The 72,089-nt window shown below is 35.6% G+C and overlaps 4 protein-coding genes and 2 long non-coding RNA genes across 8 annotated transcripts; 4 read left to right on the top strand and 2 right to left on the bottom strand.

Annotated features, from left to right (window-relative positions):
• Positions 1–2,001: 2,001 nt before the first annotated feature.
• Positions 2,002–2,468, top strand: LOC123905441. The gene is made up of 3 exons (XR_006808371.1): positions 2,002–2,070; positions 2,153–2,248; positions 2,337–2,468. It is a non-coding gene; the product is annotated as an uncharacterized LOC123905441 (long non-coding RNA).
• Positions 2,469–15,125: 12,657 nt separating this feature from the next.
• On the top strand, positions 15,126–17,336 carry LOC123904877. The gene is made up of 2 exons (XM_045954482.1): positions 15,126–16,329; positions 16,417–17,336. Exons 1-2 carry the CDS (start codon positions 15,126–15,128, stop codon positions 17,334–17,336), a joined length of 2,124 nt encoding a protein of 707 aa, XP_045810438.1.
• A 7,051-nt stretch (positions 17,337–24,387) lies between these two features.
• LOC123908447 (pentatricopeptide repeat-containing protein At2g40240, mitochondrial-like) lies at positions 24,388–26,132 on the bottom strand. Its single transcript, XM_045959088.1, has one exon. It carries the CDS (start codon positions 25,972–25,974, stop codon positions 24,970–24,972), a length of 1,005 nt encoding a protein of 334 aa, XP_045815044.1. The 5' UTR covers positions 25,975–26,132; the 3' UTR covers positions 24,388–24,969.
• A 4,325-nt stretch (positions 26,133–30,457) lies between these two features.
• On the top strand, positions 30,458–33,631 carry LOC123910230. Of its 2 annotated transcripts, none has more exons than XM_045961321.1 (5): positions 30,458–30,584; positions 31,157–31,415; positions 31,839–32,323; positions 32,439–32,670; positions 32,960–33,631. In XM_045961321.1, the coding sequence occupies exons 2-5, from the start codon at positions 31,166–31,168 to the stop codon at positions 33,433–33,435; spliced, it is 1,443 nt and encodes a 480-aa protein (XP_045817277.1). In that variant the 5' UTR covers positions 30,458–30,584; positions 31,157–31,165; the 3' UTR covers positions 33,436–33,631. The 2 variants fall into 2 exon arrangements, with proteins under 2 accessions (XP_045817277.1, XP_045817278.1); XM_045961322.1 differs by having other exon boundaries at positions 30,463–30,574.
• A 2,278-nt stretch (positions 33,632–35,909) lies between these two features.
• LOC123908060 lies at positions 35,910–44,106 on the bottom strand. The gene is made up of 12 exons (XM_045958566.1): positions 43,876–44,106; positions 41,384–42,683; positions 40,577–40,584; positions 40,071–40,252; positions 39,346–39,406; positions 39,140–39,238; positions 38,579–38,673; positions 38,134–38,247; positions 37,659–37,726; positions 37,326–37,436; positions 36,607–36,838; positions 35,910–36,369 (listed from the first exon to the last, which is right to left on the bottom strand). Exons 2-12 carry the CDS (start codon positions 42,538–42,540, stop codon positions 36,259–36,261), a joined length of 2,238 nt encoding a protein of 745 aa, XP_045814522.1. The 5' UTR covers positions 42,541–42,683; positions 43,876–44,106; the 3' UTR covers positions 35,910–36,258.
• A 23,965-nt stretch (positions 44,107–68,071) lies between these two features.
• LOC123911536 lies at positions 68,072–71,315 on the top strand. 2 transcript variants are annotated; one of them, XR_006810559.1, is made up of 4 exons: positions 68,072–68,683; positions 68,862–69,027; positions 69,665–69,730; positions 71,029–71,315. It is a non-coding gene; the product is annotated as an uncharacterized LOC123911536 (long non-coding RNA). The 2 variants fall into 2 exon arrangements; XR_006810558.1 differs by having other exon boundaries at positions 68,072–69,027.
• The last annotated feature ends 774 nt before the right edge of the window (positions 71,316–72,089 follow it).

The raw sequence follows: 72,089 nt of genomic DNA, 5'->3' as shown, positions 1-72,089 counted from the left end.
TGTTCTCTCTCTTTTTTATTGTAGAGAATCACAAAATCCCTCTTCGATGCATTCCTTCTGGTTTTCCCTTGAATCCTCAAATCTCACTATACGTCTATTCCTCATCACGTTGCGCCGTCACGCTCCACCTATTGTGCCGTCGTTGTTCTCGTGAGATCAACTCTTCACGTGTGCGACGCTTCTTCTCTTCTCCAACCGAACAACAATACGTATCTCTCTCTCTCTCTCTCTCTCTATCAGTGTTTTAAAAACCGGACCGGACCGGCCGGTCCGACCGGTTGAACCGGGAACCGGAGGGGTCACCGGTCTGGTCCGGATGTTGGATCGGATACGCTATTGGACCGGCGGGAACCGGTAAAACCGGTGAAAACCGGTGAACCGGCGGTTTTGAAAAACCGGCGGTTCAATTGCGTTTTTTTTTCTGGACCAAAACGTTTGCTTTTTAAAAAAAAAAAATCGAAAAAAAATTAGAAAAAAACAAAGAAACAGAAACTGAGAAAACTCATAAAAGTGAAACGCAGGAGAATGAAAATAGAGAAAAAATTGTACATATACCTTGTATATTTTGTTCTTTTAACCCTCTAAATTTTTACTTTTGAACTCACCCAAGAGAAGAATAGAACACAGAAGAATGAAATAGAGAAATGGAAATAAAGAAGATTCACGATTATGGCAAGAAAAAGAAAGAAAAGAAGGATAAACCAAGTGCAGGAGAAAGAAACAGGAAGTGAGGCAGGCAACAGTTGGCTGCTATTCAATGAATGAGTTAGAGAAGATGATAGGATTTAGGGTTTTTTTAATTCATTTTGGGCTTTCACTTATGGCCCACTTGTTATATGTTTTTTTTTTTTTTGACTTTTTTTGTTACTTCCTTATATATCTATATATATATATATATATATATATATATATATATATATATATATATATATATATATTTTGAAACACTTACTTATATGTTGTTGTTTGGGTGTTTACTTTGCATTTAAAACAAACATACTATATAAAAAGAAAAATTCCAGCTCGTAAAAACTAATATTTTTTTATTTGTTTTTTTTTTTTAAAAAAAAGTTTTATTGTTTCTATCGTTGCCTTTAACGTAATAAATTATTAAAAAACTCATTAAATTTGTACTACCGTAAAAAAAAAAGCTAAATTTGTGTTCTATTTTTGTGTTCAGTTTGCTATTTTTGTGTTTTCTTTTAATTTTTAAATTTTTTATGCTTTTATTCAAAGAACGAGTTATCTCATTCGACCGATTTAATAACTATATAGTTTTATTATAGAGACCGGTTCATTCTATCGGTTTAATCCGATTTAATCCGGTTTATCATGCGGTTCGACCAGTGACCCAGTGGTTCGACCAATGAACCAATGAACCAGTGCCCTCGCCGGTTCGATGTCCGGTCCGGTTTTTAAAACACTGCTCTATATATATATATATATATATATATATATATATATATCCCTTTGTTGTTTATGAAGCACGATAGTTAGGGTTTCTTAATAAATTGGAGTTTTTTCATCTGAATCTAATTATATTTAATTGATTGATTGATAATACAATTGAAACTATAAATAATTGATTTGTGTTATTAAATCAATGTTAGGGTTTTTGATATGTTATAAATTAGGGAATTTGTGATTGTTAGGTGCTGTGATACTTTTCATACCATTATGCATGTAGTTGCTGATTTATACTTAAGAATTGTGATCTGTTATGGTCTTAGGAGCAGTTGTAGATAAGACATTAAACACATCTCTTGGGTCTGGTTTTCATGTAAGGCTGGAATTTCTATTATAGTTAGTGGAACAATCCTCTTTTGCATTCATTGTTGTTGACAAGTAAAGGAGGGATGGGAGATGATGTTTGAAGAAGAGAGGATGAGTTTCCTTTCAGAGATGAGAACTTTTTTAATTTTACCACTGTGCCTCTCAATTGTAACTAGTTGATCTTTACTCTTTGAATTGCCTCATGATTAATTTGAGTAACTGATTGGAAGGCATTCACCCGTCACATTCCAACACCGTTCTGCTGCGGGAACACAAAGTGCACCTAGTTATGCACCGGTGGGTATTATAATTGTTCAACTTATTGTTTGTGTTTAATTTGTTGATTTTTATTCTGATTATTTTCTTCTATTTAAAACAGCACTTTTTTGCACAATTCTCTCCGGGAGGCATTCACCCGTCACATTCTAACACCGTTCTACATGCGGGAACACAAAGTGCACCTAGATATACCTCGGTGGGTATTATAATTGTTACGTTCAACTTATTATTTGTATTTAATTTGTTGATTTTTCATTCTGATTACTTTCCTCTATTTAAAACAGTTTACGTCTGCGTTGGAGGAGGTGGAGCTAGCGTTCGGCAAAACATCGCAAGTTTATAGAAACTGAAATCATATTGTTACATGCATTTCAAGCTGTTTTTTACTATGTCAATGTTATTGTTGCTCCTATTTTGACATTCAAATTTCAAATACCAAATTTATTAAATAATAATTACAATTAATTTGATGATTGAATGCTTGTTAGAATTAATTTGATCATTGAATGCTTGTTTTTAGACGTTATATATTGATTCTAAAATATCAATGTTATTGAATACCAAAACAAAAATATCATTGTTATTGAGTCAAAAAAAATATATCAATGTTTTTTTTTGGTACATAAAAATATCAATGTTAATAGTAAAAAAAAAAGAAATATCAATGTTATAGGCTCGAAAAAATAAATATATATCAATGTTAGTTTATTTTTTTTGAGAAAGTATATCAATGTTAGTTAATAAAAATAATAAGAGAACAAAAACAACAAAGGAAAAACAAAATCTCTAATTTAAATATACAACTTCATTTGTACATCTATTACTAATATTAAAATCGATTACCACTAAATTCACTAATTTATCCTTATTAAAAAACTAGTTTAAAGACGCGTGCTTTCACACGGGTCCATTGACTTTTATTTTTTGTGTATAAAAAAAATTGTTTATGTTTCTTTTCTCTTTTTGATGAAAAATATTGTTTACGTTTTTTTATAGAGTATTTTTTTTATTCTATAATTTTTTTTATAGACTAATCTTTCTATAATTTTTTTCCTATTTTTATGGATAAAATGTTCTATTTTGTTTCTATCTATTTGTTCCTATTTTTAAGCATATCATCTAAAAAAAAGAATATAAGATATAAGATAAATACAAAAAAAAGTATGGATAGATTGTTCCTCTTTTGTTTCTAAGAAAGAATTTATATAGAAAGAATATAAGATAAATACAAAAAAAAAATATAACATAAATACAAAAAAAAAAAATTATCTGCTTAAAAATAGAAACAAAATAGAGCAATCTATACTAACAAAAATAGCAACAAAACAGATTAGTACGATCAACCAAAATTAGGTTAAGTAATTACCTTTCTTTTAGTTCAAATGAACTATTTATATTATTACTTGTGATCAGCTAAAGCCTAAACAAGTTCGAGAGTTAGTTAATCTTCCTAAAATAGTCGAACCTTTTCATTTTTATCGGATAAATTTCAGGTAGACTGCACTTGTGATCAGTCGAGCTTCCTTGTGTTTGTTTTCCGATGATGGTCCGACCTTTCTTTTAGTTCAAATGAACTATTTATATTATTACTTGTGGTCAGCTAAAGCTTAAACAAATTCGAGAGTTAATTATTTTTATCGGATAAATTTCAGGTAGACCGCACTTGTGATCGGTCGAGCTTCCGTGTGTTTGTTTTCCGACGATGGTCCGACCTTTCTTTTAGTTCAAATGAACTATTTATATTATTACTTGTGGTCAGCTAAAGCATAAACAAGTTCGAGAGTTAGTTATTTTTATCGGATAAATTTCAGGTAGACCGCACTTGTGATCGGTCGAGCTTCCGTGTGTTTGTTTTCCGACGATGGTCCGACCTTTCTTTTAGTTCAAATGAACTATTTATATTATTACTTGTGGTTAGCTAAAGCATAAACAAGTTCGAGAGTTAGTTAGTCTTCCTAAAATAGTTGAACCTTTTCATTTTTATCGGATAAATTTCAAGTAGACTGCACTCGTGATCGGTCGAGCTTCCGTGTGTTTGTTTTCCGACGATAGTCCGACCTTTCTTTTAGTTCAAATGAACTATTTATATTATTACTTGTGGTCAGCTAAAGCATAAACAAGTTCGAGAGTTAGTTATTTTTATCGGATAAATTTCAGGTAGACCGCACTTGTGATCGGTCGAGCTTCCGTGTGTTTGTTTTCCGACGATGGTCCGACCTTTCTTTTAGTTCAAATGAACTATTTATATTATTACTTGTGGTCAGCTAAAGCGTAAACAAGTTCGAGAGTTAGTTAGTCTTCCTAAAATAGTCGAACCTTTTCATTTTTATCGGATAAATTTCAGGTAGACCGCACTTGTGATCGGTCGAGTTCCTAAAATGAACTATTTATATCTTTACTTGTGGTCAGCTAAAGCATAAACAAGTTCGAGAGTTAGTTATTTTTATCGGATAAATTTCAGGTAGACCGCACTTATGAACTATTTATACATTTTACTTGTGATCAGCTAAATCCTAAACCCTAAACAAGTTCAAAAGTTAAATAAATATATTTTTATAGATGGTTCAACAAATTTTTAATCTCTAAAATTTTCAACCAATAAATTTAAAACTAAATAAATAAAATTAAAAAATATTTTAAAACATTGTCAATCAACAATATGCTAAAAAAATTATTTTTTTTTTGTCTTCAAAAGTTTCAAACGGTACCTAATCTCTATTTCCTTTTCTGGAAAGGAAAAAAAATCTTTTTTATTTATTAATAATTATTGAATTCATTTGAATCATCAATAATATGGTAATAATTATTGAATTATATTCCTTTTTAGTCAACAATCATCAATCAAATTCTTCTTAAGTCAGTTGCTAAACAAGTGGATCAATTTTCTTGATTACATTCTCTTAATTTCATTTTGTCTTCTCCAAACTATTTTGTTTTCAATTTTTTTTCGATATGGACAACCAAAGAAAACGAAAACAAAATGACCATGATCAGGAATCACATTCTGTGACATCTCCGTTGTCCAAACGAAATTCTATAATTGAGATATCGGATGGGTACACAATTTTTTTTATTTTTCAAGAATTTGTTTGACTTCTTTTTACCAGATTAAACTGTTTGATACTTACACTTTTTTCTTTAATTCAATTCATAGTAATCAAGCAGATGCTGTAAAAACATATAAAGTGGAGAACGACCATTTTGCCAATGGGAATCCAAATTTATTTCATCAATCACGTGATGAACATGTCCATTGGAGGTGCTCGTGTCCTTATGAGGTAGTAATATTTTAGTACTTATTTTTTTTCCTATGGATTAACTTTTTTTTTTGACAAGTTTTTCCTATGGATTAACTGATTAGTATATATTCAATACTATTTTTTAAAAACGAATTTTGTTTTTATTATACGTTTTTTTATATACTTTTTTATTTATCAGGGGTTAACAACAAAAATGACAATGTTGGAAACCGTTGTTCTTAGCATAAAACAATGTGTGGAAGAATTAAAAGAAATTGTAATCAAGAGTGTAACATCGAAACGCTCAAACATTCCTGAAGTAAAAGATATGGATGCTATTTTGAAAAGATTTTCGATAGAAAAAGATTTGGTTGAAAAGGAAATCAGAGGTCGCGAGGAAATCAGAAAATTCGTTTGGGACAAATTTCAGACGGAATGTGGCCCGTCCAAAAAACACTCGTTGCTAATTAAAATTTCCGTCCCAAAATCTGTCCCAACTACTTTTAGACAGATTTCAGCTAGCATTCCTACAAGGAATCAAATACTAACTTTTGTTCACATTGGCTTAATTTGGGACAAATCTTTTTCTCGCGACCTTGTAGGAATGCTGGCTGAAATCTGTCTAAAAGTAGTTGGGACAGATTTTGGGACGGAAATTTTAATTAGCAACGAGTGTTTTTTGGACGGGCCACATTCCGTCTGAAATTTGTCCCAAACGAATTTTCTAATTTCCTCGCGACCTCTGATTTCCTTTTAATTAGCCAGAATTCCTCGCGACCTCTGATTTCCTTTTCAACCAAATCTTTTTCTATCGAAAATCTTTTCAAAATAGCATCCATATCTTTTACTTCAGGAATGTTTGAGTGTTTTCAGTGTTACACTCTTGATTACAATTTCTTTTAATTCTTCCACACATTGTTTTATGCTAAGAACAACGGTTTCCAACATTGTCATTCTTGTTGTTAACCCCTAATAAATAAAAAAGTATATAAAAAAACGTATAATAAAAACAAAATTCGTTTTTAAAAAATAGTATTGAATATATACTAATCAGTTAATCCATAGGAAAAACTTGTCAAAAAAAAAGTTAATCCATAGGAAAAAAAATAAGTACTAAAATATTACTACCTCATAAGGACACGAGCACCTCCAATGGACATGTTCATCGCGAGAAACTCGTACGTAGCGGATAAATAAAAATAGGGCGCGCGAGAAACTCGTACGCAGCGGATGGGTAAAAATAGGGCGCGCGAGAAAGTCGTAAGTAGCGGATGAGTAAAAATATGACGCGCGAGAAACTCGTAAGTAGCGGATGTGTAAAAATAGGGCGCGAGAAAATCGTAGGTAGCGGATGAGTAAAAATATGGCGCGCGAGAAACTCGTAGATAGCGGATGCGTAAAAATACGGCGCGCGAGAATTATTATATATATATAATATAATATAATATAAGTAGCAGATGAGTAAAAATAGGACACGCGAGAATTATTAATCATATTTATAATGTTGAGTTTAAGCACTAGAAGTAAAAAAAAAAGGGCCGGCCCGAAAGCCCAACAACCTGTACCGGATCAGACTCGGCACTAATTTTGGTAGCCCTTTTTTTTATCCGGACTTTTTAGCCCGGCCCGACAAAGTCCAAATCCCGACCGGGCCAGCCCGAAATCATCCGGATTGCCCGTTTTGACAGCTCTAGTCCCACAATTGGGCCATGCTCGACGGTCCATGAAAAGATTTCCCCAGCATTTGGACTTTTAAGCCCACTCCAAAACAATTATACAATAAAGCTAAACAATGAATTTTACTTATATTTTATGACTAAGAGAATATGCCACTTGCTTGAATAAAATTTTCTTTGGCTTTTTTTTTTTTTGAAAAACAATTTTTCTTTGGCTTTAAGAGAGGATTTTGCTAACAAATGTTTCCGGTGAACTCTTTAAGCATTTCATTTAAAAAAAAATTATTCAAAAAATTAAACACTACAAATTTTCAATGTATTGACTCCCATAAAAATTTTATAAAAACTTTCTATTTAAAGTATTAAAAAGTTAACATTATATTTGCCTTAAAAAAATAAAAGATCTCTACCAAAAAAAAAAAATAGAAGATCGGGTGTATGTAATTAATTGTAGTCATTTGTTGGTAGTATTTATTAAAATATCTAGTTGGAGAAGAAAATATCTAGTTGGAGATTGATGGGAGGAATTAATGAAGGACATGTGGTGTCTGCTAGGTGGGGAGTTTATGTAGAAGGCAGTCGCGGCTCTTATGCTTAAAGGAGAAAGGAACCTCTCAATTTTTCAATCGTTAGAGCATCCATAACGGAGCTTCCTAATTGTTGGTACTTAATTGGGTCTCATGTGTACACATCACTCTTTTATAATTTTTTAATATTAGTATCTAAGACCATCTCCAATAGTGGTACTTATATTTTTAAGTACTAGTACCTAATAGGTACTCCCATTGGAGCAAAAACAAAATTGTACCTAATAGGTACTAGTTCTACAATAAGACATAGTACCTAAATAATTTTTGTGGGATCCATTTAAAATGATGTTGAGTTATTAGATAGATGTGCTACTAGTGGGACCAATTTAGAACTTTTGAAGAGGTTTTGGGTTGGAGGGATTAAGTACTTATTATGTACTATTATTAAAAAAATTATAAATGAATGATGTGTACATGTGGGGCCCACTTAAGTACTCAAAAATGAGTAGCTCTATTGTGGATGCTCTAATAAGTACTCAATTCCTCCAACCCAACAATTCTTAAAATGTTTTAAATAAGTCTCACCAATAACACATCTAACCAATAACTCTACATCATTATAAATTGGTCCCACAAAACATGATATAGGTACCAATTCTTATTTTAGAACTAGTACCTATTAGGTACTATTTTGATTTTGCTCCAATGGGAGTACCTATTAGATACTAGTACTTAAAAAAATAAGAACCACCATTGGAGATGGTCTTATATCATAGTCATTGATTTTTTATTTTATTTTTTATAATTAGAATATTATCACATATTTTTATCCAAATATCTAAAGGAGTCAAATGTAAACGGCAATCCCCGGTGTCAAGAAAGTAACCTTTATACTTGTTTACACTGATTTTTGGTAAACAACCGCTAGTTTAAATTAATTACTTGAGAGACCAACTAGTAAATCTCGGGACAATTGTTCGTGCGTTATATTAAAAGAGGTTTGAATGTTCTTCATTAAATACATTATTAGTTTGCAATAACAATGTGTTTAAAGTGAAAGATTTTCAGTTGCGTAATTTATAAAACGAAGTTTTATGAAACACAAGTGTGAAACATAAATTATGTGAAAATGAAGAGAAAGTTCACTCGAATGAGAGAACCATTTAAATGCAGAAACGTAAATACTTTGAAAGTAAAGATTTAAAAGAAATAAAATTGCATTTGAAATGTAAATGTTACAAATACATAAAGATGGTTCACTGATTCATACATCTTTCTCGAGTAACTCTTTTCTCGCTGTAACATGGATACTTTGAGTGTTTGGGAATTTGTGTAAGTAAATTGTGACCCCTATTTCGACTTACAAACTCCTATTTATAGAAAAACTAAGTAACTGCTACTTTAACGTAAAACTACTAGTCTTCTGTCACGCGTCCTTTTGCATTTTGTTGGCGTTGTATGGTTGGCCTCATTTTGCTAAAACATGTGATCTTTTCTGATGTGGAACTACATGTTTCCACCATCCAGTATAAGCAAGATGTTCGGTACAATACTTCAACATTGGATACCACATCCAGTAGGCCGGGCCTGTGTATGGTGAGATCTCGCGCCTAAGTTCTATATATGGAATCCACAATAAATGTTCGTTTGTGATAAGGAGCGTTGTCACGCATAATTATTAATGGATCTCGTGATCAAGTGTTGCTTGCTAATCAGATCTTCAAGTTAAGGAAACAAAACATTTTAATTGAAGATTATTCCCTGAAGGAACCATTAATCATGCTGTGCTATTGAAGCCTAATTGAAGACCTAGCCTGAGCTCGTGAAGGTTATTTAAAGAAGGTTGACTCCATTGTTCAATTCACTGAAACCAGATTTGAGTCTTACAAAGCGTGAGTTTAGGTTTTAGTATTGTGTCAATTGTGTTCTAAGTCTTGTGTTGATTTTCCACTAGACTAGGAACTGTGTGTTTGTGCATTGTAATATCTCTGGAGCTTCTAAGCAAGGAGATAGTGTGTGTATACCATTCCAAAGCTTTTAAGCACGGAAGTGGTGTGAGTGTTTTATGAAGTGTGTCTTCACATATTAAATCTAGTATTGTACGATCACAGTGGGTGTGGTCAAGAGGAGTTGAGCGGAGGTTCTCATACCTAGGTGTGTCTTAGGTAGGATATAGCACAGGTGGTGATTAGGTGAGAAGTCATAAACGGGAGGTTTATTGAGGGCTTCAAACTAATACTATCATAGTGGATTCACTCCTGGATTGGTATCCCCCAGAGTAGGCTTATGCTTAACTGGGTTAACAAATTACTGTGTTAATTTACTTTCAGTTTATTTAGTTTATTATTCCTTGTGTATGCGCGGTTGGATGTTGGATCATTGATTCACGCATTAAAAGTGTATTATAGTGGTGAAGCGTTGAGTACAACATCTTAACACTAGTGTGCCAGAATTTCAATTGGCATCAGAGCAGGCACCCTGCTCGAAACTCAGGGTGAGCTTCAGGGACGGAAATTTCTGGTGAGATGGACAAGGAAGGAGGAACGGTTTCTAAACCACCACTGCTAACTGGGCCTGAGAACTATGACTACTGGAAAGCTAAGATGATGGTGTTTCTTAAATCCATTGATAGCAGAACATGGAAAGCTGTAGAAAATGGATGGGAACCCCCTATGGTCATTGATAAGGATGGAAAGGTAACAGGTGAAATCAAGCCTAATAAAGACTATTCCAAAGACGAGGATGACTTAGCTCTGGGAAATTCAAAAGCCTTGAATGCCATATTCAATGGGGTGGACATCAACATGTTCAGACTTGTTAAACGATGCACTGTAGCCAAACAGGCGTGGGAAATACTCAGGAAAGCACATGAAGGAACCAACAAGGTAAAGCTGTCCAAACTTCAGATGCTTCGCACAAATTTTGAAAATCTGAGTATGAAGGAAGAAGAGACTATTCATGACTTTCACATGAATATTTTACAATTTGCAAACTCATTTGATGCCTTGGGAGAACCCATATCAGATGAAAAGCTGGTGAGCAAAATTCTCAGATCTCTACCTAAGAGGTTTGACATGAAAGTAACAGCAATAGAAGAATCTCAGGATCTGGCCAACATTCAAGTGGATGAACTAATAGGCTCACTTCAAACCTATGAGATGAGCATAAACCAAAGAAAAGAGAAGAAAAACAAAAGTTTGGCTTTTACTACTGCAGAAGATGATGAGATAGATATGGAGAGTGATGAAAGTTTATCTGAAGCCATGGTGTTACTTGGAAGACAGTTCAACCGTATCATGAAGAGGATGGATAAAAGAAATAAATTCAATGGTCCAAGTACCAAATCTGACTTCAACAATAAGTTCAATGGTCCAAGCACCAAATCTGACTTCAACAAACCTGTATCTAGTCAAAGGAGGACCAGAAGTGATGACAAAAGTACTTCATCTAGAGGAGTTCAGTGTCATGAGTGCGAAGGATTTGGTCATATCAAATCTGAATGCCCTACTTTTCTGAAGAAGAAGAAGAGTCTTGCTGTTACTTGGTCAGATGAGGATGATTCAGAAGAAGATGAAGGTGAATCTGCTAAACTTGTCAATGCATTGACAGGTGTCTATGAATCTGATGCTGAATCATGCGATGAAACATCATATGAAAAACTTCTGGCTACCTATAAGGACTTATTCATCAGGAGCAATGAATTCTGCAAAGCCTTGGAAAAACAAAAGAAGACAAATTGTCAACTTCAGGCCGAGAAGAATGAATGTCTGGATATAATTAAGACTCTCAACAAAGAGATTGAAAAGCTGAATGAAGACTTGGAGCATGCTAGAAAACAAGTTAGAGTCTTTGCATCAGGAGAAGAAAAGTTTCAAGCCATGCTGCTAAAACAAAGTGCTGGTAAGAAACCTATTGGTTTTGATTACGAGATAGTGGATCAAGAAATGGGTTACAACAAAGCTACAATCACTACCCCCATTGATAAAACTTTTCCTGTTAGTGGTGGGTTACTACCTCCTCATCCTCCCACACATCAGGGAACTGACACATGGTTAAAACCCAAGCAGCATGTCCAGACTAACTCGATGCCTCAACACCCGCCTCACCATCGATACAACAGGTCAAGATCTAGGACTAAAAGAAGGAATTGGAGGTGTCATTATTGTGGTAGGAAAGGGCACATTAGACCTTATTGCTACAAACTGTACGGCTATCCACAGAATTCACGGCCACTTGAACCCAAATCTGAGAACGTGAATGTCAAGAAAGAGTGGAAGAAGAAGGAAGATGGTGTAAGCTTGATAGCTCATACATCACTGCGGGCATCATCTAGACAAGATTGGTATTTTGACAGTGGATGCTCTAGACACATGACTGGAGTGGAAGGGTATCTAGCCAACCTAAGGTCCTATGCCACAAGCTTTGTAACATTTGGAGATGGAGCTAAGGGAGAAATAAAAGGAATTGGGAACCTAATTGATAATGGGTTACCAAACTTAGACAATGTTCTGTTAGTAAAAGGACTTACAGCAAATTTGATTAGCATCAGTCAACTATGTGACCAAGGCATGAAGGTGAACTTCACACAATCAGAATGCCTTGTTACAGATGAAGAAGGAAGACTGATAATGAAGGGAGTAAGGTCCAAAGACAATTGTTACTTGTGGGTGTCTGAAGAAGGAAATTATATGTCTACCTGCCTCATAAGCAAAAATGAGGAAGTCAAACTCTGGCATCAAAAGTTGGGTCATCTACACCTGAGAGGAATGAAAAAGGCCATAGCTGAAGAAGCAATCAGAGGATTACCCAAGCTAAAGATAGACGAAGGAACAATATGTGGAGAATGTCAGATAGGCAAACAAACCAAGGTGGCGCACCCAAGGCTTCAACATCAATCTACTACCAGAACACTTGAATTGTTACACATGGATTTGATGGGACCTATGCAGACTGAAAGTCTTGGAGGAAAAAGGTATGCTTTTGTTATGGTGGATGATTTCTCTAGATTTACATGGATAGACTTCCTTAGAGAAAAATCAGATAGTTTTGAAACATTTAGAAACTTATGTGTACAACTTCAAAGAGAAAAGGGGTCTGTCATCATAAGGGTCAGAAGTGATCATGGAAAGGAATTTGAGAATAGCAAATTCTATGATTTCTGTGCAGCAGAAGGTATCCAACATGAATTCTCTGCTCCCATAACACCACAACAAAATGGTGTAGTAGAGAGAAAGAATAGAACCATTCAAGAGTCTGCTAGGGTAATGCTTCATGTCAAGGGTCTTCCATATCAGTTCTGGGCAGAGGCTATGAGTACAGCCTGCTACATACACAACCGTGTAACACTCAAAAAGGGAACATCTGCAACCTTGTATGAATTATGGAAGGGAAGAAAACCAACTGTGAAACATTTTCACATTTTTGGGAGTAAATGCTACATTCTTGCTGACAGAGAACCAAGACGAAAACTTGATCCTAAAAGTGAAGAAGGTATATTTCTGGGATATTCCTTGAATAGCAGAGCCTACAGGGTCTATAACACAAAAACCAAAGTCATTATGGAAACGATCAATGTTGTGATTGATGATGCACCATCCACTCAACCATCGGATGTGGAAACAGATGTTGAACCATCTCCTGACAACTCTGATGAGATGACACAAAGTGAAAAGTCTGAATTAAAAGGTGATGAATCTGATCAAGACTCTGTACCTGCCCCAGCAAAAGCACCATCTATTAGGACACAGAAGAATCACCCTAAAGATCTAATCATAGGTGATCCAGACCAGGGCATTGCTACCAGAAGAAAGATTGATGCTATCTCAAACACTTGTTTTGTATCAAAATTTGAGCCTAAAAACATAAAAGAGGCTCTTACTGATGAGTTCTGGATTGAAGCAATGCAAGAGGAATTGAATCAATTCAAGAGAAATGAAGTCTGGGACCTTGTTCCAAGACCACATGGAGTAAATGTCATAGGAACTAAATGGATATACAAGAATAAGTCTGATGAGAAGGGTACAGTAACAAGGAATAAGGCAAGACTGGTAGCTCAAGGCTACACTCAGGTGGAGGGAATTGACTTTGATGAGACCTTTGCTCCCGTGGCAAGACTAGAATCCATAAGGCTACTTCTTGGTGTAGCTTGCATCCTCAAACTCAAACTCTACCAAATGGATGTCAAGAGCGCCTTTCTAAATGGGTATCTTCATGAAGAAGTGTTTGTTGAACAGCCCAAGGGTTTCATAGATCCAAATCATCCGGATCATGTCTACAAACTGAAAAAGGCTTTGTATGGCTTGAAACAAGCACCAAGGGCTTGGTATGAAAGGTTAACTGAATTCCTGATCAACCAGGGATACAAGAAAGGTGGAAATGACAAGACCTTATTTGTCAAAGAAATGAATGGAAACTTGTTGATAGCACAGATATATGTTGATGACATAGTCTTTGGAGGGATGGCGGAACCGATGGTCCAACACTTTGTGAGACAGATGCAGTCTGAATTTGAGATGAGCTTGGTAGGAGAATTAACCTATTTTCTTGGATTACAGGTGAAACAGATGGAAGACACAATATTTGTGTCTCAAAGCAAGTATGCTAAAAATATCATAAAGAAATTTGGCATGGAAAATGCTGCACACAAAAGAACACCTGCTGCCACACATCTAAAATTAACCAAGGATGAGAAAGGTGTAGATGTAGACCAAAGCCTATATAGAAGCATGATAGGGAGCCTACTATACCTCACAACAAGCAGACCTGACATCACCTTTGCAGTTGGTGTATGTGCAAGGTACCAAGCTGAGCCAAAGATGAGCCATCTTACACAAGTAAAAAGAATCTTGAAGTATGTCAATGCAACTTCTGATTATGGAATAATGTATTCCCACACCAACAATGCTAGGTTGATGGGATATTGTGATGCAGATTGGGCTGGATGTGCTGATGACAGAAAAAGCACCTCTGGTGGATGTTTTTACCTAGGAGAAAATCTTATCTCATGGTTTAGCAAGAAACAAAACTGTGTTTCTCTATCCACTGCAGAGGCTGAGTACATTGCAGCTGGGAGTAGTTGCTCTCAATTATTGTGGATGAAGCAGATGCTTAAGGAATATAATGTTGAACAGGATGCTCTAACATTGTACTGTGACAATTTAAGCGCCATAAATATTTCAAAAAATCCTATACAGCACAGTAGAACAAAGCATATTGACATTCGTCATCACTTCATCAGGGATTTAGTAGAGGAAAATATTGTGAAATTGGAGCATGTTGCAACTGAAGAACAGGTAGCTGATATCTTTACTAAAGCATTAGATGCTCATCAATTTGAAAGGCTTAGGAACAAATTAGGAATTTGCCTATATGAGGAATTATAGCAGTTAAGGCATTATGTGCGCGCAACCGTTTTGTTCTCCAAATTTCAACTATTGGCGCACGTAAATCAAGGAAAGACAAAAAATACTTTCCATAACTGCTCAATTACACGCTATCAACTCTCATATCATCATTATTTCTTTCCAAAACTTCCAACTTCCTCTGAACTCCTTGCTGCGATCTGCAAACACAAATCATCATCTCAAATCATCAAAAACCTCAAAAACTTCAACAATTTCTTTGTGAAAATGTCTCAAGCTTCCGGTTCCGCTCAGATCAAAAACAAACTTGCTGATACTGTGAAAACAAGATCAAAATCTAAGAAGGAAGGATCAACTGTTGTGGTCAATGCGACGCCCATATCAAGTATCCCTGCCACTAGTTCGAAAAAGAAGAAATCTGCAAAATCCACTAAGAAAGTAAGTGAATCGTCTCCCTCAATTTCTATTCAGTCTGATACTGTTAAGTCTAAGAAGAAGAAGCCCCAATCTCCCGTAAAAAGGGGTTTGAGCATGTCTGATCTATACTTGAATAAGGATCCTTCTGAAACTGCGAATGTGGAATCGCATGATGTTGCCTCCGGCAAAAATGCGAATGTTGAATCGTCTAATAAAATCAATGAAGAAAGTGCTAAGTCTGTGTCTGAAAAGGGGAATCAAGAAACCCCTTCTGCAAAGGAAAACCCTAGTTCTGTTGAAACCCTAGGAAAAACCCAAAATATTGCTGATAATGTTGTTGTGAGCAATAATCCTAGTATTCCTGAGAATATGGCAGTTCCCACGAATGTCATAACTGATGTTACTGAAAAATCCCATGAAAAGGCTGTTGTAACCGATGCTCCAACCGGTGTTGAGCCATCCTCTATACCAACTGATGCTGAGAAGGATGTTGAAGCATCCAAAGGAGGATCTAGCCCACATGCTAACACTGCCACTGGGTCGTTTGGCAGTGGATCTAATACTGAAGCTTCCACTGAAGAGGAAGTAAACAAAGAAAGTACCCCTGAAGATGTGGCTGATTCTGAGCCAGAGAATGAAGCTCGTGAGGACTCTGAGAAAACCACCAATGAAGAACAAGACATAGTGGATGTTGATGAAGTCCCCTCTGAAGAAGATCTGCAACCTCCACCTACTCAAAAAGGTATTGGGAGAAGACTGAGAAGCAGGACCACTACACCTGCACCTGCTGTTACCACTACCCCTGTTGTTACCAAGAAAACAAAGGACACTACTTTGCAGCCTGTCAAGTATGGTCCTAAGAAAGGATGGAGCAAGCCTATACCTCCTCCTGAAAAGAAAAAGGGTGTGCTGAAGAGGAAGAGTGCACCATCAAGTGACTCTGATTTTGAAGCTAAAAAGGATGACTCAAGCATCAAGCCTCCTGCTAAGAAGGCTATGTCTGCTAAGAAGGCCATACCTCAATCTGTTGCTCCTGACATTGAAGACTTTCCTTGTGACAATGTTTCATTTCATCTTCCATCTTATGCTCAACGATGGGGAATCATTTGCAAAAGAAGATTGGCTCTGGAAAGGGAACTAGGCAAAGATATTCTGGAATGTGAAGAGATTGTGAGTTTAATCAATGATGCTGGATTGATCAAAACTGTGTGGGGCTTAGGCTCCTGCTATGAGAAGCTGGTTAGGGAGTTTGTTGTCAACATCCCTATAGGTTGTGACAATCCCTTGGACAAAGAATTTCAGAAGGTATATGTTCGAGGAAAATGTGTGACATTTTCACCAAGTGTGATCAACAAGGTGCTGGGTAATGCTGATGATCCTCACCCTGACATAGATGTATCTGACAATGTGGTCTGCAAAACTATCACAGCTGAAAAGGTGAAAACCTGGCCCAAGAAGGAGAAGGTACCAGCTGTCAAGTTAACCCAAAAGTATGCAATTCTGAATCGTATTGCATCTGTCAACTGGGTTCCTACAACACATGCATCTGACATTGCAACAAATCTGGGTAAGCTCATTTATATGATTGGTACTGGTACTATGTTTAATGCTGGTCTATATATTTTCAATCAAGTTGTGCAGCATGCTAAGACCTCTGTCACCAAGCAACCCATTGCATTTCCAACTTTGATCTGTGACATCATCTTGTCCCAACATCCGAATATAAGGCATGAGGATGAGTCTGCTAAGAAAAGGGCAACTCCTCTGGCCATTCATCAGAAGCTGTACAGTAAACAGCATGCTCCAGATATTGCTGGACCATCAAATACTGCTGCTGACACTCCTATGACAAGGAAGGAGATGATTGCTATGCTGGAAGCAAACTGCAAGGAGCTAGATGAAAAGAAGTTGCAGTTTGAAAGGATGATACATGCTCTCAGGGTTGAAGAGGCTGCAGCTCAAGCAGCTGATGCAGATGATGATGGTTCTAGTGGTGAAGAAGAAGCTGACTCAGATGCTGAAGGAGAAGAAAGTGATTCCTCCCCAAGTGCTTCTGTGTAATTCTGATGTTTCTCTATTTGGATTTTTGTTTTGCATGTCTGTGGGCTGAGCCCTGAATTTAGCACCTAGTGTGCATGGTTTGTAATATTTTGTCTGCACTTTCTGTTCTGCTACTATCTGCACTGCTTTTGGATATTATTTTATGCAGTTCCCATTTTGTCTATTTTGTGGCTAAAAAGGGGGAGTAGTTATTGTATGCCATAATAGATGCTGAGCTTGATGTGCCATCAGATGCTGGATCATCTGAATACTCCTATGCATGAATTAAGGGGGAGTAAGATGAACTTGGTACTCGATTCTATTTTTGAGGGGGAGCAATATTCTTTGCTTAGCACACAATGTGCTACTACATGTTGAAGCATCATCTGTTCCTGAGAATTTATTTTTCTCAGCTTTGAGGGAATTTATTTTTCCCCAGTGTTTCTTTTATGAGAATCTTATTCTCTCTATTGGCAAAATTCCTGTGAGGCTCTTGTGCTTATCCTTCCGCTGTTGCATGCCTCTGAAGTTCTAAATTGATACATATTAAATATGCTATTTTTATATGAGGGGTTATTAAAACAAGCATGTTAAATTGTTCTACTTTACTTCATGACTGTGTGCCTACGTTGAGTTGAAGAAAAGGTAGCTTGTGTATCCCTTTAGAGCGGTTGAAATAATCCTAGGATGTTTTAGCCAAAAATTGCCAAAGGGGGAGATTGTTGGCGTTGTATGGTTGGCCTCATTTTGCTAAAACATGTGATCTTTTCTGATGTGGAACTACATGTTTCCACCATCCAGTATAAGCAAGATGTTCGGTACAATGCTTCAACATTGGATACCACATCCAGTAGGCCGGGCCTGTGTATGGTGAGATCTCGCGCCTAAGTTCTATATATGGAATCCACAATAAATGTTCGTTTGTGATAAGGAGCGTTGTCACACATAATTATTAATGGATCTCGTGATCAAGTGTTGCTTGCTAATCAGATCTTCAAGTTAAGGAAACAAAACATTTTAATTGAAGATTATTCCCTGAAGGAACCATTAATCATGCTGTGCTATTGAAGCCTAATTGAAGACCTAGCCTGAGCTCGTGAAGGTTATTTAAAGAAGGTTGACTCCATTGTTCAATTCACTGAAACCAGATTTGAGTCTTACAAAGCGTGAGTTTAGGTTTTAGTATTGTGTCAATTGTGTTCTAAGTCTTGTGTTGATTTTCCACTAGACTAGGAACTGTGTGTTTGTGCATTGTAATATCTCTGGAGCTTCTAAGCAAGGAGATAGTGTGTGTATACCATTCCAAAGCTTTTAAGCACGGAAGTGGTGTGAGTGTTTTATGAAGTGTGTCTTCACATATTAAATCTAGTATTGTACGATCACAGTGGGTGTGGTCAAGAGGAGTTGAGCGGAGGTTCTCATACCTAGGTGTGTCTTAGGTAGGATATAGCACGGGTGGTGATTAGGTGAGAAGTCATAAACGGGAGGTTTATTGAGGGCTTCAAACTAATACTATCATAGTGGATTCACTCCTGGATTGGTATCCCCCAGAGTAGGCTTATGCTGAACTGGGTTAACAAATTACTTTGTTAATTTACTTTCAGTTTATTTAGTTTATTATTCCTTGTGTATGCGCGGTTGGATGTTGGATCATTGATTCACGCATTAAAAGTGTATTATAGTGGTGAAGCGTTGAGTACAACATCTTAACACTAGTGTGCCAGAATTTCACATTTGAAATGAACCAAAGCCTTGAATCGTTGCAACTGTCGAAATCGAATCACATTTGAAGGATGAAAAATACTCTAAGTCCACAATTATAAGTACTTCGATTCTTTAACTGCAATCGAATCAGCCACTTACTCGAAAGACAGAATTTCTTCATATCTTTTAGGCTTACATTGGATAATGAAAATAATACTTTCCATTAGAACTCTCTTGTTCTTAAAGACATTACCCTTAACCTTCATTAAATGAGAAGATAAGAGAGATAATCTCTCTTGTTCTTGAAGACATTTAAAGCCTGACACTATTTAAAGTCATTTAACAAGCTTTTCAATAATGAATGCCTTTAGAACTAGAGATGAAAACATATTTTAGCTCGAGCTAAAATATGGGATAACAATACTGCTCAATCTAATCCTGCCTAGCATATGTTGGCGTGGCAATAAAGGCCCTATTCTCATATTTTAGCTATGCTTGGAGCTTGCAATCCTTGAAAAAGTATTTTCTCAATTTTTTTTTTAATGAAAAGAATTCATTCTCTGTCATGTGGATCATATTATAGGGATAATTAAAAATACAAGTCTAAAAAAAAAATATCATAGAGTAGTAATATTAGTGTTAGAGATTGTGTGTCTCAAAATGAGCGATTGTAGAATCTAAGTATATTTTTATTATTCTAAAATAAAAAAATTATTAGTTGCAAAAAGAAAAATAGTTTATACAAATAAATAAGATTTTATATCAAGCGAGTGTATGTGATAAAAACAGATAATTACTGTAAAAAATGAGAACCGTTAATAAGGGAGCACTTCAAGTGAGATGAGTGTTTTATTGTGAGAGATGAGAGGAACAAATATAAACCTTTATCTAAATAAATGGATGAAATTAAAATACACCCTTTTCTATTCACGTGCACCCCTTCATCTTTCTTTTTTTCATCTTTGAAAACTGCACCCCTTCATCTTTGTCGGCGCCTTTGTTCTACATCTTCAACAATTTCTTTTTACACAGCAACATCAAATCCCTCTTTGTCCAGTCAAATCGATAAACAAATTGATCATAATAACAATAATTTGATTGTTCTTAATTAAATATAAAAAGGATTGATTTGGGGTACATAAATTATTCACGATTGGTTTCATTCTTTTGTGGTGTGGTGCATCCATGGCAAACCGATAATTCTCACATGTTTGTTCTTCTAATGTTCACAACTACTTAATAAAATTAGTGATTTTATTTTTATTCCGAAAAGAAAAAGAAAAACAAAAACAAAAACAAAATTATGACATTCAATTATAAGAACTTTCATTTGATTTTGAGAAGCATGGCCAGAACAACAACATGCATGAAGTATGAATTCGAGAAGTAAGGGCTCAAAAATTAAAAAAACTACTTAACAGATTGAAGAAAGTGGAGAAAGGGGTGAAGGAGAAAGGTGCGGTACAGGATAAACGGAAGACAAAGAGTGATGCGATGTGTATTAGTTAAGTGAAGCCCATTTAATCAAGACCGTTAGTTTTGATCGGATGATTTATATTTGTTCCTCTCATCTCTCACAATAAAACACTTCTCTCACTTGAAGTGCTCCCCCGTTAATAATAATCATTACATTTAGATTTTTTATAAGATCCGTCGACACTATTGTCAAACTTTATTTTGACACAAAAGATTTTATTTAATCTAACCGTATATATTTGTTCTCTTATATCATCCCGTGATATTCTCCCGTGTGGATCTCCTCTTTCTTAATTTCCTTATTTATGTATCATCATTCATCACTCATCCCTCATATTGCTAATGCTATGCTTACTGCCTCACTCACATGATTCTTTTTCTTTTTTTTTAAGTTTCCTATCTCTTTGCTTAATGAAACACAAGAGGAGGTTGTACGTCTAAGAGAGAGGTTTATTTTTGCCATCATATTAGTTACTAGTACGTCCTACAAGTTTTCATTTTTACCCTTCCACTATTTAATTAACGGACGTTATAAAAATGACAATTTTTTAAGAAAAAACACCCTACATGAAAATTAAGATTTTTACCAGTTCTCTACTTAAGCAGCGGACATAATTCTCTACCTAAGCAGTGAACGTTAAAAATGTGAAATTTGAGAAAAAATGAGTGAGTCACTTGACTGTTTCACGTATGTCAATGCATAACTTTGACGATTAATACATTTAATTGTATAATAGTAAAAATTATATAAAAATTATCAATTATTAGTTGGTTCGATGGTGATTGATGTTGGACTTGGTAGGAAGGATCACAGTTCGATCCCCCGCACTGCAACTGGGAAGGGGCTGAAACACTTGATGCTAGAACTGACCCCGAAACTAGATTCAACTGGTGGTGAAAGGCAAAAAAAAAATTATAAAAAAATTTCATTTTGAAAATACTCATTGAGAGGAATCTAACATCTTATATGTTAATATTTATTTTTACTTATTAGTAGAAAAATATTGTCAAAAAAATATGTGTGAATAGTGCACAATAGCCGATTAGGTCACTCATTGTGGGAGAGAGGGAGTAATAGCCTTGCCATAAATGGAAATTAAAAATCTGTTTTTGTATTTCTATCAATGAACGTGTCAAGGCTTTATTCAATAAAATGAAGGTTAACCTATGAGTGACATAATTTTAATCATAATTGAGACACATGTGGTTAAAAGACTTTATTCTAAGTAAGGGGTGCGAGTTTGATTCCCATGCTAGACAAATTATTATTTTTTTTTAATAAAGTTATGTCGTCTAAACTGCAAATATAAAAGTAGGGTTAACCTAATTGCACATTATAACCATTAGAAATAAGAAAGATAATTTCACGGAATCGTGAGACGGGTGCATAAAGGCTTCACAACTCCATCAAGAAGAGAGAAAACGAGGAGAGAAGAGGGATAAGATAGGTCGATGTAGGTCAGATAATTCAATAAGGAGATGATGAAATAAGAAATAGGCGCACAAAAAATATCACGGATGATATAAATTGACCGTTAAATTAAATAAAATCAATGGTTAATACATGGTGTTAATATAAAGTTTGACACCTGATGTTAACGGATATTAATTCTTAAGTAATTTAGATATATTATTTGATACCGGTACTTCTAGGCAAAATTCATTTAAAATATGAATTTTTTTAAAAAAAATTGATACATAAATATTTTAAATATTAATTAATATAAAATGACATTAAATTTTACATATAGTATATCTGCACCCAACGATGTAATTGGATACATGAGTGTTCATTCTCTTTTCTTTTTTTGAGTAAAAAAAAATTCTCTTTTCTTATTTTCTTTATTTTTTTTTTATAATGGAGTGTTCATCCTTTTAAAATTGATGATTTATGATTAATTGATAGTGTCAAAAAAATTTACATACATCAAAATTGATCTTTTTATTTTGAAGCACCAAAATTAATCTTATATTATTTTACATTTCACTTTTTCATAAATCTAAAAGAAACCACAGTCTTTTGTCAAAAATGAGAAACTACCTTCTTCTGATCGAGATTTTTTATTTTTATTTTTTTGTCAAGTACTGAACAAATTTATTTTTAACTTTAGTCTCATACTCTAAAAAAAAATCATTGTACAGTTTATTTTATTTAATATAATCAAACTTTTTGAGAAGTTGTTCAAAAATAAGGAAATTAATTTGATCAATATGGTTGAATATGTGAAAAGGTGGTCTTGGAATTGGTTAAAGGTTAAATCAAGCGGCATTGACTATAATTTCACTATTAAAGCTGCTACGGCTGTGATTTTTAGAGGATCGAAATGGTACCAGAAGTGGAATGTGTTTCTATTTTTAATCTGTGGCTTAGAATCTTGTAAAGGAAAGGTGATTGAGTTTTTGGTATCCTTTTGGTTGAATCTCAAAATCCTTGTCTGGATTTGGCTCTGGATTTGAAGTTTTTGCATCATCGCATGTTCTTCAACCGTTCGGATGCTCACTAGTGACTTGGAGCGAGATCCCAAGAGATCCAAATTTCTCGATCCATATTCAGATATCTTTGCTAACCTATTGCTTTCTTTCTGCTGTGCTGGAGATTTGGGAATTTCTCCCATAGTTGGTTATATCCTTAATTTGATTCTATGTCTAGATGTGTAAATCACTGTTTACTAATCTCAGTAATGGTGGTTCAGCATAATTTTATGTAGTGGTGTTGTTCTTCGTACTCTTAGTTTTAGTGCATTAAGCTGACTTGGTTTATTTTAACTCTCTAGCCTCTGTCAAATGTGTGCGGGAATGCACATATTATTCTTGTAGTGTTGTGGAAAGTGTTTATCATGTAACACAAACAATGAATTCTTGTACTTTTATTTCTATACCTTAGCATTAATTCTTTATGCTTGAGTTTATTAATATATTAGCTTTTGTCTTTCCAAAAAAAAAATGGTTGGAAAATTTGTAATGCTAGTGTGTGGGTGCTTTGGAATAATAAAAACAATTGCGTATGGAATAATGAGAAAAACCAGGACAACATTTACGTAGTAAGCCGATATGTATGTGGAATGAATGGAATGCAGTTCAGATTGTGAGAAACTATAGCATACAATACGACACATGAACATCAAGTTTCAATGGCAAAAACCAAATATTGGTTAGTTTAAGTATAATATCAATGCGGGATTCCACAATGAGCATGGTACGACGAGTGTGGGATGGTGTGTTAGAGACCACATGGGATTTGTATAGTGGCTGGTACCTCTTGAATTTAAGGGAAAATGTCCTATAATTGTAAGGGAAGCAATTGTCTTGCTTGAAGTTATGAAAGAGTTGGATTGAAGAGGGTTCACAAAAGTTACATTTCACATTGACTCCAAAAGCGTGGTGGATGCAATTCATCGTTGACATGTCAGTGTCTCAAAATTTAGTTCTTGAATGCTAAGCGAAAAACAAATATGATGGCTCATATACTTATTAGTGCGATCATTTTTTGGCATAGTCGCTATACACTTGAGTTGTTACCTCCTTGTATCGAAACTCTGCTGGTTAATGAAATGGTTTGAATTTACTATTATAAAAGAAAAAAAAAAACCATCCCATATAAAAATATTCTCTTAAAAAATGTGAAATTTTTTTATCTACCTTTCTCTTTACTTTTCTCTCCCCAAACCATCCCTTTCTGTTTTGCAATTTCCCAAACAAATCATTAGATTCTTGAATGAACCATTTTAATTCTCATCTTGTGAAAAATGTTCACCCGATTTATCACTCTCTTGAGAGCGTGGTGTTCCCCCCCTCCCCGACTTAAAGAAGGATAATTAGGATCTGCTGTTGAACCAGATCTCCCGCCCTTACAACCAGTAATCAATATCCATCGCAACGAGCCAACAAAGAATGAAAGAAGGAAAGGTAGGCAGGCTCAACAAAAGCTGCAAACTAAGGCTCAATCACTCTCTTGAAATAAGAATAACACCAGCTTTAGACCAAAGTACACAATAGTAGCCAATAATGTTAAACAACCAGCATAACATATTGGAAAAACTAACAAATCTAACTCATAAGTAATAAGCAAAAGTCGTATTATCTCCACAATGCTCTATGCTCCTCAATATTGAGCCGCAAATAATGATTTGACAGGCCTATTTCAACACCCAACAAAAGTAGTCCATAACATAACATGTAATTTTTTTACTATATCATATGCTAAAACTCAATCAAAATCCTCAATGTAGAACTCAAACCATCGAAATTTTAAATCATGGTTGTGTCATCATCCTTAATTTTAATGGCAGAGGCATAAAAAATATTGATGCAACATCTCAAATTGCGCCAACCGATCATTGCACATAACACTAACCTTTCTAATACTAACCTCAAATTCTAATACCTAAAATGAAATCTATACCATAAAATCAGCCATAGAGGATTTAATTTGCTAAAGTTCATTCTTTCATCCTAACAACTCCACTATCAATCACTACTCTAACAATTTATCATCATTTCCAACTCCAACATTCATTTCATAAATCTCTCTCATTTTATCACTCATTTGCAAACCCCTTTCATCCATTTCCCTAAAAACCAACATTGCCTCTTTCAACTTATTCATCTCCACAAGTTTACCACCTAAACACCGAAATAGCTCACAATCTAAAGCCTTATCTTTCCCACTAAAACACCTCACATAACTCAAACCTTGTTCAGAACAATTCATCTTCAACAATGCTTCAATCACATGAATATGTGTTGAATACAACATATACACTCCATCATCCACCATCCTCCTCACCAACACCATAGCACCAACCACATTCCCCTTCCTACACGCACCTAACACAAGTGCGTCGTATGTTCGTTCGTCCACACACAAACCCTCATCTTCGATCGTTCTCAATATTCCCACCGCGTCTTCCACATCGCCCGTAATACAATGTGTCATTAAAAAATAATTGTGAGCCGTCACATCCGGCTGCACGTCAAGCCGAGTCATTACCTCGACCACCTGGCGCGCGTGGTCGAGTGATCTATCCCTTGTTAAAAGATTCAGTATTGGATGGAAAGTGCAGGCTTTAAGTTCAAAGTCACCCACGCGTGACATAGATTCAACAACATTAAGTGCGTCATTTGGGCGACGAAGCTTGCAGAGGCGCGTGACAAGAGATTCAAGCGCGTTACGGCGCGTGATGCCCGGATTGAGACGAGATATTGTTGTAACGACGTCGTTTAGTAATGAAGGTGTGAAATTGGTGTTGGTGATGAAGCTGAAGGTTCGTTTTGTATTGTAGAAACCGTCTTTGATGCGTTTGTTGAGGAGGTTGAGGAGTGAATCGAAGTCGCCGGAGTTGGCTGCGTCGGCGGCGAGGTTGTCGTAGTAAGTGGCGGTGGGTTTGTCGGGGAAGGGTTTTTGTGTTAGGGTTGAGAAACGGCGGAGGGTAGAGAGGGAATTTAGGGAAATGTTGATATGTTTTCTGAGAAACGACATTTTGAAGAGTGTGATTGTGACTGTAAAGTGAGGGTTGAGGACTTGAGGGCTGAGGAGTTTTTGTGTGGTTAAAGGGTTTTTGGAGGAAGACCTGTGAAGCTGAATGTGTAAATGGGATTATTAGGAATGAGTATGTATTGTATTGACGGTGTGAATTAGTACCAACTATATTTTGTGCTGGTCACTTGACCATACTTTCTTGATATCATATATAAACTTAATAATTTTTTATTAGATGGTCGTGTAAAACTATATATTTCAATTAAACTCTTTAAATTAATAATTATTCACTTTAAAATAAAAGAATTTAATTTATATATATCGTCAGTGTACATTTATTTTAGACATTAATTCAATAATATACTGACACATCATGTATGATATTTAAAAACACATGATGTGTCACATTTATTAAATGATGTAATGTAAAGAATCTTTACACCGATGGTGCACAATAATTAAACTCAAAACAAAAATCAATTATTATTAGGAAGAATTTATAACATCAAAAAACTAAAAATCAAATAATGGTTCTTGTGCATGGAAAAATTGTATGAGATGAAAAAATGTTTGATTTCTATTGGATGTCGGTGTAAAATTAATTTACACCGACAGAGCATATCATTAAACTCAAAAGAAAACAAAAAATTTGATGCAACTAAAATCAGCTTCTCATTTGATGCATTTTTTTCTTCAAATTCTCTTCTTTTTTTTTCTCTCTAAATCTATACCAAATAAATCAGCTTCTTTTTATGATCATGTCAACTGGAAGTGGATTTGGTAGCTTAATCTCCCAGCAAATATTCAATTTTTTGTCTGGCAACTCATTCATGAATCCATTCCTGTGCGCGCAGTTCTGCAACACCGTCGGGTCTGCAACACCGATATTTGTCCTCGCTGTGCAGGAGCCTCTGAGAACATCGGTCACTGCCTATTCTCGTGTCCGGATGCAGCACGAGTGTGGAATCTGACTGGTTTGGTTTTTAATCGCGACTCTTCCCAAGGGGCTGACACGTTCACATGGTATAAAAATATGGGTAAGATTCATGGATCTCTCTTCTCATTGCTCTCTGGGTGATTTGGTGTGGAAGGAATGCGATTATCTTCAATAACCATAGAGAAAATACTCACACCAGTATGGGAAAGATTTATTCCTTGCTAAAATCCTGTGAAGCTGCTTTTATGCCTCCGCATTCGGTAGCAGTTACGCTCGTTAACGCGCGTTTAGTATCTTGGTCCCCACCTATGGAATGTACTGTGTGTCTCAATGTTGATGGAAGCCTTTTCGGCGCTACAAGTTCAGCTGGTTACGGTGGTCTGATTCGGGATCATAACAGTGTTTTTATTTCGGGATTCTACGGAGCTGCTAATGTTCGAAGTATTTTATTCGTAGAACTCATGGTGGTGTTACATGGTTTACACATATGTTGGGAAAGTGGGTTTCGTCGGGTTACATGTTACTCAGACTCGCTTCAGTCAGTTAACCTTATTCGGGACGGTGTGTCTGCTCACCACGGGTTCGCTAATGAAGTCTTTAGTATTCGTCAACTCCTCGCTAGAGATTGGGAGGTTGCAATTAACCATACGCTACGGGAAGGTAATGCGTGTGCGGATGCCTTAGCAAAGATGGGTGCGTTATCTGACTCATCTTTAGTGAAAAATCTCTACGCCCCCAGGTGACCTCTCAATGCTCTTGCTCGCTGATGCGCAGGGGATAGGCTTCATCCGGGAGTAGCTTTCGCTTCTGTTTAGTCTTTTTGTTTTGTTTTCTCTATTGTAACCAAAAAAAAAATACCAAATAAATGAAAACTTTATTATTAAGAGGAAAAAGCTTATAACATTTTATTACTTAAAATGTGTTGAATAGAATGAGATATCTCAACCATAAGTTGAAAACTAACTAGAGATGTGGCCGCCTTAGCTATAGCATGAGCAATCTCATTTGTTTGTCTCATAGTACACTCGACACTATAGTGCTCATAATAAGTGAAAAACAAAGATCTACAACGACGACCAAATTTCGTAGAATCGTAGGTTTGAGAAGAAAAATTGTCAACAACAACTCTTGAGTCCAACTCAAAATCAATAGGTTCCAATTGTAGTTCGTGGACCCATTTAAGCGTCGATAATAGTCCAAGAGCCTCTCCTACGTGAACTGTACATATAGGTGATAACCATTCTATGTTGGCAACATAAAAATGTCATTTTCATTTCTAATACATATGTCAATTCCGAATTTGTTACTATTTCAATTGAATGATGCGTCAATGTTGCACTTAAACCTTCCCGCTAATGGCTTCTTCCACATGTTAACATCAAATCTGCTATGCACTAGTGTACTTCGAGTCTGCACTGCACGGGCTGCTTTCCAACCATGTAGTCAGTAGCGGAGCCAGGGGTGGCCAGGCAGGGCCATGGCCCACCCCAAACTCACTGGAAATTACTAAAATACCCATGGTTTTCTAATAAAATTACACAAATATACTATATATTATTAACACGCGTAATTTATTAAGGATTCTTGCAAACAGCTCAGCGGCTGGTTTGTGACCCTGGGATTGGAAGTATGCTGGTTCAACGCCTGCCAACTGCATTTGTACTCCTTTTCCTGTTTATTTTTTAAAATTTGCTTCTTTTTTTTCTTCTGTTTTAATTTTTTTTAAAAAATCAATTTTATATGTATGAATAGATTAAATGATTAAAAATTTCAATGTATCAATACATTTGATGTTTAAGGTATTTAATTAAATTTTTGATAATTAATTTTATGCTTATTATAATTTAAATTTTTATATTTAATTTATATAATATTTTAGTGATTTCCTTTCAAAAAATAAAAAATTTAGTGGCCCATCCGAGTTTTTTTTCCTGGCTCCACCACTGCATGTAGTTCTCAATTGCGCGTTGAAAAACATAGCTCTATAATTCCGTAACATTGTTCCAGACCTTATTGTTGCATCATCCGTGTTAATAAATGAAGGATTTTAAAAATGACAACAATAATATTGCTTCATAGTCAGCCACATTGCACACAACATTGAAAAAATGAGTAATTCTTCATATGATTCTGCTGTTAGCTAGGACACCTAAAAATATATAAAGTGACTCTTCCATATTTGAATCACACAAAATGACAAAACACAATTTTTGGGGCAATTGACTCTCCCTTTCATTGAAACCGTCACGAGTGGGAATGCAATTCCTACAAATATGCCATAAGAAAATTTAAATTTTTTAAATTTTATATCTTCCAAATAAGCTGTGTCATTCACCAAAAATATTTTTTATGAAAACAACTTTTAACAATATAATTTTTATTAGTGAAAATATATAAATGAACATAAAAAATTATTTATTTACCTAAGGTATTAAAAAAATAAGTAAAATCAAAACGGTCCCATATTATTGTGACCAAGAAAGTGCATAATAACAGTGATAGGCAAGGTTGTCAGAATCGGACGGCCGGTCGGACCGTGAAACTGCCATGCATGCAGTTCGGTTTTGCCTGAAAAACGGGAAGCAAACGAACCGGTAAAAAACTGGTCGAATCGGCGAAGAATCGGGTCAAACCAGTGAACTGACCGGTGCGATTTAGCGGTTTCGGAAGTTTTTTTTTAAAAAAATGGACAAAATTGGGCATTGAACTGCAAAACCGGTAAAAACCGGGCTTCTTTTTATAATTTTTTTTACTACTATACTTACATTGGAAATCATTCATCTCATTATTAAATGAGAGAACACTTGACCCCACAAGCATTTGAAAACACTTTGCTTTGCTGTACATTTCAACAACACCTTACACAATTTATTTATAGTGAAGCTACCTCTCAAATTTTTGTGAAACTAGCAATGTGAGATTAATAGCGTAGTGCAAATGTAATCTCTCCACATTAGACAAGCATCATACGTACAAACCTCATACTTTTTTTATTATTTTTTTTTAGAAAAAACAAACTTTTGTCACATTAACAAGTGAACTTTTGTTAAAATATTTATTTTAGCCTCACTTTTTTAAATTTTTATTTCCCTTTTAATATTTTGCTTTTTTCTTTTTGTTAATAGTTTTGATATTTTGCATCTAATTTTAATAGTCAATAAATATTATATTATTAGTTTTGTATGATTCTAATTTTAATGGTCAATGAATATTTTTTAAATCTTAGTTTATTATGTATTTTCTAATTTGGTTTGAATTAGAAATTTTATGTCTAATGTACTAAAGTTTTTTTTGTTTGTAAATAAAAAAATAAAAAATAAAAACTTTAGTACATTAGACATAATAATGTGTGAAACTAGGAAATATTGAGTAATTATTATATATTTTTATTTATATAATAATTAAAATATATTTCATTAAAAACGGACTGATCCGGTTGAACCCTGGTCCGACCAATTGAACCTTGAACCGATAAGCTCACCGGTTCGATGACGGGTCCGGTTCTCACAATCTTGATGGTGACAGGTAACTGCATAAAACCAACCAGTAACAGTAACCACCGAGTACTCACACAAAACGCAGCGTAGCCTTCTTAGGGTTTTGCGATTACAGTTTCCCACTTTGCTTCATTCAAATAACACTATCAATCTTCTCCACAACATTGGGCGATTCGGTACCATTTTTGTTCTTTTTTCATTTCTCAGAATTGCACTTTTAGGGTTTTTAAATTTTTGTTTATTGTATAGAATTTTTGTGCAATCTTCTCCATTTTTGTGATTATTTGTGTTTGGGGGAACTTGTCTTTCATTCAGGCTTTAAATTTCTGTGTGCTTTAAATCTTGGTTATATATTATGCTGTGCTTTGTTTGCTTTGAAAATTTTATTTAATTTTTTTGGTTTTTGTGTTGGTTGTTAAAAAATTTATGTGTTTTGTTTCTTGGTTAGTTGCTATGATGTGTTATATTATGCTATGCTTAGTTTACATTGATAATTTGAAATAAGCTATTAGTGCTTTAAATTTCTGTGTTTTGATTATTGGTTGCTATGATGTGTTGCATTATGATGTGCTTTGTTTTGCATTGAGAATTTGATTTTTTTTTTGGGTGGGGTTTTTGGCTGCTTATTTCATTTGTGTTTTGGTAATTTTCTTCTAACTAGGGTTTTGAATTTCGGATTTTTGTGTGTTTTGATTCTTTGTTTTGTATTAAGAATATGAAACCTGAACTGTTTGCTGTGTTTTTGCAGTGCTAATTAATGGCTTACGTTGATGAGGATGGTTCTTCGGGTACTGGAGATGATGTGAACATGTTAGAAGGACACAAGCGTCAGGCTGGTGTTCCGGCTAGTGGTGGTAGGAAGAGAGGCCGAAAAGCTACTGGTGATGCCATAGTGGATGCCATGATGCAGATTGCAGCTGCTTCGAAAATGAGGGCAAGTGCAATTATGAAGAACAAGGACAAATTCTCTATAAGCAAGTGCATCAATGGATTGGATGAGATGCAAGGTGTTGATGAAAGGATTTACTTTTTTGCTTTGGATTTGTTTGAGAATCACCCTAATGCCCGTGAGATTTTCATCTCTCTCAAGGGCGAAAAAAGATTGCCATGGTTGCAGGGCAAATTTGGTGTCTCCTCCGGTTTAATTTAATAACGGAGAACATTGTCCTTTTTTTTGTTTTTGGTTACGAAATTGTCCCGCACTTTTGTATAGTTAACTAGACTACAAAGGAATGATGTTAGTTACTGTAACTAATTTTGATTTCGTGATCAAAGCCTATGTTACTGAGTTTTTCGTTTTGAATTTTTAATGCAAACACAGCTCTTTGTTTTCAAACTCTTCTTGACTTGTTTTATGCATGACTGGAATTTGAATATCATAAAGGCATTGTATCTTGTACATTTCGTAGTTTTGAAGTTTATCTTTACAGATACACCAATCAACATGGACGACATTGACTTGGAATTGGATGAGATGGAACTTGTTGCGGCTGCTGCTGGATACTATTACTATAGCTCTCTAACCAAACAGCCTTCCCGCTGTTTATCGGACAGGAGATGCGAATTTATGACAGAAGTGCTGAATGGGCATGATGACTTTTGTCGTGAAATGTTGCGGATGGACAGACACGTATTTCAGAAGTTGTGTGGCATTCTCCGCCAAAGAGCTATGTTACGTGATGCTCCTGGTGTAATGATAGAGGAGCAGCTAGCAATATTTTTAAACGTCATTGGCCATAATGAACGTAACAGAGTGATTCAAGAGCGGTTTCAGCACTCTGGTGAAACCATTAGCCGACATTTTAATAATGTATTGAAAGCTATCAAATCTTTATCGCGTGAGTTTTTGCAACTTCCTGAGCATACAACATCTCCAAAAATTCTCAACAGTTCTAGATTTTACCCATATTTCAAGGTCCGAATAATCTTTGAGCACATTCTTCCTCATTATGATCTATTAAGTTTGTTTTCCTATTTATCGCTACTTGTGCTACTTCATTGACCTCCCCCTCCCCCTTCTGTGATTTCAGGATTGTATTGGAGTAATTGATGGTATGCATATTCCTGCACATGTTCCAGCCAAAGATCAATCTCGATTTCGCAATAAGAAAGGTATCTTATCTCAAAATGTGCTGGCAGCTTGCACATTTGACTTGCAGTTTATATTCATATATCCTGGCTGGGAAGGTTCTGTTTCGGACTCGCGGGTGTTAAGGGCAGTCCTTGATGACCCAGATCAGAATTTCCCACAAATTCCTCAAGGTACATTAGCATTATGTCTGTGGTCTTGGATTCATTATCTGTCATTTTTAATTCTTACACATTACATCAGTTTTGTAACATTACGGCTATAGTATATAGGAATTTTAACTGACCATTATTGTTCCGTGATACACAATTTACTACAAAGTGCTGCCAAATACAATGCTATGGTAGCACTGTAGAAAAGCGGAATTTGAACAAATCACTATTTTTTGTGGCGCATGATTGACAATACTGCATTACATTAGTAATAACTTCATTAATCTTTTTCCTTGGATTTATTTTATAGGAAAGTATTACCTTGTTGACCAAGGATACTTGAATACAGAAGGATTTATTGCTCCTTTTCACGGGGTCCGGTACCAGCCGTATGAGTTTAGAGGTGCTAATCAATTACCAAGGAATGCAAAGGAGTTGTTCAATCACAGGCATTGCTTTCTGAGGAATACTATTTTGAGATCATTTAATGTGTTGAAAACTAGATTCCCAATCCTTAAACTTGCTCCTCAGTATTCTTTTCAAAATCAACGGGATATAGTCATAGCTGCATGTGTTTTGCATAATTTCATCCGACGCGAAGAAAGAAACGACTGGTTATTCAGTAGTTTAGGGGGGACACTCGTGAATGATGAACTGTCAAATCTTGATGAACTTCCTGACATTCAGTTTCTTTCTTCGATACAAGAACAAATTGCATTCTCATTACGCGAATCAGTTTCTGCAGCTATGTTTGATGACTTCTTAAATAAATGGGACGAGTGGTGATTCTTGACTGAGGTCTGTTGTCATCGAATGGTGACTTAATTTGTGGGTTTGTTGCAAAAGGCAATACGTGATTTAATGATTTACATATTACCCACTTTTTGATTTGATGTTTATAGGTCGGTGCTCAATGTAATTTTGAATAGCTGAAATTTTGTACAGGCTCTGCATATATAATTAGATGTGGTTACAGTTGCCATTTTTTTTCTTTCAAATTATTATCAATATTGATATTGATGTGTCAATGTCATATAGTGTCCATGTTAGATGAGAGCATATTTTATTAGTAGCAATTAACATTAATTGTAGTTTGAAAAAAAAATTAAACTGTATGATTTTTACTAAACATATCAAAATAGATGATTTTAGAAATTATTTTAAATGGGAAAAAAAAATTCATGAAAATGTTCATTCATAAGGTAACAAAACTGTGTTTTCCGGATGTGTGTGTACGTGGAAGTGACTTTGGTGGTGTGGAAAATTTGTATTCCATTTTTCTTGGAGGTTTTAGGTGAGTTAGATTTGAGACGCTCATTATGGTCAAGATAGATTTTAAGGTAGTTTTTTCCGTTGAATAACAAAAGTTTAAATGAGTTAGATCACAATAACTGACTAGGTCATGAAAGACTTCAAAGAGCGCTGATAGAGATATTTACATATTTGTAATCAACGAGTTCCTAATGCTGAATAAATGAATTGAACTGACTCTTTAGATATAAGTCAATTCTTTTACCAACTGAACCAACCTATGTTGGTTGATTGAACAAATAATACTTTAAAACCTAACGATACATGAGGAACCCTTTTATTGTTTGCTTGATAATGGCACTTTGATTTGCAAAAATATAAGGGAAGAAAAATATACATTACAAATAATTATGTTGAGTTGTGACTCAAACATTGTTGTGCTGTTCTTTTTTGTATCATATATATCAAACGCACTGTGAATGTAGGTGAAAAGAACTGTAACTGTTAATATATGGAAGACAATCAAGACTTGTTATGCTTTAAAGATTTTTTTAACTTCCGTTCAAATTTATTTCACATCCAATTCTTATGCAATTTTTCCACCCAGCCAAGTTTCAGCAGCTACAAAACCTTGAAAGTGGAGAAACATGTATGGTATCTATATAATTAGCTTAATTCTACTTTTGACCTCTAAATTGTTTAATTTGACTATTTTGGCCCTTTCCTCCTTCCGGCCTTTTCAAATTTTGACTTCTTGTCCGTTGGTTTATACACATCACCTCTTTCGCAATCCAACACAAAATTTTGTTTTCTTCTCAATGAACTGTAGTCGGATTTCTCCATTACTATAGTAAATCCCAACTTTGCAACTATAGTAAGTAATCAATTCATCTCAATCCTTATATATTTTATTCGTTGCAAATTAAGCACTCGTATCTGCAACATGCACCTCCAATTAAGCAATGTTAGACTTCGAATCAACGTGAGCCTTATCAATTTAAGGGTTGAAAACATCTGGTTTCAATTCATCGGACAGTTTTAATTCATCAGCCATAACCACAATTAAATGACCAAAAGTGGCTTCCAATCATATGTTGCCAGCAAAATTATGCAGGTTATGCATAAGTTCCAGTTCATAATGCAGATTCCGAACTGGCTCCAGAGATTGGGAGAGGATCGTCTCCAGTGGATATCTCACTGGAGAAAATCCAATGTTGATATCCACCCATAATTTCTTTTTGGTCATGATTAAACACTTGTACAAAAACAAAATCAATGGTTTGAATTGAATGGGAGAGAAATGTCAACGGAGACAATCTCCTCCCCCGAGATCAGTAGTGCATTTCAAATTTGTTGAGGTAGAGAAGCAGTAGGGATGCAAAAAAAAACCTCATACTCACATGTATCTGTGGATAAAAATCAATCAATGTATTGTCAAACAAAAAAATAAAAGAAGAATCGTGTAAATCCTACTGTTATTCAATTCCAACCTATGCCTCTAGCTTCATATGCGCCAAAGTGAGCATAGGGAGGACCTGAAACTGAATCTTGTAGTGTTGGTAATAAGATGAAAAGAAATTAAGGGTGAGAAACAAGTGATGACTAGGATCAGATTGAAGAAAAATGGTTATGAAGATGATGTGATGAAAATGAAAGATGTTGGATGAGAAACAAGTGATTTTTAGGGTTTGAAACCCTATTTTATTAATATCCTTCGGCCAAGTGACTAGGATTTCGCGTCATAAATAATTGTCAACCCGTCATCAAATTAGAAGAAAACAAGTAGAAGACCTCGAAATCAAAAGGAGTAAAATGAGGGGCTAAAATAAACAGATGCCAAAATAGCTAAATTGGTAAACTTTAAGTGTCAAAAGTGCCATTAAGCCTACATAATTGTAAATGAGGGGCTAAAATAAACAGATGCCAAAATAGCTAAATTGGTAAACTTTAAGTGTCAAAAGTGCCATTAAGCCTACATAATTGTTTGCCAAAAAAAAAACCCAACATAATTTAACAGAGATATCACATCAAACTTCTATAATCTAAAAGATTTCATTTGTAACAATTCCCACAGATTGAGCTTGAACTCTTCCATTGAGAAGTTCTAATAAGCTTATGTCATCATTGTCCAATAAACAAACATCTAGTAACTAAATAACAGATTATGAATACAACATTGATGCCAGTCTTCTGCGAACTTAATTTAATGCATGTCGCAAAACTCTGGTGTTATTTCAACCTGTGAATTTCAAGACAGCATCTACAACTACAGAAAAGTATACAAAAGAACACTATATATATAATCCCAACACTGGTTTTTCATTCCATCTCCCTTATAAAATAAAACAGGTCAATGAACTAATTCTTTGACAAGAAATGCACTCTACAAAGGCGATATTCCTTTCCTGCAATCCAAACACCAGTTTGTGACCATTGGATATCTTCCCAGTCTATATTTTCCTCTAGCACCTACCGATAGAAAATACCAAATGTCAATTATTGTGCAAAAGTAGCAAATATTTGAATTTAACAATTAATTCTAATAACATTATATGTATCAAATCGATTGATTATGTACATGTTCAAGCAAGCCAAACAAAGGTTTAATATAAGGGCTTTGGGACCGGAAAAACTTGTAAAGAAAAACGACAACATTCAACATTTACGTGCCAATGGAAAAGAAATGAAAGATTGATTCAAATATACCTCTACATGTTCAAGAGGTAGGGGGATGCCAACTGTGCGCATCAGTGTTTGGGGTAGAGGCTTCTTACAACGCGACCAACGAAATACATCAATCAAGATAGTATCAGAATCAGATTTGTCACCATTTGCTGAATGCAGATGATGATTTTGAGATTTTTCTTTATCTGGGTCGTGCAACTGAGTTGCTGGTATAGCTTTGACCATTTTCTCTCCAGCGAAACAGAGTTCATATCTACAAAGAATTAATAATGAGAATTCAATAGGGCCATCGAAACAGAATAGAGATGACCGTCATATCATGGATCCTTTGAGATGTACATAAATTAAACAAGCAATCTTTTACACTTATTAAAGATACTCTTTGAGGGTATTTTTGAAATAATAACATTAAATATAGATATATAATATATTAGTTGATCTTTGCTTATATTTGAGTCCATCAAATTTAAGCATTTTTTTGGTTAATTGAGTCCATATATTTATTATAAAACAGTAATAATGACACTAACATTCAAACTTTGATCAAATAGATACTGAGAAGCAATTACTGGAAGAAGAGGGAGAGTCCACGATGGTTTCAAATTTACAACAAAGTTGCATGTGACATTTGATAGCTTATGAATTTAAAAAAAAAAATATTGAAATGGAAATCAAATACAGAGCTTATAACAATTGAGATACATATCACTCATTTTAGTAAAGAATCTTGTTAAACATACCTGCACGAGTGTGTCTCCAGATACAGAACCTCTCCCTTCTTCAAGCGAGCAGATGTGTAGAGTGGCCTTTTTAGTCCCTTGTCAGCAACAATGCTAATACTATACTTGATCCTGATTGTTATACAATTATTATTAAATATTAAAAGCAAGCTACAAAAGCAAAACTGTTGCACCCTCTATCCAAGAGGGAGACTAAGAAATATTATCACCAAAAACAGCATTGCTTCAAATATTAAAAAAAAAATCCACAAGATTGGTCTCTGCTTTTGTCCTATGACAAAACATGATATATTACTATATTAGACTCTACTTTGCCAACTAAAAGCAACATACCAGGGCTCATTGCAGAGGTTGTACTGAATTGAAACTTCTCTTATAAATCTTTGCTTCCGCGAAGTATTCTGATGAACAAAGGTGACCAAGTTAGATTGTTCGTGATAGATTTTGGTAGAATTGAATATGAAAGAATTTACTTGAGAGTTTTATTTTGAAGAGATGAAGTTAAAAAAATGACTATTGCTTAGGAATGATGTTATCAAAGTATGATAGAATAATTGATTTTGTTTAGATGATATAGTAAAACACTTTAAAATTGTAAATGTGGAGAATTTAGCAAGTCCCTCATATGGAATCAAACACAAACTTTTTCCACCTTAAAATTCCATCAAACTCACATTTTTCTTACTGCTAATGACAGTTTGGACATCACATAAACAGGTTATAAGATAGTGATGTAGAATGTGAAATAACCATTAATTCAATTGTGAATGCAAAAATATTTGTTTATTATAGAGAATAAAGGACAAACCGAAGCTGTAGCCCTGGTAGTTACTGTCCGCTCAACAGCCATTGGTGCAAGGCTGGGCTCAATTGTTGATGTGTGAGTAAGGCAAGGTTCAAGATCAGTAGTTCCACCTCCTTTCTGAATACAAAAGAAATAAAGACAGTAAGATTCTCCATGTTTTTAAAAATTAAGGGCACATTTACCTCTCATGTTTAGGAAGTTCAAATGTTATACATCCAGTAAGGAAGCCTTTATGCAAAAACTAGTAAGCAACTTCTTTCATAAGACATGAGAGATATCAAAAAGTAAGAAAAGAACAATATATTTGCCTATTTGGAATGGAAAATAGCAAACTAGAGTGCATGACAAGCATCTAAAGTAGACGAGGTTGCAATAAAGAGATTAACTACATAATTTCAGTAGACAAAAGTTCAAAGAATAAGGGATTTCGCAAGGTCTTTATTACTACCTTCACAATGCAACACCGCTCAACTCTATAACTACAACCAATTGCAGCACCCCATGGTCGGGAACGTACATTGTTTCTCAGGGTGGATATATAGCCTGATATTGCACAGTATTAGCATCTTTAGATTATGCAGAGAGAACTTAAATAGTAAAGCCAATATCAGTGACTGCAATGGAAGGAAAATAACAAAACTAGCTGCTTAATAACTATGAAGAAAAAAAGTACTATATAAATAAGTTTAGGGGTCTTATATAAACATTATGCAAAAACAATTAAATAGATTTCAAGAGGATGCTTGGTGCAATAGATACCATTTTTTATGATACAAAAAGTACCTGTATCTTCTTTTGATACATGGATTAGTTTAAAAGTGTAAACTCTTTCCTATAAAATAGAAACACCAAGTCTGAACCTCATTGATAACAATTCAGATAAAAATAAGTCCACGGGCTGTTGGGTTTCAAAAAATCATTTTTCTGTTATCAAAATCCAAGCACCCTATTTTCACTATGTTTTCTGTTTTCGATGTTTTGGATAAAAATCGTCAAAACAAGGACTTACAATCTTGCGGAGGTAGCACCCGAATGCATGTGTGCAACTCTTGTATCGCTGTAGAAGGAGGAGAAGTTGTTGGGCGACAGTAACCTGTATGCATGAGAACTACACAACAAAATTGTAAGATCGGTAATAATTTCAAGTTTTCAACAAGCCAACACTGGTCATTTGCAATCAAAAGCTGGCCGCAGCCTTTCTATTATAAAACTTACCAGCAACAAGATCTGAGTCATATGTGTACACATCAGTCCCCCATAGCTGGCAACCTCTTACCTAAAGAGAATAATACTCTCAAAAATTGGTATAACATAAAATAAACAAATAAAAGACTTTCATCTCATCAAATGATTTTATGAAATGAAGTATTTTCACATTCTGCCCAAACCCAAAGGAGAGTCAATAAAAATTGTCCTTGATAATCACACAGAACATAATAAAATGGAATTTCAGATTTGCATTTATGGCATGAATACAACATAAATAAAACCAAAGGCAGACCTAGAAAATTGTAATGCAATGCAATTATATACAAAACATGAGAACAGAAATCATTTGAAGAACACTATCATTAGCCACTGAACCAAATTCTCTTAAGCAAATAACAAATACTCCCTCCGGTCCTTTTTATAAGAAACTTTTAACTTTTTAGATTCATTCAATAATTAATGTATTTGGTTTATATTATAGACCAAATACATTAGTTTTTCAATGAACCTAAAAAATTGATTGTTTCTTATAAAAAGGACCGGAGGGAGTATAATTGTAACTTGCATGGTACGAGAATACAACAATAGACGAAATGAAAAAACAAGCCAAAAGAAAGCAAAACAAGAACAAGGGCATCACAAGCAGCAAGCAGTAAAAAGAGTGATAAATGTAGCATGTCCTCAAAAACAAAGAGACTCATCCAAATTACAACAATGAAGTTTGATCTCACTTGGTGGTTTGCAGCTGTAACATTCACAGCTGGTATCCGAACTTCAAGAGTGGGGCCATCGTTAGAGCTTTCAGCATTCTTTTCAACTTGAGAATGAGATGATTCATATCCCTTCCACAACTTGATCAGTTCTTCCATGCTTTCACCAACTTTATAAGTAACATACGATACTTCTGCTTTACCTGAAATGCGAGAACTTACATATTACATATAGTGGACATGCAAATAAAAAATAATATGCATCTGACTCCAATATTTTTCATTTCACCAAGAAGTACTAGCAATTGACAAGCACATTATATTATACCCATCCACCCAACACGAGAAATTAAAAAGGAAGTAGTATAAAGGAGATGAGTAAATCTGAAAGGAGAGAAAATATCATAAATCCAAACCAATGGGCTAAATAAAGCAGTGTCTATTGATATCCCAAATTAATTCACGAAGGCACAAATCTACAAGAAGCCAAATAACTTTGGGCCACTGAACAAAATATGGCAGAATACCTTGAGACCTGCAAGATAAATGAAATAAAGTAATTATTAGAATAAAAAAGAAAATAGTACAAAGGACAATTAATCCAAAAACCAAAACAGTATGATTAAATCAAAACATCAAAGATGAGGCATCAACTTCTATCATGATGATGCTTCAAGGCACAAAGAGTAACGCAGTACAAAGGAATAAAAATATCAATTTGGCATAAGAGAAACAGCCTAGATTAAGTTCTTATGAATGAGCAAAAGTTACCAAAACTGTTACATCAACAACCTGAATTCCAATTCAGCCTATAAAATATTTTATGGCTAGCTTAAGTCTGTAACTAGATTTTGTTATTAATATTTTTATTAAAACAAAAGATATTGAAGAACTTGTGTTACAAGAAGAGTACACATTACTGAAACACTATTCTAAGTATATTCTTTTTAGGGCATTTACTTACAGGCATTGATTTGTGTGCTGAAAAAATTCACCTATTGTGAACACTACAAAATAACTTGTTCTTCCTACATATTAGGCTAGGAAAATACCCATGAACAATTGTTGACTAATGTTGTGCTAACCCGAGAAAATGCTTAACTTGAAAAAAGTAGACATAATCCTCCCAAATAAAAATTGAGAAACAAAATAAGAAAATTACTGCCAAAAATATCAAGTTGTTCTAAATTTCTAATAGAACTCTGAAGCTTCACATTTTATAACTAAAATTACATGGAAAATATTAAAAATGTATTTGAAACTAAAAAAAAAAAAGGACTGGATAACTAACTTCACATAAAATATGTAAACGAAAAAGTAGAGAAGGAAAATACTCTTCATTGTCTTGGGCATGGGGTCCAAAACGAGCCTCGAGATTGGTGGTGACAAGAGGACTAGCTCTGGATCTTTGCATCCTCTTGCGATGTTGAACATTACAACTATTGTCTTCACTCTCTTTCTCTCCAGTCCCTTCCCCGTCAGGTAATCCATCTTCTGATTGCTTGTCAAGTTTAAAGCGCTTATCAGTTCGACCACCTTCTAAATCATTGTCCCGTTCTTTCCTCCTATCTCTAGCTTCACCGTCAGCAGTTTTCCAGCTGTCAGCATCTTTGTGTTTCTTCTGTTCTAGTAACACAGTTTCGTGCACAGGAACTTTAACTGATCCATCACCATGTTCCTTCTCATTATATGAAATGTCTTTCTCCACTCCATTCCTTGATTCCCTCTTGATATGATCTTTTTCCCTCTCATTTGAATTTTCTTTGTTTTTTGGAATATCTTTCCTCTCCCTCTCCAACTTTTCTGCATCTCCATCTTCTTTGGCAGCCACTTTGATTTCACCAATGCTATTGCTAACTTGTGTACTGTTTCTGCAGTCACTTCTCTCTTTTTCCTTGTCCCCCCAATCCCGAGGTGTCACATCGCTTCTTTTTCTATCTTTAAATCTATCTTCACTTTTAGAATCAACTTTGTTCTCCCCAACAGCCTCATGAGCTCCCGAACAGTCCCTTCTTTCTACTGTTGGATTCTCCCTTCCAACTTCGGCTGGTGTATTTCCACGTGACATATGCCGGGATTCCAAACTTCCACCAGGAGAATCAGCATATCTTTTCCCCCTATACTCTCTCGAGTCTTTCCAATTCAAGGGGTTGCTGCTAACCAAACCAAAGGTGTCCTTCTCTGTCCTAGTGTCACCTTTTGTATCATTACGACTATCCCTTTCATATCTGGTACCCTTGTTGCTGTCATTTCCTCTACTTTCAAAACGCACATCTTTCTCGCTACGGATATCTCTGTTCTCTTTTACATCCCTTGATTCTATTCTGTTCTCAGTTCCAACGGGATGATCAGCCTGGGAATCAGTTGAAGATAATGGCATCCGATAAACTGAATGAAGAGGAGATCTTCTATCCGAATCACGACCTTCAACACGAATTGTCTTCGCCGCCCGAGAATCCTGACCTATTTCATGAGGAACATGGTGGTCCATTGAAACTGGTGAATGCAACTTTGAAAGTACACCTGACTCTTGATGCGGATGCTTTGTAAACGCCTCTTCTCAAAATTAAATAATACGACCCCCAAAATAATCTGAATTTCTGCTGTCTACGTATTTATTACAGGAATCACTAACTGCAAACCAAGAATCAAAACTATGTAAGATCACAATAGTTTCTCATACCAAAACGAAGTTCATATGCATACAAGTCCATTGCATGAGAAAGAAACACAGCAAATATAAGCACCGGTATAGAGGTCAACAAAACAACACTTGATAAAGCAACATCCTCAACATAGTCATCATTAAATTAACATTGTATATAGAAGCAAACATCAAACTTTACCACAACTCGTTTTTGCTACTTATCATACACTGCACTTAAACTCGGTACAAATACAAATTCCAACACTATAATTAAGTTTAGAATGCCAATTACCCAAAGTAAAAACATCAATAAAAAGAAATTATATCTACCCACCAGTGCAGCACTGACACTTTCGACTAAAGGTGTTCTAGTGTCCAACACCAACACACTTAGGAATGTTAGAATATTAGAAAAATGGCTTATGCAAATAAATAAGCTTTTTTGTTAATTCATAATTTCTCACTAGCAAAACTTGTATCTTCATAAGCTACTATTTCATAAAATAGCTTAACAAACTTATAATAATACATAAAAGCTTATTTATGTGTATAAGTTGTTTTGCATAAGCTCAAAATTAAGTCAATCCAAACAAGCCCTTGGTTATAAATATCAAGTGAGTTTCAAGCTACTATTAAGTCAAAATCAATAATATTTAGACTTCTTGTAATTCACTCATTCAATCACTTCTATTTTCTTAAATTGTTATCGGTGTTTACACATCAATATCAGTGTCATTGTTCGGCATCTGTCTACGTGTTCCATAGCTAGCAACACACACAGTCACATACAATCATTAAGCATTATCCCAAATGAAAATAACCCATTAAACATTCTCCCAAATGAAAATAAAATCAAACCCAATTTGAAAGATAACACATTAAGCAAACAATTGGAGTGCAGAACATAGAAAAACCTCATAAATACACAATCTTTAAATAAAAATAATATGTATCATAAAATTGGAAACCATACCATCAAACTCAAAGTCTCTGAAATATAAAATATGAACAAAAAATCTTTAACGGAACATTAATAGAGTGAAAAATGCAACAAAATGCGAATGAAAATGAGAATGCGAATGAAATGCATTGAAAAAAGTGTAGTAGTGAAAGAGTAAAAGAAACAGAATGGAATGAAAAAACCTAGAAATTGAACAAAGTGAAGAAGGAAGAGAAAACCTTGAATATCGGCGAGGCTTGTTTTCTCTTTAGCGTTTTTTGTGCGTTTGTGTTTGTTGTGTCACACATATATATGGATATTGACTATGATTTGCTTGCATATCAAAAATTTAATTTTTCATGAATTTAATTTTTCATGGATTATGGGTGGCTTTCTATATCAAAATTAAACTTGCCTACTTTTTTTTTTTCACCATCAGTTTAATCTGGTTCGGGGTCAATTATGGCATCAAATGGTTTCAGTCCCCTCCCGATCATAGTTGCGGGGATCGAACCGTGGTCCTCCCTACCAAGTTTAGCGTCAATCACCACTGAATCAACTAACGATTAGTACTTGGCTACTTTTCGATTGCATATTATTTTGTTTTAAAATGTGAAGCTATTATAGTTATGGCCGTTTGATCTGTAAAATTAAGACAAACAACACAAATAAAGATTAAGATATTAGAATAAATTTTGTCGTGTACGGTATTTGGTGGACAAAAGGTTATTTTGATATTTTAGATAAATTATGCAGGATAAAAAATTGTCTCTTCGGTTTAGTGGGGGACAAGAATCTCTGATTTTGTCCGGTCCCTTGACCCCAGTTTGGCCCAGTCTCATGAACAGTTTTAAAATTAAACACAATACAACTGAAGTTATCATTTTTAGTCCCTTATTTTTTTTATCAGATCAAACACAGCTCTTTAGTTTTTAAAATTGATTTGATAAAAGCTATCAGGATTACCTTTTTATTTTGGGTGAAAATAATTTTCTAAGAAATCTATAATAAACACTTTTTTTTTACAGTGTATATAATAAACACTATTTTTGTTAATCAAACTATTTTTGACGGTGTTTATTACTCATGAACAAGTTCTCCAAAACGATTCGGCCAAACATGAGAAAACATGTTATGACAATCAAACATACTTTTATACCATTTGCATTTGACACATTTGGCTTTCTAGCAACAGAGGTTGTGAACCTTCTGAAAAGAGTTCAAAGGGATGCATAATAATATTGTATCTTCTAGGTCTATGGATGTAATTTTTCAGATAGTTGGTTTTGCAATACAAAAAGGTTTACTGATAAGGAACACTTTTTGAAAAAATCACACAAACCAATGAATCACATTTAATATAGTTATTTTCATTTAATACTCTTATAAATTTAAATTTATTTCATGTATACCCTTATTTAATTACTCTTTATTCAACTAATTTGCTTATTTTTAAATTCTCTCTCGTAATAAATAAGGGCATAAGTAAAATTGAACATTTAAAACATTTAAAAATTGGTCAAAGTTTCTTATAAAAATGACTATTTTTTTCTGTCACAAAGTGTTCCTTATAAAAATGACCAGAGGAAGTATATTTTGGAAATTCTCTCACAATCCCCCGCCATTTACAAAATATATCTAAATTCATTATTCTAAAAATCTCATGGTTTCATATAAAGGTATCTCACTATTTGAACCATTACTTAGTAAGTTAAGTTTTCACTCATCCCTGAATAGATTGGTAGACAAGCTTTGAACCAATTATTCATTAGAACAAGTGTGCATAACTCACACATGAAATCTCGGTACCATTGATCAAATTATAAATATGACACGTTTTTTAGGCCTTGTGTTTCATATCCTTTCCGTGAAAATTTAAGAGTCAAGCCCTTAAACCCTATGAAGCGACTCCACTTCATTCTCATATAGGTAGACTATATCATAACTGCACCCATAATTATGCATTCAAGCAAACATATGCTATATGTCTATTAAGTAAAGAATCTCATCCTACCACTTTATTCTTATGGTCCAAGTACTTTATGCTTGGTTGGAGGCAAGCATATCTTCAAGAGTACGGAAAGCTACAATCCGGGGTTTGAAGAGGGTACGGTGTAGCTTGTGGGTTGTCCTAAAAATCCAAGGGCAATTGGAGGCAAGCATTTTTCGGGAGTACGGAGAGGTAGACTCCGGGGGCCGAATAGGGGTGGTGTAAACTTGGAGAGAGCGGCATGATGGTTGGTGGGAAGTTGGCATCACCATCAATTTAAAGGCAAGGTGGAGATTGTTGGTTATTGCCTTTGAATTGTGCAAGGAAAACAGAAAATTGGTCTTGTTACAGGACATCAAGCCAGGCTTGATGCTTGCTGCGCCAGACTCAATGAAAATGCAGGTTTGGGTGATGCTCTCTGCCATCTGAGCCAGGCTTGGCCTGGGCTGCGCCAGGCTTGGAGCGGGATTATATATATCCCCTGTTTTATGTTTTCAGCCGCAAGAGGGAGGTAAAATGTGATTTTTAGGGTTCTTTCTCCAACATGAAGGCTAGAGTGTTAGAGGGTTTCTCTTGGGTAATCTCTAGGGTTGGGGAAGTGATTGTAACACCTTAGAAACACTTATTGATTGAATCTTGTTGGATATTTGAATTGGCTTAATTTTGCTAAAACAAATATACTAACAAGATGTTAGAAAACATGTTACAACATCATATTTATTCAAGGAAATCTCGCGCATTTATGAGAGCATCTGCTATTTATGGAAATCCACTTAAAGAGCACGCTCAATGGAGATTTGATCTGATCAGGTATTTTAAGGATAAGATAAGACTTAATGGTACAACGGTATGATCACAATTATCCTATAAAGTCCTTAAACACTTTTGGAAAGTTTCTATACATTCTTGATGAAGATCAAAAGAGAATCAGATCACCTTTTATGAGCTACAAGGAGCGTCCTATCAGTAATGAAGAAAGAGGAGCGTGCTAGATCATTATATATACGAAGACCAAGCTCAAGACTATGTATCTCATTGAAAAATATTAGTTCACATATTGAGTCTTTGTTGAGTCTTTTATTGTTTGATTGTAATTCTTGCTTGTGGATTCTATAACACAAGTTAAGAAGTGAGTTTATTATTTTAAGGTTACTCCTAAGCTTTGAAGTACGGAGTTTACCGTGTGTGATTCACTTGAAGCTTTTAAGCAAGAGTGAAGTGTTGTCTTGGCAAGTTGTCGCCACATCATTCTCAACATTGTATAATCAACACAGGTTGTGTTGTGTGAGTGGAAGTGAGATGGGATCTCATGTCTAGGAGTTCCTAGGCAGAAGTTGCATGAGTAGTGTTGAGGTTATAAGACGTAAACCAGGGGTTTGCTGGAGGTCTTAGTGTAAGGCGTAAATCCTAGGGTTTGCTGGAGGTCTTAGTAACTAGAGCTATTAGTGGATTTCCTTCCTGGATTGGTATCCCCCAGAGTAGGCAGTTGGCTGAACTGGGTTAACAATTACTTGTGTCATTTATTTATTTTCTGTCAGTTTTTATATGTTATATTAGATGTGCCAACAAAAGAAACAACATTAATCATAAAGTAGTTGTTGGGACATCTTAGGCAACATCATTCTAGTGATACCAGAATTTCAATTGGGATCAGAGCAGGCACCCTGTTCTGTTATTTTTGGGTGAGCTCCAGGGAGAGTACTTTCTGGTACAATGGATAAAGAAGGAGGGTCAGTGTCTAAACCCCCCCTACTGACAGGTCCTGAGAACTATGATTATTGGAAATCTAAAATGGAGGCTTTCATAAAATCAATTGACAGCAGGACATGGAAGGCTGTGTTACGTGGATGGGAACCACCAATGGTTCTTGACAAAGATGGCAATAAAACTGATGTCAAGAAGCCAAATGATGAATGGACTAAAGATGAGGATGATCTGGCACTTGGCAACTCCAAAGCCTTGTATGCTATTTTTAATGGTGTGGATGCAAACATGTTCAGGCTTGTTAAGAGATGTATTACTGCTAAGCATGCCTGGGAAGTTCTGAGAAAAGCTCATGAAGGAACATCAAAAGTTAAGCTATCTAAACTTCAGATGCTCAAAACCAATTTTGAGAATCTCAGAATGAAGGAGGAAGAAACCATTCATGACTTTCAAATGAATGTGCTTGACTTTGCAAATTCGTTTGATGCACTTGGAAAACCTATCTCAGATGAGGAGCTAGTTGGAAAAATACTCAGATCTTTGCCTAAAAGATTTGATATGAAGGTGACAGCCATTGAGGAGGCTCATGATCTTTCAAGTCTAAATCTAGATGAACTCATAGGATCACTTCAGACCTATGAAATTGGCCTAAACAGGAGAAATGAAAAGAAAGATAAGAATCTAGCCTTTGCTTCAAAAAGTGCTGCTGATGATTTACAAATTGAATCTGAAGGTGAAGAAAGCTTAGCTGAGTCTATGGCTATGCTTGAGAGACAGTTCAACAAGTTGATGAAGAAAGTGGATCAAAGGCACAAGCCAAATGGTCGATTCAACAACAACAACAAACAGTTCAGCCTTCAGAAAAAGACAAATGAAGATGAAAGAGGAGTAAAATGCCATGAATGTGAAGGTTTTGGACATATCAGACCTGAATGTCCAACCTTTCTAAAAAGGCAAAAGAAAGGTCTTGTGGTTTCATGGTCTGATACAGATTCAGAGGAGGAAGAATCTGCCAAATTTGTTAATGCCTTAACAGGAGTTTGTGAATCTGACTCAGAATCATGTGATGAGGAGGTAACTTATGAGGAACTAGCTGCTACTTATAAAGATCTTCATACTAGAAGTATAGAAGTTTGCAAAGCATTAGAGAAACAAAAGAAGATCAATGGTAAACTACAAGCTGAGAAAAATGACTTACTCATAAACATTGATAATCTCAATGCTAAGGTTGAAGATCAGAGTAGTCAAATTCAACAGCTGGAAATAGAGAAGTCGAACCTCCTGTGTAAAGTTGCTGAACAGAATGAAGAAGTAACCAAATTAAATGCTGATTTAGATCAAGTCACAAAAGTGGCTAAAATGATGACCAAAGGTACTGATGCTTTTGAGGAAATGTTACAGAGACAAAACTATGGGAAACCTAAGCCCATTGGTTTTGAACATGAAAGAGTAAAGCACCAGATGAAGTTCAACAATGCTACTATACATACTCCAATCAGTAGCACGTTTGTGTCAGGAGGATTGTCGCAACATCTGATGGGACATTCTATGCCCAGGTTCTATAACTGGACATGTCATCATTGTGGCAGGAAAGGACACATTAGGCCTTTCTGCTATAGGCTGCACGGATATCCAAGGAGAGTTCATCAAGAATTCTATACTCCTGTCTTTCCTAATGTTACAACAAGACAGGAATGGAGAGAAAAGAAGAAGATCACAGGTCTAATAGCTCATACATCTTTAAGAGCTTCTTCAAGAGAAACCTGGTACTTTGATAGTGGCTGTTCTAGACACATGACAGGTGTTGAACACTATCTTGAGGACTTGAAGTCATATGCTACCAGCTTTGTGACTTTTGGAGATGGAGCCAAAGGAGAGATCAAGGGAGTTGGTAAACTTGCAAGCTATGGCTTACCAAAGCTAGATAATGTGTTGCTTGTAAAAGGGCTTAAAGCAAATCTAATCAGCATAAGCCAACTTTGTGATCAAGGCATGAAAGTTAACTTCACAAAAGCTGAATGTCTAGTTACAAATGAGCAAGGAGAGCTGTTAATGAAAGGAGTAAGGTCAAGAGACAACTGCTATCTCTGGATCCCTAAAGAAGAAGATGTACCAACATGTCTCATTAGCAAAGAAGATGAGGTAAAGTTGTGGCACCAAAAACTTGGCCACCTGCACCTTAAAGGCATGAAGAAGGCAATAGCTAAAGAGGCTATCAGAGGACTTCCAAAGCTCAAAATAGAGGAAGGAAGTATATGTGGAGAATGTCAAATAGGGAAGCAGACAAAGATGTCGCATCCAAAGTTGCAACATCTTACCACAACAAGGGTTCTAGAATTACTGCACATAGACTTGATGGGGCCAATGCAAGTGGAGAGCCTTGGAGGAAAAAGGTACGCGTTTGTCATGGTAGATGACTTTTCAAGGTTCACATGGATTGAATTTCTAAAAGACAAATCTGAAAGTTTTGATGCATTCAAAGAACTTTGTCTTCAACTCCAAAGAGAAAAGAACTCTGCTATTGTTAGGATACGAAGTGATCATGGTAAAGAGTTTGAGAATGCAAGCTTTCTTGAATTCTGCATCTCTGAAGGAATCAAGCATGAATTCTCAGCTCCAATCACACCTCAACAAAATGGTGTTGTTGAGAGGAAGAACAGGACAATACAAGAGTCAGCCAGAGTGATGTTGCATGCAAAACATCTCCCATATCAATTCTGGGCTGAGGCTATGCATACTGCTTGCTATATTCACAATCGTGTCACACTCAGAACTGGAACTTCTACTACACTATATGAACTGTGGAAAGGCAGAAAACCAACTGTCAAACACTTTCATGTGTTTAGAAGTAAGTGCTATATCCTATCTGATAGAGAGCACAGAAGAAAAATGGATCCTAAAAGTGAAGAAGGATTGTTTCTGGGATACTCAACAAACAGCAGGGCCTACAGAGTTTACAACCAGAGAACTAAGGTAATAGTAGAATCTATCAATGTTGTGATAGATGATATGACATCTGCTAAAACATCTGATACTGAAGATGATGTTGCAACAACTTTGCCAACATCTGAAGAAACTATAGCAGAAAAGGAATCAGATTCAGATGATGAATCAATCATTCCTGCACCTCGCCCTGTGAGCAAAGTTCCTTCAATAAGAATACAGAAGAACCATCCCAAGGATCTCATCATAGGAAATCCTAACCAAGGAATTGCTACAAGAAGGACAAATGAAGTGGTTACTAATGCATGTTTTGTCTCAAAGGTTGAGCCTAAAAATGTAAAAGAGGCTCTCACTGATGAGTTTTGGATAGAAGCCATGCAAGATGAATTAACTCAGCTTAGGAGAAGTGATGTGTGGGATCTTGTTCCTAGACCCAATGGTGTTAATGTCATAGGCACAAAATGGGTGTTCAAAAACAAGTCAGATGAAAATGGTGTTGTAACAAGAAACAAGGCAAGATTAGTGGCTCAAGGGTACACTCAGGTTGAAGGACTTGATTTTGATGAAACATTTGCGCCTGTAGCAAGACTAGAATCTATTAGGCTACTCCTTGGTATAGCATGCATTTTCAAATTTAAGCTGTACCAAATGGATGTCAAGAGTGCCTTTCTAAATGGGTACCTGCATGAAGAGGTTTATGTGGAGCAGCCAAAAGGTTTTGTAGATCCTGCTAATCCTGATCATGTGTACAAGCTGAAGAAGGCTCTTTATGGACTGAAACAGGCTCCAAGGGCGTGGTATGAAAGGCTGACAAATTTTCTTGTTAGTCAAGGATACAGAAAAGGAGGCCATGACAAAACCTTGTTTGTTAAAGAACAAGAAGAGAAGCTGATGATTGCCCAGATTTATGTTGATGACATAGTATTTGGTGGAATGTCTGAAAAGATGGTGCAACATTTTGTACAACAAATGCAATCAGAGTTTGAAATGAGTTTGGTAGGTGAGCTGACATATTTTCTTGGTCTGCAAGTAAAACAAATGGAAGACACCATATTTGTCTCTCAAAGCAAGTATGCGAAGAACATGATCAAAAAGTTTGGAATGGACACTGCAGCACACAAGAGAACACCAGCTGCTACTCATCTAAAGCTAACCAAAGATGAAAATGGCATTGATGTTGATCAAAGCCTATACAGGAGCATGATTGGCAGTCTATTGTATCTTACAGCTAGTAGACCAGACATCACCTTTGCTGTGGGTGTTTGTGCAAGATATCAAGCCAAGCCAAAGGTGAGCCATCTTGTCCAAGTCAAAAGGATTCTGAAGTATATAAAGGGCACCAGTGATTATGGGATTCTGTATTCCCAGACAAAGAATTCAACTTTGATAGGGTATTGTGATGCAGATTGGGCTGGAAGTGCTGATGATAGAAAGAGTACCTCAGGAGGATGTTTCTTTTTGGGTGATAATTTAATCTCATGGTTCAGCAAGAAGCAGAATTGTGTGTCTCTGTCTACTGCAGAGGCTGAATACATAGCTGCAGGAAGCAGTTGTTCCCAGCTGATGTGGATGAAACAGATGCTGAAAGAATATAATGTCGACCAAGATGTTATGACATTATATTGTGACAACTTGAGTGCAATCAATATATCAAAGAATCCAGTTCAACACTCAAGAACCAAACACATAGACATCAGGCATCATTTCATCAGAGACCTTGTTGAAGAAAATTGTGTGGAACTTAAGCACATTGGTACAAGTGAACAGCTAGCTGACATTTTTACAAAGGCGCTTGATGCTAATCAGTTTGAATTTTTAAGGGGCAAATTGGGAATTTGCCTGCATGAAGATGCATAGCAGTTACAGCAGTTGAGGCGTGCAAAAGGAAACCGTTTTCTCTCCCATCAATCAATGCACGCTAATTTAGGGAAATCATTACACACTTCCCTTAAATATGTCTTTACACGCAATCAATACACTTTCTCCCAAATCCTAATTTTTGATCGTGAACCCTATTCAACTGCTTCTCACCACAACCTTCATCCATTCAACTTCTCAAACTTCAAAAACCTTCATTCAAACATGTCTGAATCATCACAAACTACAAAGTCTGGCCGTTCTACTCGATCAAAGGCAAAGATCGATTCCTCGAAGATCATCAAGGACGCCGTCCCTGTTACGATTGTTCGTGCTTCCAAACCCAAAGCTCAAACGAATGTCGCTGAGAAGAAAGGAAAAGAAAAATCTGTTGAGAAAAAGGAAGAAATCATCAAAGTAAGTGATGCTATCTCTCCTTTGGGTAATAAATCTAGTAAAGGAAGTTCTAAAAGGAAAAGAAGGGATTACAAATCTAAGTTTTCTCTGTCTATGTCTGATTTGGTGTTTGATTCGAATGTTAACACATCCGAGACAACAACAGAAGTAGCGTCTCAGAACCCTAAATCTGTCTCTGAAGTTGTTGAAACACTTATTTCAATTGCTGATAACCCTAATCAAGATAATTTGGGATCTGATGCTGAGAAGAGAGATCTGAATAATATGTCTGTTGATACTGAGATGGAAGACACTCCTACAGAGGTTGAGCCAAATATTGCTGAGAAATCACCAACAATTGCTGAGATGGTGGCTGAAAAATCAACCCCTGTTGTTGCTGAAGAAGTTGTTATGAAGGATGTTGCAACATCCTTGAATGAGAATGAAGAAGTTGATACTGCAACTGCTGAGGAAGAACCTGTGAAGGAAACTATTGCTGAAAAGGATGTTGAGACAACTGCCACAACATCTGAGTCCACAGATGAAGAAACTGGAACTGCTGATGAGGGTACTTCTGATAATGAAGGGGACACTCAATCTGAAGAAAGTAACCAGTCCATTCCTACAGATGAGCAAGAGGTTGAAGCTGACAAGCCTGCAGAACCTGAGAAAGAAAAAGAGAAAGATGTTGTTGATGTTGATGATTATGTCACCACCAAAACTGCTGAAAAATCAACTGGTGGTATAACAAAGAGATTGAGAAGCTGTACAGGGAAGGTTGTGGCCACTGCAAGCAAGACTCCTGCACCAAGAGTGAAAACAAAAGGTGTTGGACCAGTCAAGGGTTGGAGCAAAGTTCTCTCCCCTCCTGTCAAGAAGAAGGAGACACTGAAGAGAAAGAAGGAGTCATCCAGTGACTCAGATTATGATGCTGCTGAAGATGTTGCTAACATCTCATCTCCAAACCCTAAGAAGGCTACTGCAAAGAAGGTTCCTCAAGGTATTGAAGAAGCCCCATGTGATAACATCTCCTTCCATCGTGCTGCCTTTGCACTGAGATGGGACTACATTTACCAAAGGAGATTGGCTGTTGAAAGAGAACTGACCAAAGATGCTCTCAAATGTCAAGACATCTTTGACTACATCAAGGAAGCTGGTCTGATGAAGACAGTTTGTGACTTCAGTCCCTGCTATGAGCTGCTGGTGAAAGAGTTTCTTGTGAACATCCCTGACGAATGTGATAACCCACTGAGCAAGGACTACCACAAAGTTTTTGTCAGAGGTAAATGTATCAATTTTTCTCCTATAGTGATCAATAATTACTTAGGAAGATCTGTAGAACCTAAGGCTGAATTAGAGGTTGCTAATGATGTTGTGAGTGCTGAGATAACTGCTGGTAAGGTTAAGGTATGGCCCACAAAGAAGCTGATACCCACTAGTAAATTGAATGTCAAATATGCCATCCTCAATAGGATAGGGTCAACAAATTGGGTGCCAACCAAGCATGCAACCAATGTTGCTACAAACCTGGGTAGATTTATATATGCTGTAGGAACCAAGGTTGATTATGACTATGGAACCTTTATTTTTGATCAAACCATTAAGCATATTAGATCAACAGCTGTGAAGATGCCAATAGCATTTCCATCTTTGCTATGTGGAATCATCTTGGCCCAATATCCAGACATTAAGACTGTGACTGACACTCCCAAGAAAAGGGAATCTGGTTTTACTTTTCATCATAAGCTCTTTGGTAATCACAATGTTACTGATCATGTTGGGACATCTGCTGCTGGAGCTGGTGTTATGACCAAAAGGGAGATTATTGCTGGTTTGAAAATTCAATGTCAGGACATTGATAAACAGCAGGCTGAGCTTGAGGAGAGGAAGAATGTGTTCTTAAAGATGATTGAAGGATTGGAAGCTGATGAGGTACCTGTGAAAGCTAGTGCAAATGTGGCTGCTACAGGTGATCAAAACAATGCAGATGAGGATGAAGGTTATGCTACTGCTACAGATGAGGATGAAGCCTCTGACAGTAGTGATGATGAATGATTTTGTAATCTGTTTAATATTTTACTGTACTTTGTTTTTGGTTTGTGGGTGTATTTGTGCCCTGGATTTTAGCACCTTCTGAGTGCATGGTCTGTACTTTTAATTCTGCACTTTGGATACTTATCTTTCCTGTTTTGGCACATTTTGTGGCTAAAAAGGGGGAGTAGTAGTACTTTGATTTGTTTGTTTCTGCTACATGTTGTGGTGTCTTTTGTTATGACATGTTTTTAAGTAGCAGTAAGCAAGTATTCAGGGGGAGTAAAATTTTTACCCTGCGATGATGCACAAGCTGATGAAGTCAGGGGGAGTTTGCTACTGAATGGATGCTGCCCTGATTGGACGAACATGTGCTAGAAGATGTGCTCCCATATGTCACAACATCTTTGATGACATATGACATATGATATATGTTTTGCTCTGATACCACGCTTTATTTTGCTCGAGGCAATTTGATGATAACTCCGCTGCTGCTGCCTCTGATGCATATATTTTCACCTATGTGAAATTTTGTTTAAATGATGCTCTAACATTCCTTCTTTTGTGTGACCATGGTGATTTGAAGGATTGCGCTCTTTATATCTCTCAAGGTAATGGCCTGAAATTGTTTTAGCCAAAAATTGCCAAAGGGGGAGATTGTTGGATATTTGAATTGGCTTAATTTTGCTAAAACAAATATACTAACAAGATGTTAGAAAACATGTTACAACATCATATTTATTCAAGGAAATCTCGCGCATTTATGAGAGCATCTGCTATTTATGGAAATCCACTTAAAGAGCACGCTCAATGGAGATTTGATCTGATCAGGTATTTTAAGGATAAGATAAGACTTAATGGTACAACGGTATGATCACAATTATCCTATAAAGTCCTTAAACACTTTTGGAAAGTTTCTATACATTCTTGATGAAGATCAAAAGAGAATCAGATCACCTTTTATGAGCTACAAGGAGCGTCCTATCAGTAATGAAGAAAGAGGAGCGTGCTAGATCATTATATATACGAAGACCAAGCTCAAGACTATGTATCTCATTGAAAAATATTAGTTCACATATTGAGTCTTTGTTGAGTCTTTTATTGTTTGATTGTAATTCTTGCTTGTGGATTCTATAACACAAGTTAAGAAGTGAGTTTATTATTTTAAGGTTACTCCTAAGCTTTGAAGTACGGAGTTTACCGTGTGTGATTCACTTGAAGCTTTTAAGCAAGAGTGAAGTGTTGTCTTGGCAAGTTGTCGCCACATCATTCTCAACATTGTATAATCAACACAGGTTGTGTTGTGTGAGTGGAAGTGAGATGGGATCTCATGTCTAGGAGTTCCTAGGCAGAAGTTGCATGAGTAGTGTCGAGGTTATAAGACGTAAACCAGGGGTTTGCTGGAGGTCTTAGTGTAAGGCGTAAATCCTAGGGTTTGCTGGAGGTCTTAGTAACTAGAGCTATTAGTGGATTTCCTTCCTGGATTGGTATCCCCCAGAGTAGGCAGTTGGCTGAACTGGGTTAACAATTACTTGTGTCATTTATTTATTTTCTGTCAGTTTTTATATGTTATATTAGATGTGCCAACAAAAGAAACAACATTAATCATAAAGTAGTTGTTGGGACATCTTAGGCAACATCATTCTAGTGATACCAGAATTTCAAATCTCTTGGTCACGGGAAGAGATTCGGGAAAAGGGTAGATTTAGGAAAACTCTAAATCTTGTAACTCTTTGTGGTTGAATCTTTGTAATCAAGTTGAATCATTCATAGTGGAACGGAGAGCTCTCTCTCCCCCAGACTAGGTCATTATTGGACCGAACTGGGTAAACAATTTCATCGTGTTCTTTATCGCTTTCATCGTTTATTGTTGATTTATTAATTATTGCTCATCCATTTTGTTTTGGTTGCTTCAATTCATTTGTCCCACACATCAAAAGTATTATTGGTGTGGTTTTCGATCCGAATTCACAACGATTGGCGCCCACCGTGGGGCAAAGGGTTAATTGGATTAAGTACCATGGATTCAAAATAGGTTATCGAGGGACTTTCCGGAAACAATTTGGAATTGTGGAAAGTGAAGATGGGAGCAAGAGCAATTTTAAGGTTCGGGATGATGGATAAAACACGACGTGTTGTTATCCGGTGCCTCGGAGGTAAAAATCTAATGGAGATCGCGATGGTGAAGAACAAGGTCGGCCTGGAGAGGCGGTGGAAGAATACTCAACATCGGCCTGGAGAGGCGGTGGAATAATACTCGGTTACAAGGTGGAGGACATAGTGGATATACCGGTTTAAGGCTTTGGTGGAGGAATCTCGGTTTGAGGTGGAGGTACACCAAAGTGGTATGACTATGGAGACCTTGTGTGGAAGCAACGGTGATCAAGCTTGGTAACTTGTTAGACCGTGGGAGGTAGTTGGACACAAGGAGAGTTTGAGGTTGCAGCTTGTGAAACCACCTAAAAATTCCAAGGTTGGTTGGAGGCAAGCATATCTTCAAGAGTACGGAAAGCTACAATCCGGGGTTTGAAGAGGGTACGATGTAGCTTGTGGGTTGTCCTAAAAATCCAAGGGCAATTGGAGGCAAGCATTTTTCGGGAGTACGGAGAGGTAGACTCCGGGGGCCGAATAGGGGTGGTGTAAACTTGGAGAGAGCGGCATGATGGTTGGTGGGAAGTTGGCATCACCATCAATTTAAAGGCAAGGTGGAGATTGTTGGTTATTGCCTTTGAATTGTGCAAGGAAAACATAAAATTTGTCTTGTTACAGGACATCAAGTCAGGCTTGATGCTTGCTGCGCCAGGCTCAATGAAAATGCAGGTTTGGGTGATGCTCTCTGCCATCTGAGCCAGGCTTGGCCTGGGCTGCGCCAGGCTTGGAGCGGGATTATATATATCCCCTGTTTTATGTTTTCAGCCGCAAGAGGGAGGTAAAATGTGATTTTTAGGGTTCTTTCTCCAACATGAAGGCTAGAGTGTTAGAGGGTTTCTCTTGGGTAATCTCTAGGGTTGGGGAAGTGATTGTAACACCTTAGAAACACTTATTGATTGAATCTCTTGGTCACGGGAAGAGATTCGGGAAAAGGGTAGATTTAGGAAAACTCTAAATCTTGTAACTCTTTGTGGTTGAATCTTTGTAATCAAGTTGAATCATTCATAGTGGAACGGAGAGCTCTCTCTCCCCCAGACTAGGTCATTATTGGACCGAACTGGGTAAACAATTTCATCGTGTTCTTTATCGCTTTCATCGTTTATTGTTGATTTATTAATTATTGCTCATCCATTTTGTTTTGGTTGCTTCAATTCATTTGTCCCACACATCAAAAGTATTATTGGTGTGGTTTTCGACCCGAATTCACAACGATTGGCGCCCACCGTGGGGCAAAGGGTTAATTGGATTAAGTACCATGGATTCAAAATGGGTTATCGAGGGACTTTCCGGAAACAATTTGGAATTGTGGAAAGTGAAGATGGGAGCAAGAGCAATTTTAAGGTTTGGGATGATGGATAAAACACGACGTGTTGTTATCCGGTGCCTCGGAGGTAAAAATCTAATGGAGATCGCGATGGTGAAGAACAAGGTCGGCCTGGAGAGGCGGTGGAAGAATACTCAACATCGGCCTGGAGAGGCGGTGGAATAATACTCGGTTACAAGGTGGAGGACATAGTGGATATACCGGTTTAAGGCTTTGGTGGAGGAATCTCGGTTTGAGGTGGAGGTACACCAAAGTGGTATGGCTATGGAGACCTTGTGTGGAAGCAACGGTGATCAAGCTTGGTAACTTGTTAGACCGTGGGAGGTAGTTGGACACAAGGAGAGTTTGAGGTTGCAGCTTGTGAAACCACCTAAAAATTCCAAGGTTGGTTGGAGGCAAGCATATCTTCAAGAGTACGGAAAGCTACAATCCGGGGTTTGAAGAGGGTACGATGTAGCTTGTGGGTTGTCCTAAAAATCCAAGGGCAATTGGAGGCAAGCATTTTTCGGGAGTACGGAGAGGTAGACTCCGGGGGCCGAATAGGGGTGGTGTAAACTTGGAGAGAGCGGCATGATGGTTGGTGGGAAGTTGGCATCACCATCAATTTAAAGGCAAGGTGGAGATTGTTGGTTATTGCCTTTGAATTGTGCAAGGAAAACATAAAATTTGTCTTGTTACAGGACATCAAGTCAGGCTTGATGCTTGCTGCGCCAGGCTCAATGAAAATGCAGGTTTGGGTGATGCTCTCTGCCATCTGAGCCAGGCTTGGCCTGGGCTGCGCCAGGCTTGGAGCGGGATTATATATATCCCCTGTTTTATGTTTTCAGCCGCAAGAGGGAGGTAAAATGTGATTTTTAGGGTTCTTTCTCCAACATGAAGGCTAGAGTGTTAGAGGGTTTCTCTTGGGTAATCTCTAGGGTTGGGGAAGTGATTGTAACACCTTAGAAACACTTATTGATTGAATCTCTTGGTCACGGGAAGAGATTCGGGAAAAGGGTAGATTTAGGAAAACTCTAAATCTTGTAACTCTTTGTGGTTGAATCTTTGTAATCAAGTTGAATCATTCATAGTGGAACAGAGAGCTCTCTCTCCCCCAGACTAGGTCATTATTGGACCGAACTGGGTAAACAATTTCATCGTGTTCTTTATCGCTTTCATCGTTTATTGTTGATTTATTAATTATTGCTCATCCATTTTGTTTTGGTTGCTTCAATTCATTTGTCCCACACATCAAAAGTATTATTGGTGTGGTTTTCGACCCGAATTCACAACAATTGGCGCCCACCGTGGGGCAAAGGGTTAATTGGATTAAGTACCATGGATTCAAAATGGGTTATCGAGGGACTTTCCGGAAACAATTTGGAATTGTGGAAAGTGAAGATGGGAGCAAGAGCAATTTTAAGGTTCGGGATGATGGATAAAACACGACGTGTTGTTATCCGGTGCCTCGGAGGTAAAAATCTAATGGAGATCACGATGGTGAAGAACAAGGTCGGCCTGGAGAGGCGGTGGAAGAATACTCAACATCGGCCTGGAGAGGCGGTGGAATAATACTCGGTTACAAGGTGGAGGACATAGTGGATATACCGGTTTAAGGCTTTGGTGGAGGAATCTCGGTTTGAGGTGGAGGTACACCAAAGTGGTATGGCTATGGAGACCTTGTGTGGAAGCAACGGTGATCAAGCTTGGTAACTTGTTAGACCGTTGGAGGTAGTTGGACACAAGGAGAGTTTGAGGTTGCAGCTTGTGAAACCACCTAAAAATTCCAAGGTTGGTTGGAGGCAAGCATATCTTCAAGAGTACGGAAAGCTACAATCCGGGGTTTGAAGAGGGTACGATGTAGCTTGTGGGTTGTCCTAAAAATCCAAGGGCAATTGGAGGCAAGCATTTTTCGGGAGTACGGAGAGGTAGACTCCGGGGGCCGAATAGGGGTGGTGTAAACTTGGAGAGAGCGGCATGATGGTTGGTGGGAAGTTGGCATCACCATCAATTTAAAGGCAAGGTGGAGATTGTTGGTTATTGCCTTTGAATTGTGCAAGGAAAACATAAAATTTGTCTTATTACAGGACATCAAGTCAGGCTTGATGCTTGCTGCGCCAGGCTCAATGAAAATGCAGGTTTGGGTGATGCTCTCTGCCATCTGAGCCAGGCTTGGCCTGGGCTGCGCCAGGCTTGGAGCGGGATTATATATATCCCCTGTTTTATGTTTTCAGCCGCAAGAGGGAGGTAAAATGTGATTTTTAGGGTTCTTTCTCCAACATGAAGGCTAGAGTGTTAGAGGGTTTCTCTTGGGTAATCTCTAGGGTTGGGGAAGTGACTGTAACACCTTAGAAACACTTATTGATTGAATCTCTTGGTCACGGGAAGAGATTCGGGAAAAGGGTAGATTTAGGAAAACTCTAAATCTTGTAACTCTTTGTGGTTGAATCTTTGTAATCAAGTTGAATCATTCATAGTGGAACGGAGAGCTCTCTCTCCCCCAGACTAGGTCATTATTGGACCGAACTGGGTAAACAATTTCATTGTGTTCTTTATCGCTTTCATCGTTTATTGTTGATTTATTAATTATTGTTCATCCATTTTGTTTTGGTTGCTTCAATTCATTTGTCCCACACATCAAAAGTATTATTGGTGTGGTTTTCGATCCGAATTCACAACACATGACAACAATATAAATATCATATAGATTATAGACTCATGTCCAGTGGCACAACCAGGGGAGGGTTGAGGTGGTCGCGGCCCTCCCCCAAAAATTAGGAAATTACTATAATACTCTTGGTATTTTATAAAATTACATATTTATTGTTCTGGATTAGATTAGAACTAGTCCACTTCATACCCCCCTAAGTCCATAACGACTTGCCCCACTACATCCATGTCAGTAGAACATGGTGGAATCTCTCCACCAAGATAGCAACAGATCCCTGCTTCACCCATTATCTAAGGGTAATATATCTTGGCAGTCCATCTTATTGGGTCTATCCTGATCCAACCCAATAAGAGAACCTTTGGCCCAGAGTTGGGGGCTATATAAGGAGAGCTAGGTAACATTATTCATTCACTCAATTACTTTCTCTCTTTTGTATCTCTCTTGCTCTCATTCGCTCTATAACTTTGGCATCGGAGCACCTGCAGCTGCTCGACTCACCGTCAACCACCTGCTCAACGGACTGCTAGCTGACCATCGACCTATTCTGATCAACAGTTAAGATAATATATATATATATATATATATATATATATATATATATATATATATATATATATATATATATATATATATATATATATATATATATATATATATATATATACAGGGGCGGATCTATGGTGAAGTGAGGGTGTGCATCTGCACACCCTGAACTTTTAAAAATTACACATAGTATCCTGTATTTTTTGCACTTTGCACCCTCTGAAATTCTGTTTTTGCACACCCTGACCCAAGAGATTCAAGGGGAAAAATATGAGAAAGAAGAAATGGAACATAAAGATGCATTTGCAATGTAGAAAAAAAAATAGAAGAAGAAGAAAACTGCAGCATGATATGCAGAAAGAAAGCAGAATGTAAAAGAAGTAAGTTTTTAGAGAAGTAGCGGCTGCAGCATGTAACAAGTGTTTGTATCTTCAATTTAGGGTTTGAATACATAATTTGGGTTTTACTGCATTACCTCAATGGCCCAGTTTTAATTGAGTTTTATTATATAATAAAAGTCCACTATATTATTTAGTCCACTCTTTTCTTTTTTCGGATACAAATTTATGTGTCTTCTAAATCATAATAAATAAATGATCATATGGCTTTCGAAAGAATAATATATTATTTCTATTATTATTAAATTTGTATAGATTATATTTATTTGACACTCAATATGTGTTTTATAAATAAATGCTTTTTTTAATTGGAACAAAAAAAATGCTTTTTTTAATGTATATTTCAATTAGTAATTCACTGGATCGATCAATAACTCAATGATTAGAGTATTAATTGAGAGGACCGATCAAATTTTGTATTGAATATTTTTTAAGACTTTTAAGAAATTGAAGTTTTAGAACAATATTTCTATATTTAGTTTTTTAATATGTGACAGGAGGCATATTAACATTTGCATATTTTTATTTATTAAGATTAAATTTTTTTTTTTTTAATCAAAAGGTGGAAGCTAAGAGCTAACCACACCAAAATATTATATAAAGAGAGATAATAAAACAAGTACAAAAGGAGGGGGCCAAACCAAACTCCATTAAGCACGACAAATTCTAAAACTAGGCATTCCTAGTTTGTTCTTATCAAAACAGTCACTACTAAACAAAGGAGTATCATTCCAATACACAATGGAATTTAAGGACAAACCATGATTAGCCATAAGGTCAGCCACCTGATTTCCTTCTCTAAAAATATGAGTAACAATGCAATTCATTTGACTGATCATGAACAAAACATTTTTCCATCTATTCCTTAAAGCCCAAGAAACAGGTTTAGAAGGATTATTAAAAGTTGAAACTACAATGGTTGAATCTGATTCTAACCAAAGAGATCTCCAATTCTTCTGATAAGCAATTTCAATGGCTCTCATAGCACCACAAAGCTCAGCAAAAACAGAAGATGCAACACCTAAGGGCTCAGCAAATCCATAAATAAAATCAGCTTCATGATTCCTGAAAATACCACCACATGAAGCATTACCTGGATTTCCACAAGAAGCACCATCAATATTGCACTTTATCCAATTTAACAAAGGCGGCTGCCAGTAGATTTCTTTGATAACTGGAACTTTTGGGTGATGGATAGTAATTCTAAACATCTTCAAAAAGATAAAATCTTTGATAGCATTAGAAGAAAGTTTACTAGTATTGTTACCAGTCAAAGAAGTATCAACTATGATCATGGATATAGCAGATTTCCAAGATATAACCGCATTATTGTACCTTGCTTGATTTCTTACTAACCAGATGGTGTTCAACAAATTAATGATTGCCGCAGTCAAAGTGACTTTACACTGAGGATACCAATTCAAATTAAAATCTAAAGAAGAGTGTCCGAGATTTGCTAACAAGGTGCATATTATTTAATTTATTAAGATTAAATAATATGCACCTTGTTAGCAAATCTCGGACACTCTTCTTTAGATTTTAATTGCAATTTTTTTATGTTTCTCCTTTTGTTTTGAAATTTCTTTTAGAAGATGATGTAAGAGGGGTTAATTTGCCTCGTTTTATTTAGTAGTTTAATTCATTTTCTTAAAAAAAAAAAAAAAAGTCTGCACCCCCTGATCTGGGGTCCTGGATCCGCTACTGTATATATATATATATATTTTGTGAAGGAAAATTCATAAAACATTGAACTGGTAGCCCAGCGGTTAGAGGTTTAAGCGCGTGCTCTACTCAGGATATGATGTGAAGGTTCTAGCCATGCCTTCATCACTTTTGCATTCTGTTTTGTTTTTTAAAAAACAAAATCAATTTTAATACACAGCTTTGAGGGTAAAATGATTGTCTTAGTAGACCAATAATGTAAAGACATAATTTTGAAATTAATGCTTTTCATATGATATATCAATTCACAATTTTTATTTTTATCAAAAAAATAGAACACAACTATTTTTAATTTTATTGATCCATTTATAATTATCTTATATTTATTAATGAATAAATTTCAAACTATAAATTTTTATTGTCGAGTTATGCAAACAATAGTTCAAAGTCAATTATTGATGATTTCAAGTCACTTGACATACGTAGAGTATTATTATTTTCAGGAATGTAATTTAATTTTTTAATTATCAAATTATTGCTTGTTATGACTTAAATTTTAATATGCAACATAATTTTTTATTTATTTAATTTTTATATTATAAATTGTTTTAACGGCCCACCCAAAAAAAATTCCTTGTTCCGCCACTGCTCATGTCATGATCATAGTTCAGAAACAATATTATGCGTGAATATTAAAAACCATATATAAATAAGGACAAAATACTTATCTTTTGAAGTATATATATTTGATTTTACAAAGCCAAAAATCATCTCCACTAAAGTTGTAGCCATTAACTACTTGATCACAAATAAATCATAAATCGAACCTAAAGATTGTGAGAACTTTTGTTGGGAGTCAGCTGTAAATACTCGAACAAGAAGATGAAGACGAACATGATGATGGTGCACATAAATTCCAAAGCGTGTGTGAACACACTAACCTTTAAGTTCGATTCGCCCCCACCAGTTTATGCAAACCGGATGCAAATGGGTAATCTGACGTATCCCCTTCAGGATAATTTGGAAACTTTAACATGAATTGCACATTCACATCAAGCATATCGATCAATAGTAGTTTACAGAACAAAGTTCATTCATTGACTCTCGTGCTCTAGAGACATGAAGAAATGATTTGGATATATTTTAGGCAGAATTTAGAGTTATATGAACATGATTTTGGATGTTTTTTTTCTGCTTCATGAGTATCTTTATTTATAGAGAAACTCATATCATTTGTTGAAGGGAAGCAATCCTTGAAAGATAATGCAATGTTATATGAAACAATGTTATGATTCACTCTTGTTCTCAAATGGTTCCAAGACTAAACCAAATGACATTTTGTTTCAAACTATTCACTGCATCCTTTCAAGTATATTTTGGAAATTTTCTTACATTAATTAGTTAGTTTTATTCCGGCGAACTATCATTACCAGTCGTCACTGTCTCACTACCGTCATTTTTAGAATTTTCCAATTTCTCCAATCATCATTTATTTCCTTAGCTAATCTCTCTGCTGCAGTTGGACTATCCGAAAACGCCAACTATAACGATTCTTATTAATATGCTTAACTAGTGCACCGATGACAATGTTTAGTATTTTCCAAGTTTTTATAACAAAATGTGATGAAATAAACATATATAATTAAGCATAATATAAAATTGATAGAACCAAGACATTGACTTCAATTGATTAAAACCCTCTCTACAAAAAATTATTCCGTAAAACTCGAGTTTGATTTTTGATTGAGGCTAATTATCTTTTACTAGTAAAAGGAATGTTGAATTTCTCATAGGCCTTCATTGTGATGATGTGGCATCTCTAAAAAATCTCCATATTTTTATTGAAAATTTACCAACTTCTCTTAATTATTATTAAAAATATCTAAAATAAAATTTATCCTCCACAAATTAAATTTCATGTCTAATGATTAATACATGAATAGAAAAAGAAACCCCCATAATTCCAAAAGACTATATTTTGGCATATATAAAATGATAAATATGGATTAATAGAAAACGTAAATGACTAAATAATTGAGAGTAACCTAAATATCCATATACTTGCCCAAATAAAAAACTTAATTCGTATATATGGATCAATAAAACATTCATACGTAAAAACCAAGAAAAATATATCCATATGTCACTAAAGGGGTTTTCTAACTTAGACCCTAGTTAGGTCTAAGTTAGCAAGGTGCACCTTTTGAGTTGGACAAAAATACCCATTTTTTTTTTTTTGAAACAATAGAGCAACTGGGGCTTGTATGTAATTTGCATCATAAAATAGCGCGCCCCCCAAAATAGCGCGCCCCCCATGCAACAACAACAACTATTACATTTTTTAAATTTCTTCCAAATTTCGACCTCATTTTACGTGCGAATCGAACGCCTATTTCAAAAACTAATACCGGAAACCTTTGTAAAATTGAAAAACGATCAAAATCCATATAAGGAACGTCGAGTTTCGTTGAGTATTGAGGGAGATCGAACCGGGTCAAAAACCGGGTCGCGCGACCCGTTTCTGCATAAAACGGGTGGGGGGACGATGAACAGTGCGCGTCGCCCACGCCCACTCTCACCGGAGGCGCGTGGGGGCGCGTGCGGCCTCAGGGAGGCTCTATTTGTTTTTTATTTTTTCATAATAAAATAGTAGATAATATTCTGGAAATTTTGGTATATTGTATGAAGTTTTTGGAGACCTGAAACTATTTTTAGTTAATTAAATGATTAAAAAGGTAATTAAAAATATTATAATTCCATAAAAAATTTCCAAAATTTTATGTAAAGTACTATGAATTATTTAGAACCCTCTTGTGTACCTCACTCTCCCTAGTTCAAGTCATGAAATTATTTTCACAAATTCCGCTGATTATTTAAAACCATTTAACAATAATAATAATAATTTCATAGATTTGTACTCTGAAACCAATTGTTTTTTTATTTGTTTCTAATAAAATATTAGATAATATTCTGGAACTTTTGGTATATTTTATGAAATTTTTGGAGACCTGAAACTATTTTTCGTTAATTAAATGAGATAAAACGGTAATTAAAAACTATTGTTTGCTTCTGAAACCATTTAGCTGGTACTATGGTTTCAGAGATTTGTACTTTGAAACCATTTTACTGGTAGAATGGTTTCATTGAGTTGATTCTTAGTTATTTGCTTATGAAACCATTTAGCCGGTAGAATGGTTTCAGAGAGTTATATTCTGAAACCATTTTGCTGGTATAATGGTTTCAGTGAGTTGATTGAGTGGTGCGTGTTAAATTACAACACACAAGTAGCGTACTTAGTACGATACACATAATTTAAAATGCAATAGAACATATAAGTAACGAGATTAAGGAAGTGAAAAATTATGTTTATATATTACTATGAAACCATTTAGCTGGAAGAATGGTTTCAGAGAGTTATACTGTGAAACCATTCTAGCAGTAAAATGGTTTCAGAAGCAAACAATTAAGAATCAACTCCCCTGAAACCATTCTATCAGTGAAATGGTTTCAAAGTACAACGCTCTGAAACCATTGTACCAGCTAAATGGTTTCAGAATGGTTTCAGGAGCAAACAATTAAGAAATTACTCACTGAAACCATTCTACCAGTAAAATGGTTTCAGAGAGTTATACTGTGAAACCATTCTACCAGCTAAATGGTTTCACAGTATTATATAAAGATAATTAAAGGTAGTGAAAAATTGAGTTTTTTTTTTGTGTCCAAATCAAACGAACCAAGTCTCTATTTGTAGACAAAAAAAAATTATGAATTTTGGTATAAAAATAAAAAAATAAAAAATTAATTTACAACGAAATAATTGAGTTTAAAATATTAAATGAAAAAAAAACACGCCAACCACCCAGCAGTTGACACGTGTCCTGCTTTTTTTAAAATAAAATTTTCTCTCTCCAGGCGCAGATCTAGTGTGGTGCACGCGCTGGCTTAATCCGACAGCCATGATGAGATCATCTCTTGGCCGTCTGATGGAAATCAACGGTCTGTAACGGTGGTCCTGCGGTAGGCGCGCGACACTGGATCAGCGCCAATATGTTTTTTTTTTTTTTTATAAAAAGAAAGGGTATTTTTGTCCAACTCAAAAGGTGCACCTTGCTAATTTAGACCCAACTGGGTCTAAATTAGCAGCCCCCGTCACTAAAATATGTACATATACATATAAATTATATGTATATATATAATTTTTAGTATTGTTATTAAATATGATATATAATCTATTTTTCTAAAAAAACCAAGATAAATCATATTAATATATTATTACACATTGCAAGAGGTTAAATCAACAATCAAACGATTAATTACAAGGGATAAAAACAATTATGATTGACCCTTAGGTATTCATATGATGCAACTATAACTGCAAAATTATTATTATTATTATTATATTATACAATTAACTCTCATGATTGTTGGAGTTCCTTTCAATAATTATATATAAAAAAAAAAAACTGTATGTTTTACCACAATGGTCTTTATAAATATTGATACTCACACATCACTACTTGCCCATGGTCTCATATTTTGTAATCTTATTTTTTTCTTTTTTGTGTTTTCTAACCTTCTTTGTAGTAATTTCATCAAGTCATGTCTACTCTTGAGTAAATCAACTACACTATCTTATTGTTTCAAGGAAAAATGTAATTCTATTTTCAAATGTATTTTCCTCATTGTTTTTGGGATAGGTATTGCACACTTAATAACTATCTCATTGTTTTTGTCCATCTTGCACACTTTTACTAGTTCTATATCACAATATATGGTTTGATACTTATTTTTACAATTGAAATTGAATATATTTTGTGCATATGCTCCAGGTCTTGATCTATCATCCCAGTTGAATAATAATTGATTAAATTAATAAGGAATTATTAAGTGTAATCATTACTTGTTTTGGTCATTTTGGTTTTGTCCATCAGGTTCCAAAGCATATGAATCTGTGAGAAATATGCTACTCATGGTAATTACAAATCAAATGCTAAATTCACTTTTGTGGCAATGTTCGGAGTGGTTCACTCTATTATACTTATCTTAGATAACTGAATTCTGAAGCTCAAATGCTTATCTTATTTGTCTTATGGAGATGCTATCTTTAGGAGTAGAGGGAGGATTTTGCTTCTATCATAGGGAGATAGATTTGTATTGGGGTGAAGTGGTTTTCTTCAAGTTTGCTTTTGTATATTGGGATATTTATTGACTGTGTTCTGGTTTAAGCATTCCATATGCCTTATTATTGAATATAGTTTTCTTTGCTTATTTAGAAATTCCTTATACTCTGTGTTCTGGTTTAGAAATTCTTTGCTTATTTAATATAGCCGACATTGATCATTGCCTGAACCTTATTTACAAAATGCCTATAAGTGTTTCGTTATGGAGCTGAAGTCAGGTATATCCATTTCCTTTCTAATTTTCGTTCGTGTTTCATTCATTTTAGTTTAACATATTTTTAATCGAAATTGGAGGCCTTGAAGTTGTGATTTTGTGTGTGTGCGCACGCGCGCGTGCCTGTGTCTGTATCTCAGTGAAAATCAATTTTGCTCACCATTGAACTTACACATCTGCAGGTTAAGGGAATTACCTATATCAGAGATTGGAAGGCTTGTATATGTAAAAAGAGTGGTAAAGAGGACAATAGTTTCGACCCGAGCTCCTCTAAGGGACTTTCAAGTGCCTAGAATGAGGTGGTGTATTTTATAAAGAATGTAGAGAAAATTTACTGATAGGAAAAGGGTGAGAATATAGGAGACTTCCAATGAGATAGATGTGTTGATTCACTTGATCTTTTTTATTTTTTGATCATTTATGCTCATTCAAGCCAAACTATAGTTGTAGAAAGATAGCAAGATTTCAATGATATCAATTTGTGATTCAGTTTGAGTGACTCATTTCGTATTTTGCTTTACAAATGCTAAATGATTGGTTACCGAAATAGAATTGAGTAGTAGTTGGGTAGGAAGATTCCACATTAGGAAATGTGAGAGATCAATGACTCCTAAAATTATAAAGAACCTTCAGTATATCTAGGGAAAACTTAGTATCTATATTCTACACATATTTTTGCCAATCCATCTTTATAAGGTTAGACAGGGGCATGACATGTAATTATCATATTTACTTTTTTTTGTTTGTCAAATTTCTACATGATTTAGATCAAAGGTGCATCACTAGCGAAACTTTGCAGTTTGCTTTGAGTAGTTATGCTGGTTTGGTTTGTTGGTAATATTGTGGTGTGTAGTGGTGGATGATTATTAGGTGTTTGTTTTTGGGTGTAGCTCATGTAGGAAATGTTTGATTGATTTTCCGTTTTCTTCATTTTTTTTCTCTAAATTCTTACATCTCTTTTTGGTTTTTCCCGTTTTTCATGCAGTTGTGTACATTGCTAGAAGTTGTTGCCACAAAAAGAGATCACTTGCATCCTCGTCGACGTCATCAAGTAAGTTCCCATACTCAATCTGTGCAATATTAAGTTTGTGAATTGTCTATTTGTAATATTCATGAGTTCATATAGTATGCCTATTGTCTTGACTAAGTAATAAAACTACCAATGTTTTGCCTATTGAGGGAAGAAAGAAGATGATGGCAAATCTTCTCTTCCTCGCCTTCCTTCTTTTTTTTGTGGTGTTTATTTACTTCATCTTACTTTTGGCTTATCGAAGAACTAATTGGCAAAGATTGTTGTCAATGAGAGTTATTTATCAGTCAAAAACAACTCTTGGTCTAGTGGCTTAGGTATGTGAGTTGTTTATTTCTTTCTTTTACTAGTTGAATTAAACTATAGGCTAAATGTATATGTAACTTTTAATAGTTATTATCTTTCTGGTTTAGCATACTTGTTACTGAAAGTTGAATCACATAGGTAGGTTGAAATGGAAGTGTAGTCTGTTATAGGATTATAGGAATAACACTAATTGCACGTTGCAACTTTAGTTTAGAGACAATGTAATTTTGACTAGAGAAATGAATACCAATATGCCATACATAGTTCTGCTGACTATAATTAATTGAAGAACTCGAGTGTTGTTGGATTATTTTTTGTTGCTGAGTTGAGATACTATACTTCTGAACTAAGTTTGTTTAATTTTTTATTGGTGCGTTGCTCAACTGAAATACTACATGCCTTATGCTTCTGTCAAGATTAAATGTGTTTGGAAAAGTACTTTTTATTCTCTATAAAGTATTTGATGTTATGTTAGTTTTTATTCTCTAATGATAAGTTGCATGAAGTGAAGGAGGAATGGAAATATTATATGGTCACAAATATTGTTCCTGAGGCAAAAATTTTAAGGTAGGAAACAAAAGTGGATAAGTTACATGAAGTGTGCAGTTGCTATTTTTATTTTTTAAATTTGTATTGTGTTTGTGCACAAAGCTGCTACAATTGTTTGTGTTGAGGTGAGTGGCTTCCAGCCTTCTCTTCTTTGCTATTGTGTTTGGTCTAGTCGCAGGACCTATATTTTACTCTTTATATATAGTTTTGAGTGGTTGCTCTTATGGTGGTGTTATAATTGTGAGGTGTGCTTTATGCGAGACATAGGTTGGTGTTTTGTTTTAGTGTTAAACTGGTTGTGCTTTAAGTGAGTTAGGTGTCGTGGTCTTGGTTAACTTTTTCTTGCATCTTGATTTGCATATGATGTTATACTCATTTTCTCTTTAGTATAATATTAATTTGAAACAAAATTTGGATCAATCTCTCATGAACACAACATATTGACTATATTGAGTATATTTCAGCAACTTCTTGAAAACATGAGAGAGGAGCTGGCATGGTTGTAAAATGGCAGAGGAATGCTTAGGTTAAATTTAATTTGTTTGCTGTGGTGTTCTGACGATCATCAACCGGTTGCAGGAAATGGACTGTTGGGAGCTTGTAGTAAATCAATTTTGTTGTCTTGTGGTTGGTTGTTTTAATCTGATTAAGGTTGAGGATCATAAGGACCTTTGTATTAGCATAAGTTTGTTTTGTTGGTTAGATGTACTCAAATATTGTTTCAGACCAAATCTAGTATATTTTTCATGTTATATTGAAAAAATACTTTCTATTCTCTATAAATTTAGTTGATGTTATTTACTAGTTTTTAAATTTGAAATTAACTCTAGGTTTACATATTAAAAAATAACTCCAATTTTACATATTAAAAAAAAAAGCTTCAGGTTGAATAATAAAAAAAAAAACCTCCAGGTTTGAATTAAAAAAAAACGTAAGACTTACAATAGCGTTTCTTTATAAACCGCTGTAAAAGGTTTGGAATAAAACATATTTACAACAGCGCTTTGCACGCGGGCGCTATAGAAGCTTTTGAACTTTATGACATATAATAGCTTTTTATTCACGGGCGCTATTAAAGATGGAACCTTTAATAGCGCTTCGTCCTTAAACCGATATTAAATAATGTTGCCAAGGCGCCTTAATCATATATTATAGCGTTTTATTACTTACAATAGCGTTTTCTGAAAGCGCTATAATAGACAGCAGACATATAATAGCGCCAACATCTATAGCGCTTTTAAACGCTATAAAAGCTCAAAATAAGCGCTATAAAATGCATTTTTTGTAGTAGTGTTTGTTGGTTCCAAAATGGTATTCTCTAGTTTATTCATCTCATAACATGTCCTTATATAGGAGTACAAGACATACAAGTAAGCACACACACATACAAGTGCTTAACTTGCTAACTAAGTAACCTCAGGCCAAGCCTGCTTGCCTTGCGCGCGCATCCTTGCTCATTGGCACGCCATGAGCCTGCTGAGCCTAACCTCAAGCTAATCAACACTAACATACACTCCCCTAAACT

The sequence above is a fragment of the Trifolium pratense genome, linkage group LG2 (genome assembly GCF_020283565.1).
Source record: "Trifolium pratense cultivar HEN17-A07 linkage group LG2, ARS_RC_1.1, whole genome shotgun sequence".
NCBI classification, from domain to species: Eukaryota; Viridiplantae; Streptophyta; class Magnoliopsida; order Fabales; family Fabaceae; genus Trifolium; species Trifolium pratense.
This window is presented reverse-complemented; position numbering and strand designations above follow the sequence as displayed.

Excerpts from the sequence above, each read along its gene's own strand:
- LOC123910230 (XM_045961321.1), top strand. The coding sequence starts at position 31,166 with ATGGCTTACGTTGATGAGGATGGTTCTTCGGGTACTGGAGATGATGTG. Across the intron at positions 31,416-31,838 it reads TGGATTGGATGAGATGCAAG|ATACACCAATCAACATGGAC; the intron begins GTGTTGATGAAA and ends TTATCTTTACAG. Across the intron at positions 32,671-32,959 it reads TTTCCCACAAATTCCTCAAG|GAAAGTATTACCTTGTTGAC; the intron begins GTACATTAGCAT and ends TTTATTTTATAG.
- LOC123908447 (XM_045959088.1), bottom strand. The coding sequence starts at position 25,974 with ATGTCGTTTCTCAGAAAACATATCAACATTTCCCTAAATTCCCTCTCT.
- LOC123908060 (XM_045958566.1), bottom strand. The coding sequence starts at position 42,540 with ATGGACCACCATGTTCCTCATGAAATAGGTCAGGATTCTCGGGCGGCG. Across the intron at positions 39,239-39,345 it reads TGACTCAGATCTTGTTGCTG|TTCTCATGCATACAGGTTAC; the intron begins GTAAGTTTTATA and ends TTTGTTGTGTAG. Across the intron at positions 36,370-36,606 it reads TACCTCTTGAACATGTAGAG|GTGCTAGAGGAAAATATAGA; the intron begins GTATATTTGAAT and ends TTCTATCGGTAG.
- LOC123904877 (XM_045954482.1), top strand. The coding sequence starts at position 15,126 with ATGTCTCAAGCTTCCGGTTCCGCTCAGATCAAAAACAAACTTGCTGAT. Across the intron at positions 16,330-16,416 it reads TGACATTGAAGACTTTCCTT|GCAAAGATATTCTGGAATGT; the intron begins GTGACAATGTTT and ends AAAGGGAACTAG.